Source organism: Pinus tabuliformis, chromosome 5_2, assembly GCF_031772625.1.
Source record: "Pinus tabuliformis cultivar Carrire ecotype Pingquan chromosome 5_2, CPIR1, whole genome shotgun sequence".
NCBI classification, from domain to species: domain Eukaryota; kingdom Viridiplantae; phylum Streptophyta; class Pinopsida; order Pinales; family Pinaceae; genus Pinus; species Pinus tabuliformis.
This window is the reverse complement of record NC_142306.1, coordinates 884,446,172-884,518,260: the sequence shown is the minus strand read 5'-3', so window position 1 is coordinate 884,518,260 and position 72,089 is coordinate 884,446,172. Positions and strand designations below refer to the sequence as shown.

The 72,089-nt window shown below is 38.4% G+C and overlaps 1 protein-coding gene across 4 annotated transcripts; it reads right to left on the bottom strand.

Annotated features, from left to right (window-relative positions):
* Positions 1–16,985: 16,985 nt before the first annotated feature.
* On the bottom strand, positions 16,986–24,013 carry LOC149162139 (cytokinin hydroxylase-like). 4 transcript variants are annotated; one of them, XM_089437157.1, is made up of 5 exons: positions 23,179–23,986; positions 22,839–23,068; positions 22,490–22,737; positions 20,913–21,273; positions 16,986–17,384 (listed from the first exon to the last, which is right to left on the bottom strand). In XM_089437157.1, exons 1-5 carry the CDS (start codon positions 23,561–23,563, stop codon positions 17,382–17,384), a joined length of 1,227 nt encoding a protein of 408 aa, XP_089293283.1. In that variant the 5' UTR covers positions 23,564–23,986; the 3' UTR covers positions 16,986–17,381. The 4 variants fall into 4 exon arrangements, with proteins under 4 accessions (XP_089293283.1, XP_089293281.1, XP_089293282.1 ...); XM_089437155.1 differs by lacking the exon at positions 16,986–17,384 and adding an exon at positions 19,463–20,381 and having other exon boundaries at positions 23,179–23,941; XM_089437156.1 differs by lacking the exon at positions 16,986–17,384 and adding an exon at positions 19,477–20,381 and having other exon boundaries at positions 20,913–21,270; positions 23,179–23,936.
* Between the last annotated feature and the right edge of the window lie 48,076 nt (positions 24,014–72,089).

Here is a 72,089-nt window from a genome sequence, read left to right as displayed (position 1 = left end):
CTATTTTCTTGGGGATTTCCCAACATTCCTCTACTTCTCCCCAGTCTAGCGGACTATCTGCATTTCTATAGTCTAAGTGATGTGCTAGCAATTCGTTTTTGTTTTTGGGCTGCTAAGGCCAATCCCCCATCTATTGAGAATACCAATTCTTCCCAACTACTCTACTATTGAACGAGACTATAACTGACTATTAGCCAAATTAAGTCGTGATGACTTACTACCGTTTCTACATGACGATATTTTCTCATACTTCAAGCAACATCTTGCAATAAAGAATTTAAGTATGCGGGCAAATTCACAACACATTTTTGTTTTAATACAGCTAACAGTTTGAGATGGCGTGGTCTTACCACGTCTTTTCTGCCATTGCAGGTGATGTAGCTTTGCACAATCCTCGCTAATTTTGCCCATGGTTCTCTCAGGGTTGCAGGAAGGACTCCTTTTCCTTTGATAGTAAGGCTCTGTCCTTCATCCCAGAAGATGTTTATAGCGTCTTGAAGTCTCACTTTTTTCTGGGTCCATACTGGTCCAATAATTGGCAGTCCCAATATTTCAACAATTATCGCATCTGTTACTATTATTTGCCTCGCCCTCACCACGGAACGATCCTCCTGCAAATTCTGCAGAAATTTAATGGCCACCGTCTCATTAGACTGTTGTAGTCGGTTAAGGTAGGCAATCCATCCTGCTCTTATTAAAATTTCACGTGCAGCGTCAGAGATCATTAACACCTGCAGTTCACTGCGTATTGATCTGCCTCCCATTTTGTTCAAGCTTAGCACACTGTTACTTTTTTACAGAGCAAAAACACAGAGATGATGATGGAACAACAAGTTTTTCAAGCTTTAGCAAATTGTTAATTAGATCAAAAACACTAAAATGACGATGGAACAACAAGCTGTTCATATTGGGAAATATCAATACCATTAAACTTGCTATTCCCGAATTTTGATGGAGTCATAGTACCTCCAAATAAGGAATTGACATGTATGCCAGTGGATTATGGAGGTCACCCACGCCCCCCTAAAATGTGATAGGCCATCCTGGGCCAGAAAATAAAGGAGCAGCATGCTGGACTATAGTCGTATAGTAAAATAAAGGAATGTCGTATATATCCATGACATGACTACAAAAATCAGCGGATTACTGAAATCGAGGCTTATGATGGAAATCGAAAATAGATATGGAAATACCGTGAAATGATTTGAAAAATAGAGGATAGGATAGTTGACGTACGTAAAATTTCTTATGCGGTCATTATCCACTTTAACCATTATGATTGATTTATAAATAATTTTTCATGTATAAAAGGTTCGAAAGGGTTATATAACATAATCTCATTTGAAATCAATATAAAGATATAAGAAAAATGGTTTATAATGACTATTGGTGTATGAAAAGTATGACTTCAATACCATCATCAGAGCTCTGTTGCCCACAGTTGTCCAAAACGTTGACAGAGTTGCTTGTTTCACCCTTGGAACCATAATCCTTTGTGTATGCCTAGGAAAGTGTTGTGCGATGTTAGAATGGAGGCCATTGTGCTAACTTGGTAACTAGATGAATCACAATGCCATTCACCAGGAAGGAGTGAAAGGTGGGCAGTTTGGCTCGTGAGGAGACCTCCTGTTCCAAGGACTTTTTTATTTCTCTGATATGGCTCTTGGATCATCTCCCTGGTGTGGTGGCCATAGTGGGGATGCCACTTCACTTGCTTCCTTATGATCATGGTAGGCTGGCTCTAGATGAGACCCCCTATCCTTCATCTAAAAAATCATGTTAGTAATCATATAGATATATATTTTTCTCTTTTTTTCTTTTCTTTTATATAGCACTTTCCTATTTATATATAAAGGGTGGCTCAACACTCCTTAAGAGTAGGGATGGTGGAAGAAGTCTGAACATCTCAATAGAAGAAAATATGACCTTATTCTTATTAAATAATAATGATCAAAGAGAATTATAAAGTTTTAAGAAAGAACCAACATGATAAAAATAATCAATCAAATTGGTTTTAGTGAAAATAAAGACAGCAAAGTGATATAAATAGTTGTGTCATTTCATCTTTTCTCTTATCGATTCAAAGCAATTTCTCTAAAAATAACAATTTTGCTTTGGTTTGTTGATTTCAGTATCATATAGTTTTTTTGTTTTTGCATAAATGTATAGTTGTGCCTTAAATGAACCATCATTCACAAAAATCCTCTAAATGATGAAACACACACACACACACACACAACAAAAAAATCCACTCAAAAAGTGTTGTTCCTTAAAAGGAACAACTGTTGTTCCTTAAGAGGGACAGCAAAAGGACATTTGCACACAAAAACCGTGGTTCCTTTAAGAGGAATGGCAAGCAAAAGAAAAAAAATGATGTTCCTTAAGAGGAACAACAATTGTTCCTTAAATGGAACATCAAATAAAGCAAGCACGAAATAAAATACCGCTAAGTAAGAAAGCACAAAAATGAAGAAAGCATTATTCCTTCATAGGAACAACAAAATGCAAAGGCGTTGTTCCTTCGAAGAGGAACAACAAAAAACGAAAGTGTTGTTCCTTCGGAAAGGAATAGAAAAAGTGCGGAAATGTTGTTCCTTTGGAAAGGAATAGAAAAATGTGAAAGTGTTGTTCCTTCAGAAAGGAACAGTAAAAAAATGAAAGTGTTGTTCCTTCGGAAAGGAACAACAAAAACGTGGAAGTGTTGTTCCTTCGGAAATGAACTGCAAAATGCGAAAGTGTTGTTCCTTCAGAAAGGAACAGTAAAAAAACAAAAGTGTTGTTCCTTCGGAAAGGAACAAGAAAAATGCGGAGATATTGTGTTGGGTCCCTATAATACTAGTGATTACCCCATTACTATTGTAGTTATACCCCTCATTTATATTGTTGTGCCCCTATTACCCCCATATTGTTATTTCTGTGCCCCATAGAATCCCTCTATTGTTATTTTTGTGGCTTTATATTATTATTGTTAGGTCGGCTGGATTATATTGTGACTCCTTAGACTCTTATATATAGAAAGGAGGTTTTGTCATTTGAATCATCCAAGAATTGTTCATTTATGTAATGTAAAGGAGGTTTCCCCCTCGAAGAGGCTAAATTCTAAGGCGTTGATCTATCTTTTTTATCTTTTCTTGAGCTGGTTTCATAACATTTGGTATCAGAGCTTTGGATTCTAGGGTTTCACTGCTTCAAACAGGTCATCGTGGCATTTTCGCTATAACGGTTTTTCTGTGATGTTTCAGAAGTCGCAAAAAAAACCCATTTGAGAAGAAATCACGCTGAACCTTTGGTCAGAATTTCAGAGCTTTGCGCACGATATTTGCGGAGATATGATCTGAGGAAGTTGGTATTTTTGCAGACTCCTGAATTACATTAAAAACAGGTGACCTGGGGAAAATCGTCATAACTTTCTCTCTGGGGATCGGATTGAAGTTTCGTAAGAAGGTACATAAAGAGGACGGACTGTAGTTTCTTGTGGGTTTTTTTCAGATCCAAAGGTCGAAACAGTGACTCGTGTCACGTCGTACAAGTTCGCTCTACTGAACTAGTCTATAATCAAGTCACTGTGGGAGATTTCGCATAACTCTTCCTTGGAGATTCCAATTTGGGTCAGACTTGTGGCATTGGAAAGAGGACACAGAGGGCTACTACAGGTCACAAATTCAGAACTAGATAATTAGAAAGTACAGAAATACATCAGAGGCAATATCGAGCTCCCACAAAGTGAAAAAAGGTGTGTAGATTTTCTTAAATTTTTGCTTAAGCTTGGTTTCAAAATTTATTTTGAAGGAATTCAAAGGGCATAGTAGAGCATTATTATCGGTAACTGATGCCCCGAGGAAAGAAAATGAAAACACCTAGTAAGGAACCTGAAAGCTCTGGCATGACTCATGAAGAAGAGGAAGAAATGCAACATGATATATCAAAATTACAAGACCAAGTGCAACAACTGTCCCTTACACAAAAAGGAACAGAATCTAAGATGGATGGTTTAAAGAAAGGTGTAGAAGCTAAGATGGACTGTTTAAAGAAAGGCGTAGAAGCTAAGATGATTGACGTGGAAGCTAAGATGGATGATTTGCAGATATATTTGAAGACAGACATGGACGAATTGAAGGTAAATGTGAATAAGTTGCTACAAGAAATGGGCACTAAAGGTGAAAGGGTACTAAAGGAAACTCATGATGAGAATAAAAAGAATGTCAATCATGATTCCGTAGATGCTAATGTTGGATCGAAGACTCACCATATTCCAAAAATCGATATGAGGAAGTTTGATGGCAAGGATCCTACCACATGGATATTACAGATGGAGCAATTATTCGATCTCAATAATGTGCAAAACACACAAAAGGTACGTATGGAAACTTTATATTTGGAACCAAATCAGTTTGTATGGTATCAATGGCTTTGCTCTCGTAAACAATTTATCACTTGGGCAATTTTTACGGAAGAATTGATAGCACATTATGAGGATACAAAAAGCAACACTTTTTTTAGCCAATTGATAAGTCTCAAACAAAAGGGTTCAATAATGGAGCACATTGAGGAGTTCCAAAAATTGAACATAAGGGTAAAAGATATTCCAGAGGAGCATAGGATTGATGTGTTCATAGGGTCTTTAAAGGATAATATCCAACATGATGTTCGCCTTTGGGAACCTGATTCATTAGAGAAGGCATTCAGGTTAGCAAGAAAAATGGAAAGCAAAATTATGGCAACCAGGAAGCATACCACTCACAACTATAAAGACGGAAGTTTTGTTGCCCCTAGTCTTCCACAACCTATAAGGTTGACACCACAACAATTGGAAGAAAAAAGAGCAAAAGGGCTTTGTTACAGTTGTGATAGAAAATACACTAAAGGTCATAAGTGTGCTGAGAAGAAATTATTCTACATAGATTGTGAAGAGGAAGAAGAAAAGGAGCAAGAAAGGTCAAAAGAAGAGGATATACTCCAGGAACAAAGCCTAGATGAAGAACAAATAAATCCGACCATATCTTGTAATGCATTGGCGGGAATTACCACTCCTCAAACCATCAAGATAGAAGGACAAATCAAGAAGAAAAAGGTAATAGTTTTGATTGATTCAGGAAGCACCCACAATTTTATTCATTGTAAGGTAGCAAAAGAATTGAATTGCTTCCTATATCCAGCACCAGAGTGTCAAGTGATGATTGCAAATGGAGGAACAATAAATTGCTCTGGAAAGTGCCATAATATCAAGCTATCCATGGGAGAATATGTATTGACTAGCCCAATGCTTTCCATTCCAATGGGAGGTGCTGATGTTGTACTAGGAGTCCAATGGCTACAATCCTTGGGTACAATATCCTTTAATTTTCAAGAACTTTTCATGAAATTTTCTACGGAAGGAAAGGAAGTTGAATTAAGGGGTATTGCAGGGAAACCAGGAAAGATAATCAGCTCTAATGGTATGACAAAGCTTCTAAAAAAGGAGCAAAGAGGTGTAATTGCACAATTATGTTCGCTAGATGTTTCCACATCGGAATCATCTATTTCTCCAAATCTCCAAAAAGTCCTGGACAATCATTCCAAGGTATTTGAGACTCCCAAAGGTCTCCCACCTATGCGTGATCATGATCATGCTATTCATCTGATTCCAGGAAGTGTTCCTCCAAACATCAGGCCGTACAGATATCCCTATGTCCAAAAGAGTGAAATTGAACGTATGGTTGCAGAAATGTAGAGGCTGGTATAATTCAACCAAGTCAAAGTTCTTTCTCTGCTCCAGTAGTATTGGTGCACAAGAAGGATGGATCATGGCGCATGTGTCCGGATTATAGGGAGCTCAACAAGCTCACTATTAAAGATAAGTTCCCCATTCCTGTCATTGATGAATTACTGGATGAATTGCATGGATCAATTTACTTCACCAAGTTGGATCTTCGTTCAGGATATCATCAAATCAGAATGAAGATTGAAGACATTCCGAAAACAACATTTAGAACTCATGAGGGTCATTATGAATTTTTGGTCATGCCTTTTGGCCTTACCAATGCACCTTCAACATTTCAAGGTTTGATGAATTCAATTTTCAAACCATTCCTTAGAAAATTTGTGTTAGTATTTTTTGATGATATACTAATCTACAGCAAGTCTTGGAAGGATCATGTTGAACATGTTGACAGGGTGCTACAACTATTGAAGGAGAAACAATTATATGCAAAAAGATCCAAATGTTTCTTTGGAGTCCAGGAGGTGGAATATTTGGGTCATATTGTATCTCATGAAGGAGTTAAGGTAGACCCTAGCAAAATTAAAGCCATTAAGGAATGGAAAATCCCCACATCCATAAAGCATCTGCGAGGATTTCTCGGGTTGACAGGGTATTATCGCAAGTTTGTTAAGAATTATGGGAGAATAGCAGCACCTCTAACAACATTATTGAAGAAAGATGCATTTTCATGGACTCCGGAAGCAACAAAGGCCTTTAAACATCTTAAAGAGGCAATGTGCCAAGCACCGGTCTTAGCTACACCGGACTTCACAAAAACCTTTATTGTGGAATGTGATGCTTCAGGAAATGGAATTGGTGCTGTTCTAATGCAAGATGAAAGACCCATTGCTTTTGAAAGTCGTCCAATCAAGGGAAAGTTTTTAAGCAAAGCTATTTATGAGAAGGAAATGTTGGCAATACTCCATGCACTTAAGAAATGGCGACCCTACCTAATGGGAAGACACTTCAAGGTAAAAACAGATCATGATAGCCTTAAATACTTTTTAGAACAAAGATTATCCTCTGAAGAGCAACAAAAGTGGGTCACAAAGATGTTGGGTTATGACTTTGAAATCATCTACAAAAAAGGGAAGCAAAATGTGGTGGCAGATGCACTCTCAAGAAAGGATGAGGATGTGGAAGCATTGTTGTGCGCCATTTCTATTATCCAACCAGATTGGATAAACGAAGCAAGGGAGGAATGGAAGAATGACGAAGAAGTGTGGGCACTTATTCGAAAGTTACAACAAGATTCCAGTATGTCTGATACATTTAGCTGGCAAAATGATTCGTTATGGTACAAAGATCGCTTATACCTCTGTAAGAATTCCCAGCTAAAACAAAAGATTCTTATGGAATTGCACACTTCTCCCTTAGGAGGGCACTCAGGATTTTTAAAAACTTACCACAGGGTTAAGAAGGAATTTTTTTGGGATGGCCTTAAATCAGATATTCAAAAGTTTGTGGCGGAATGTTTGGTTTGCCAACAAAATAAAGTTGAAACAATTAAGACACCAGGTCTATTACAACCTTTATCCATTCCAAGCCAACGTTGGGAGGAGGTTTCAATGGATTTTATCACAGGTTTACCAAAGTCTGAGGGAAAGAGTGTCATCATGGTGGTAGTTGACAGACTTACCAAGTATGCACACTTTTGTGCATTATCACATCCATTTAAAGCCAGTACAGTTTCTACTGCATTTATGGAAACAATTCAAAAGCTACATGGAAACCCAAAGATTATTGTAAGTGACAGAGATCCCATTTTCACTGGAAATTTTTGGACAGAATTATTTTCTTGTCTTGGTACTCAGTTAGCTCATAGCTCATCTTATCATCCTCAATCTGATGGGCAAACTGAGATAGTAAACAAATGTTTGGAAGGATATCTTCGTTGCTTTGTATCTGATAAACAGACACAATGGGTCAAATGGTTGCCTCTGGCTGAATGGTGGTATAACACTTCCTTCCATACAGCAACAAAAATGACCCCATTTATGGCACTTTATGGGTATCAACCACCATCCATCACATCATATTTAAGAGAAAATTCTAAGGTTTAGGCAGTGGAACATCACATCGAACATCAACAACAAGTCCTCCAACTCTTAAAGGATAACCTCGTGTTGGCACAGAATAGAATGAAACAACAGGCAGATCAACATCGCAGTGAAAGAAGTTTTGATGTAGGTGATTGGGTATTCCTACGGCTACAACCATATAAGCAAATGTCCCTCAAGCAAGCTAAGAAGGATAATAAATTATCACCAAAGTATTATGGTCCGTACAAGGTGTTGCAAAAGATTGGTACTATGGCATACAAATTGGAGCTTCCTGCAGCTTCTCGATTGCACCCAGTTTTCCATGTTTCATGTTTAAAGAAGGTTATAGGCAACAAGCTCCCAGTTCAAACAATATTGCCAGAACTTGACGAGGAAGGAAAAATTATATTGGAACCGAAAGCAGTCACAGAAACAAGAACTCGACAACTACGAAATCGTTCAATTTCAGAGTATCTTATCAAGTGGAAGAACTTATCCGCTGAAGATTCCACATGGGAGGATGAGAATTTTATGCAGAAGTATCCAGAACTACTCAAGTGTTGAGGACAACACTTTTTTGAAGGAGAGGGGCATGTTGGGTCCCTATAATACTAGTGATTACCCCATTACTATTGTAGTTATACCCCTTATTTATATTGTTGTGCCCCTATTACCCCCATATTGTTATTTCTGTGCCCCATAGAATCCCTCTATTGTTATTTTTGTGGCTTTATATTATTATTGTTAGGTCGGCTGGATTATATTGTGACTCCTTAGACTCCTATATATAGAAAGGAGGTTTTGTCATTTGAATCATCCAAGAATTGTTCATTTATGTAATGTAAAGGAGGTTGCCCCTCGAAGAGGCTGAATTCTAAGGCGTTGATCTATCTTTTCTATCTTTTCTTGAGCTGGTTTCATAACATATTGTTCCTTCGGAAAGGAACAACAAAATGTGAAGGTGTTGTTCCTTTCAAAGGAACAAAAGAAAAAAGAAAGTGTTGTTCCTTCAGAAAGGAATAGCAAAAAACTGAAAAAGTGTTGTTCCTTCAAAAAGAAACAACAAAAATATGGAAATGTTATTCCTTCGGAAAGGAACAACAAAATGCAAAAGTGTTGTTCCTTCAGAAAGGAACAACAAAAAGGCAGAAATGTTGTTCCTTCAGAAAGGAAGAGAAAAATGCAAAGTGTTTTTCCTTCAGAAAGGAACAATAAAAAGGTGGAAATGTTGTTCCTTCGCAAAGGAACAGAAAAATGCAAAAGTGTTGTTCCTTCGGAAAGGAGTAGCAAAAACAAAAGTGTTGTTCCTTCGGAAAGGAACAACAAAAATGTTGTTCCTTAAGAAATGAACAACAAAAAAATGAAAAAGTGTTGTTCCTTTGGAAAGGAACAACAAAAATGCGGAAATGTTGTTCCTTCGGAATGGAACAACAAAAAAACGAAAAAGTGTTGTTCCTTCGGAAAGGAACAGCAAAAATACGGAAATGTTGTTCCTTCGGAAAGGAACAACAAAATGTGAAAGTGTTGTTCCTTCAGAAAGGAACAACAAAAAGGCGGAAATTTTGTTCCTTCAGAAAGGAACATCAAAATGCAAAAATTTTGTTCCTTCGGAAAGGAACAACAAAAAGGCGGAAATGTTGTTCCTTCGGAAATGAACAACAAAATGCAAAAGTGTTGTTCCTTCGGAAAGGAACAAAAAAAATGTGGAAATGATATTCCTTCGGAAAGGAATATCAAAATGAAAAAGTGTTGTTCCTTTGGAAAGGAACAGAAAAAAAATGAAAATGTTGTTCCTTCGAAAAGGAAGAGCAAAATGCAAAAAAAATGCAAAAATGCAAAAATCCGTATAGAAAGTAGTTTATACAAGCAAAAAAAAGAAAAAATTATGTACAAAATTTAAGAACAATGAAATTACTTAGTGAAGCAATGTTGAGGAAGGATTATTTTCATCAACAAGAATCTGCATATCAGAATCTTCTCGGAGCTGCTGGTAAAAGGATTCCCGAGTAAGCGGCTTATGGTACAGTCGCACTCGGTGGCCATTTGCTTTAAAGGTATGTCCAGATCCGTTAATAGTAGTCAAAGTAATAGTGCCATTGTCATGCACTTTCTGGATTTCATACGGTCCAAGCCATCGAGTCTAAAGTTTTCCTGGAAAACCCTAAAACCTGGAATCATATATGAGTGCCCAATCTCCTTCGTGGAATATTTTCTTTTTTATCAGGGCATCGTGCCATTTTTCTCTTTGCTATTGGATTAATGCAGTGTGTTGAAGATATTAGAGCCTAATTTCATAGAGCTCGTTAATTTGTTGTATTCTGTTAGTCTGGGCCTCATTTAGATCCAGACCGATCTCCTGTGTTGTTCTTAATGTTTGTATTTCAAACTCTATTGGAAAGATGGGTTCCTTTCCAAATATTAACTGATATGGTGAATAACAGGTGGTGTTTCTCCACGTTGTTCGGTATGCCCACAAGGCCTCTGGCAATCTTGAAGCCCAATCACACCTATGTGATGAAATGGTTTTTGTCAATATTGCCTCTATCACTTTATTCATGTTCTCTACTTGGCCATTTGCCTATGGGTGATACAGAGTGGTAATTTTGTGTTGGATGTGATAGTTTCTTAGTGTTGCAATGATTTTATTACCTACAAACTGTGGTCCTCCGTCCATGATTATGTCCCTTGGGAGACCATATCACACAAATATTTGGAACAGGAAATGAATGACAAAGTTCTCTGTAGCTCTTGGAAGTGCCTCTGCATCAACCGATTTAGTAACATACTCTGTTGCTACTAGAATATATGTTTTTTGATTTGATGATGGGTTGATCGGACCAGCAAAATCGAGCACCCAACACTCAAATGGTTCGATTACTCGCTGTGGGTTTAAAGGCATTTCGTCGAACTGTCTAGGGCGTCCTGCTCTTTGGCAACTGTCACAGGCTTGAACAAATTTCTTAGCGTCTTTAAAGATTGTGGGCCAGTAATAACCTGTTTGCAAAACCTTGTGATCAGTCCTTTGATCTGCTAAATGTCTGCCACATAGTCCGTCATGACAGGCTTTCATAATGTCAAATATTTCGTCTTCACGGACACATCTTCTGATGTGCATATTTGCCCCTGTATGAAATAGGTAGCCCCCAATCCAAGAAAATTAGGTACTACATTGCACAATCTATTTTCGTTCATTGGGGGTTAGATGCTTTGGTAATTTGCCTACTACTAAATAATTTGCAACATCAGCATACCAGGGTGTCTTGACAGTGACAACAAACAAATGTTCATTTAGGAATTGATGTTCGACTGCTGCTGCATCCGCTGGCTTCGGCATTCGTGATAGAAAATAAGCTACAGGATTCTCTTCCCCCAGTCGATCTTTTATTTTGATGTCAAATTGTTGCAATAAAATCAACCATCTTATTACTTTACCATTTGTAATAGGTTTATTTGCTAAATATTTTATGGCAGAGTGACTGTAGATAAAACAACAAGATACCCAATGATATAATTCCTAAATTTATTTATAGCATGTATACAGCTAAAACCTCTTTTTCAGTAACGGTATAGTTTAGCTCAGCAAGAGACAAATTCTTGCTAATATAATAGATTTCATATGGTTTTTTGTCTTATTCCTGCCCAAGGACTACTCCAATAGCTGTGTCTAAAGCATCCGATGAAATTTGAAATGGCAGGTCCCAATTTGGGCCTTGAAGCATTGGGGTTGCTGACACAAGCTTTTTCAGATCCTCAAAAGAACGGTTGCATTTATCTATCCAAACAAAATCAACATTCACTGTCAGTGCGTATAGAGGTGTAGCTATTTGAAAAAAATGCTCTATGAATCTCCTATAATAACTAGAGAATCCAAGAAAACTGTGTACCTCTGTCTGTGTAGTAGGAGTAGGTGTTAACAAAATTATTTGAATTTTGGCCGGATCTACCGGTATTCCAGCTACTAAGATATAATGACCTAGGATGAGCCCTTCAGTCATCATCATATAACACTTTTCATGGCTCAAGCAGACCCTGGTGGCAATACATCATTATAGCACATTTTCCAATGTGTCTAGTACTAGGCTCAAAATCATCTCCATATGGTGTGAAATCATCCATATATACTTCGATCCCTTCATTTATTAAATTTGAAAAGATGCTGAGGTTGGCCCTCTGAAATGTGGCAGAGGCATTGCATAGGCCAAAGGGTAGGACTCTGTAAGAAAATGTTCCCCAAGGACAGGTAAAAGTAGTTTTATCCTAGTCTTCAGGGGCCGTCTGAATCTAATTGTATCTACTGAAGCCATCCAAGAAAGAAAATAATTTCTTTCATGCTAATGTGTCTAATACCTGATCAGTGAATGGAAGGGGAAAGTGGTCTTTCTGGGTTGCTTTGTTTAATTCTCTGTAATCTACACAAATCCTCCACTTCCCATTCTTCTTTGGCACCACTACTAGTGGAGAGACCCACTTGCTATCCGAGATTGGATAAATAAAGTTTACATCCAAAAGTTTTTGTAATTCAGCTTTCACAATATGTTTCAGGTGAGGGTTAAGTCTCCGTTGGGATTATCGAATGGGTCTAACATCCTTTTCTGTATCAATATGATGCGTACACAGCTGGGGATCAATTCCCTTCATGTCTGGATAATCCCATGCAAAAGCTTCCTTATATTTTCTTAGTAGTTGGACCAGCTTTTCTTCTTGTTCAGGAGTCAGGTTATTGTTAATGTTCAAGGTTTTTCCTAGCTCAATCTCTATAGTTTTTGTGTTTGAAACAGAGGTAGTGGGTATTGATTGATCATTAATGTATTTGAGGGGATCTTCTTCTAGTTCATTGTCAAATGCTACCTCTATCATGTGACATTGTACATGGGATCTGGATTCGGATTGGTTAATGAAGTTGTTAATAACCTCATCCTCTGTTTGATCTTTAAAATCGAGGGCATCTTCTATGGTTAATGGGGACCTAATGTTTTCTATGAGGTATGATAGAGGTTGTTTGTTAGTTTTTATTATTGTTACACTTGGTTGGGCTAGAGGGTAGAGAGCTAGATTCTTGATATTACTCCCTCTAGTTATAGTCATACTGCCTTGTCAGCAGCCAATGTAAGCATCAGCAATCACAAGCCAAGGTCTACCTAATATTAAAGGGTGTCCATTGAGTCGGTTTTTGGGGTTGATGATCAGAAAGTCAGCAGGGTATTCCCCAGAATCTACGAATACAATTACATCGTGTAGTGTACCTTCTGGCCTAACTACTGATCAGTCAGCCAGTTCTAATAAGGTGGAGGTTGGTTCCACTGATGTAATGCCTAGTTTCAGGCAAGTGGTGGTTGTTAAAATATTAATTGCAGCCCCTATATCAACTAGGGCATTTGAAAAGGTTTGTCCATTGATTTGCACCGTCACTATAGATTCCCTGGGTCTTCATATTTGGCAGGTGCTTCTCTTCCTGATAACAAATCAGATAGGGTTCCAACTACTTGCACTGTTGGGTTAGTTGTTATTCTCCTCTTTGGCTTCCTTATACATAACTCTTTGATGGTTTTTTCATATATTGGGATATCTTGGATAGCTTGGAGGAGTGGGATTTTTATACACAAGTTTCTTAGTTCTCCCAGAATATCAAAGTCAGGATGTTTTATAGGGCATGGTATGATTAATCGTTCTAGGAATGGGGGAGAAGATGTGGTTCCTTGGTCATGAGTTTGTTATCCGACCACATCTTCTTCTTATAATGGTTGTTCTATGGGTAACTGATTTTCAACTTGAGCATGTTTATCTCCCTCAGTTTCTATTATGCGCCCAGACCTTAATTGAAGGTAGTTGCACTCCCTTAGATCGGTTTCTAGTTCTAGTGTTTCGATTATTTGAACAGATTGAACCGGTCTATTATTTGGGTTCAAGTTGGGTTGGGCTGGGAGTTGCGGTCTTAAGTTGGACTGGGGATTTTTTTGTAGTGTATATGGTGGTGGTAGTGTGGGTTGAGGGAGTGGAATGGTTCCTACTGGCTGATTCATTGGTCTTTTCTAGTTTATCTGCCAGGTTTGACTCTGCGAAGTGGGAGGGGACCATTGTGTTGGATATGCATTGTTTTGCCAATATGGTGGAGAGTAGGGAAAATTTGGCCAATTAGATTGGCTTGTTTGATTTGGCCATGGTGATGAAGGAAATGGTTGTTGTGACTAGTTTGAAAAGGGTGGCTGATTTTGCCACATTGTATTATATTGTTGAGCATGATATTGCAGAGTTTGGAAAGAAGAAGATGGCTCAGAGGGCATACCTGGTTGTCATAACTGCCATTGACAGCGCTGATTGAGTAAGTACACTAGTTCTGATTCTTCTTCCACTTCTTTGTACACTGCTTTCAAACCCGGAAGTGGGGCAGTTATCTGTGGAGTGATCTTTTGTACAAATAGCACAGACTTGAACTTCATCTAGTGGGCACTCTTTATGGCTGTGTTTCTTTCTACATCTCGGGTAGAATATTGCTAGATTTTGCTTTGCTTCTGCTTGTTTCTGTTTCACTTGCATAATATCGAGTTGCGTTGACAGAGTCCCCAATATATCAGTTTTGAAATTCTCCAGTAAATTCCCGATTTTTGTGTGGGTTACTCCTCCACCGGAGATCTTGCGGCCCCTTGTGAACATGTCACGTTCTGCTGGTTTTAGCCTTGTACTGCCTCGTGAACTCATGATGCATAAATCAATAATGTCAGCAAAATTCTCTTGATAGATGTCACTTTTTCCCATAATATTTAGTGTTTTAACCCATTGTTCCTTCATTCCTTTAATTAATGTCGTTTTTAATACATTGTCAGGTAAGGGTAATGATGCATAAGGAGATCTCTGAAGATTATATTGAAAACGTTCAACATATTCTTCTATTGTCTCATTAGGTCTGGCTACCATCTGAAATATTTCATCCTTTAATTCTCTAGACCTACAATAATCCCAATATTTCTTCAAAAAAGCGCCTTTCATCTGATCCCAGTCATTTATAACACCTCCACCTAACCCCATAAACCATCGTAAAGTAACCCCTTTTAAGGTAGAGGGAAATAATTTTAGCTTTTGGGGATCGATGGTATAGTCATACCCCTTGCACAGCACATCGAATTCAAACAAAAATGTGCCTGGATCTTTCGATGTTAGGCCATGGAATGTAGGAATATGTTGGAGAGGAATGGCCTTCATAGGTGCATTAACTGCAGTATCTACAATGGGATATTGTAGTGTGGAGGTTTGGGGGGTTTGCTGGTTCTGGGCCATTTGGTCAAATATGTGCCAATATTCTTCTGGAATTTCTAGGAGGGTATTCCTAGGCTGGCTAGAAAGAGCAGGAATGACCTTAACGACACGTCCTTTGTCTGGGATGATGAGAGTTCCTTGCTGAACTAATATCTGGGGGGATCTTAGCTCTTTAGGTTCTTCAACATTGTTCTAGATGATTTTGATGGCACTTCCCTTATCTGGGATGCTTAATGGTTGAACTATTCCAAGAGGAGATCTTGGTTCTTCAGTTTCCCCTATTTCTCCTCTTCCTTCGCAGAGATTACTAAGGTTCTCTTCTTGTAACGATTTTGGGCTAAAATTCTAAATTTCTTGAAAATCTTGCTCCTTTGTTTGGCTGTGCACCTCAGAAAAGGCTACAGATGGTGATTTTGTGGCCCAAAGGGAACTAGTAGGTTGTCTAGAAGAAACTTTTCTAGGTCCTACTAACGGCTGAGATTCTTCTTTTTTAAGGATTTCATCTATAAAGGTCGATCGGCCAAGGGTCACCGATCCCTTAGCTTTATCAGGTTTTGGTAGAGGTTTAGGATTCTTTTTAGGATTTTTCTACTTAGTCATGCACACAAATCAAATACTGATTTCTACCCAAAATAATCAACAAATCTGCAGGAAAGTGGGTGAGGTAGCAGGGCTGTTACATGCTCCATACGCAGGTTCTTACCTTCCATTTTTAAAACCCAACTCTCTCCTAGTAGGTACTTACACTACTCTCTTTTCAAAACAAACAAATGGCTACACTCTCCCAGGCAACGATGCCAAAATGTTGAGCGATAAAAATGTGTCTTTTAACCCCTATTTACCCTACATTAATTATCAATCCAGGTACAATTTTTCATCTCAAGAGTGTACTCAGTCTGAGGCGGCCACTTGTCCAAGAGTAATTCTTGCATTATAGTGCTTATAAAATTAAATGAATGCTGGAAACGAAATCTAATTGTAATGGCAAGAAACTTAAATGCTTTGTAGCTAAATCATTCACTCAATAAACTAAAACAATCATCAGTCAAGGATGCAGTAATGATAACTCTTCCCCTTGTAAACTGATGTAAATGAAAATCAATCACAAGCAAGATCTTCAATCTGAGAACTTAGACAGCAGTGGTCAATGTTCGTTATAGTTGTAGATCTTTCTATCCACACCAAAGAAAATGTTGGAAATAACAATTCAATTAGCAAAGAAGGAACAACAACTAATCTACTGAAAAGATCGAACAACAAAGCTTCATCTACAAGAATGAATGGAGCAGTAATCTTAACTGAAATGTATTGAACAACAATCTTTAGCTAAGAAAGGAATTGAGTAGAAATCTAAGAAAGGAATAGCAAACTTAATTAGATCTACAGAGATTGAACAACAAACTTAATTAAGTGTAAACACACAACGAATCTAGAGTAACTGAATCAGTAATCTTATTCTAGCATAATGGACATTAACCACAGTTATAAAGGAACAAAAATTATATTTATAATGGAACGACAGTTAACTAAATAGCAATGAAAATTGTAAGTGGACTGTAGTTAAACGAATAGCAATATCAATCTGTAAATGAACAACAATATCAATATGTAAATGAACAGCAATAGAAAGTACAAATAAACAACAAAATCCGAATTAGACAATGCAATATTGTTTCAGAAGGAACAGTATAACATTTTCGGTTGTAAATAACAATCTTGCTATCCAATTACAATTTCAATATAACAGAGCAATTCAATGAAATGTTCAGAAACAAAAGATTACTGAATAAAGCAAGTTAAGGAAATGCAAAGAAAATCAAACCACACACGACTGTAATCGTAAAATAATGATACAAGAATTAAGTGATCCACTAGGGTCGGGCCCTTAGCCAACAGGGAAGCACTGCTACGGTTACTCGAAGATCAGATAATGGAACAGAAACTGAGTTATATATTAATCATAAATGGCAGAGTTACAGCTATCGCTCTTTAAAGAGAGTCGATGATCAAAGTTAAGTTTACAACAATAAGTTCTACAAATGGACAATAATTATCCGCCTTGGGCTACTAGCATTGTCCCTTTTTATAATGGCCAGGTAGAAGTATCAAGAGTATCGATAAGCCTTGAAACAGTTATCCCTCAGGATCAAAGGATCCTGAGGGATTCACTACATCTTTGATCTTCAGTTATTGTTTTGTCTTCTTGTGCTGATATCTTGTTTCCTCTTCCTTTTCCTGGGTCATGCGCTCCAATCTTGATCTCCTCTTTTGGATACGGCTTCCTGTGAAAGGGATAGTAGTTGGTTCTGCTTTGTCTTTTCCTCCTGAATAGTGATTTTTCATTTTCTTCACTTTTTGCATAGAAAAAGGCAATAATTAGTCATTTTACATCAATCAAAAATCTCCTTAGTTCTATCATAATTCTTTAACATATTACCATCTTAGAATATAAAGAAGTTATGATTTAAAGGAAAATATAAATAAATATATGGTAAATACATACCTTTTCCAATGCTCAACAGATGTATAACATCGTTTTTCTTATCCCTCCAATATCTTTACAAAGGTTTCTACTATGCACCCTATACCTTCCACGATTTTCTTGTCCTACAACTCTCGAGGAAGCAAGAAAAGGTGCACCCATTCCAAGGTTGCCCACAAATCCTCATTTTTTGGATTGTATTTCTCTTTTTAGGAGCACATATACATTTTTGTAGTATTGGAAAAATAGTGCCCATTCTCCAAAACCCTTATCTTCTCTTCTAGGTTCTCGAAGATTATGGTGAAGAAGCCTTTAGCTCCCAGTTTTGGGATTACTTTCCATTTTGGTTGCCATTTATTTTGGATCCATTCGATTAGGGCTCTTTTTATGAGCCACATGCCAATGAACTTTTAGATCATGACAAATATTTCATATACTACACATAGTTCTCTAACATTCGATATCTCACTTCAAATTTTGGGTCCTTGACCACCTTGGACAAACATCTTTCCTAATCTCGATTTTGCTAGAATTCTCCCAGTGGTGGCCTATCCCCCAAGTCTGCAATGTTTTCGATGGATTGTCCATTCTAGGTTGTGATCAATGAGGTGTTGCATTCCTAGCCATGACAAATCCTGAGGGACTATTGTCTCTTGAAGTGACATTTCTATAGGAGAGGATTGCACCCCCTACCGTGTCTTCCATAGTTGGTCTCAAGGATCAAAAGGATTGCAAAAAAAACCCTAAACAAAACCATAGAGATGCAAAAACTTATAAGAGCCAACCAATATTTTCTTTTCCAAATATCAAGGCCAATTTGAGTCAAATCATACATAAGATATATGAAGGATCAATGGCCCCACTTGCATGGGAACGTAGGGAAAGGATAACTTGATCACGCTTATAAATATGTTATAGTCTTCTAGTACTCTTGAGTTAAACTCTACTTAGCATTGCTATAAAGATTTGTTAAATTGATCTTGACTCTTAAAATTGAATCTTTGTTGGTGGGTCAAACTTAATAATAACTAATTAGATTTGTGAGTACTCCTAGTCAAACATAAATTCCAGAAGGAAAATAAGAAACCCCTTAACGATTTAAACTACCAAACTTTTATAAAATTGGAATTGAACTCCTACATTTCAGCCCCTTGTGTTTGTTTCCAAACCATGTTTCTAGAATTGGTCTTGATGTAAAGTTAACTTATCTAATTAAAGGATGATAATATCATCCCTTACAATAATATTAAAAGATTCTTAAAAACAAAATATGTACTAACAACTCTTGGTTCCTAATCTACTCAAATGAATGACATAAAGCCCTTGATCTATCCATTAATTATGAATTAGTTCATTTTCATAGTTATAATCATTTTAAAATAGTTCATTTTCATTACCATAATCTGATATACTTTCATCTTTAAATAAATTGTGTAGGTTCATTTTTATGGTTACAATATTTTCAAATACTTCATTTGCATCATTATAATATGGTATATTTTCTTTCTTTAAATAATTTATATACCTAAATTATATATTTATACCACATTTATATAACATACAGAAAAACATTATATATTTTTTCAACTATCATATTTTATATAAATCTACTCCTAAAATATAAACTATATACAATTTATGCCATATAAACCTTGTATAAATTCATAAACCATATACAATTCATACAATATTTATGAGTTTCCATATTACCCAAATTAATAATAATAATAAAAAACCATCCATTTACCACTACATACTTTACCGGTGTAGTTAGATTTTTAACTTTATACAATATTTTGGTTTATGTTGCTCAATATTAACATTTGGTACATTATCAAATTTCTTTCAATTTTTTTATTAATTTTTAGTTGATTTGAAAATATAATATTTTCAATTATTATATCCACACCAATTATATAAATGAAAAATTAAACTTCACTTCTTCACCAAGAAAGACCAAACACTATATAAGAGAACATTCTTCCCGGAAAAGTCTTAGAATAAAAGTATTCCTCTTATTAGCAAACATGAAGAATGGGGTTGAAAACATGTTACAACTCAGCCTGAGAATGTGTTGCAGTCCATCCAGTAAAAGTGTTCTGCGATTACCAGCGTCAACCATGATGGAAACCAAATTAGTCATGGCCTTAACCGTTTCACCTTCAGCCTCTCGCCTAACTACAGGCATGCATCTGGTTTTGTGCTCACCCTCAAACCCAAGTATGGCATCCACCTTATCCTTGAAAAGTTAAGACACTTGTAAGTGGATTATTAATGCCATTCTCAGTTTCAAAACCAATAATGGGAACCACCTTATTTTTGGAAACTTATGATAATAATAAGTGGATATCATACCCAGGTTCAAGGAAAATTTACGATAATAATGAGTGGATGCCACACACCAGGGTTTGAACCCCGTTATGGAATCCACTTATTATTATCACAAATTTTCAAGGATAAGGTGGATGCCATACTTGGGTTTGAGGGTGAGCACAAAAACAGGGGCATGTCTGTAGTTAGGCGAGAGGCGAAAGGTAAAACGGGTAAGTATCAAGGCTAGGACTAATTTGGTTTCCATGATGGCTAACGCCTGTCCAACGCAACTCCTGGGGCCGGATGAGAAGGGAACAAATCCCATGGGATGTTTGCATGCCTTACTCACTCCCTCTGCAAAACGTTCTGGTTTGAACTCGTCCGCGTCCGCTCCCCAAATTTCCTTATTGTGATGGATTGCTAGGGTTGGGATCCATATAGAGAGCCCTTTAGGAATCCTAAGCTCTCCCAGCTTATTGTCCCTGAAGGCCTGTCTGGCTAGAAGAGATGCAGGAGTGTACAGTCGCAGTGATTCGTTCAATATCATTCCTAACTGCAAACACAGTACAATACAGACAAACCTAAATAAACATTCATGGCGAACCCCCTTAATAAAAAAGAGAGCAGAAAAATAAACTGAGAACAAATTAATTTACTAGTAACAAAATTTACTTTGAAAATAACAATAAATCCATTTGATTTGGTTTTAGGCTAAAAAATCTCCTACTTTAAACACCACCATTTCTCTCCATGTTTAGTAATCCTAACAAACTCCATTCAAAACATAAACTCAATGTTTCGTAATCCTCACAAACTCCTTTCCGAACATAAACTATACACTTGTATAGATGATGGTGAACTTATCTGGATTACAGATTCTAGGAGTATCTCTAAAGAGTATCTCTAAATCTAATCAATAGTATTTAGGTCAAACAATTGATCTCGTTGCTATTTATGTTTGACCTACCTAAATAGATTCAAGAACATTCTCTAAATCTACCATCAAAATAAAAATGCCTTATAAATACTCTATATAGATAATTGTGACGGTAGAGATAATTGTGAGTGAATGTAAATTACATACGATTTTGAGCTTGCCTAGAGATTCAGCACTGGGAATTTCTGCCCCGCAGGTATTAAGGATTTCATGCCGAGCTCTTTCTTGCCACGATGGATAGGCTGCCAGCAGCATCATTGTCCATGCCAAGAGCAACGCTGTCGTGTCATGGCCTGCAAAGAAAAAAGTCTTGCACTCGTCCATTAATTGTTGTGTTGTTAATTTGGACGAACTCTCTTCGTTGTCATGGTATGCTTCTCTCACCATGAGCTCCAGCAGACTGTCACCATGGTTCTGACGCTCACGATGCGCTTGTATGATATCTTTTAGACAGTTTTCAACCTCCAATTTAAGCCTTTGCATCCTCATCGAAATGGGCAACAGCCTGCTAACATTCCATAAGTTGTTCATAATCAATTAACAATAAATGATTGAATTTAGAACATATGGCTTTAACAAAGTAACAAATCTACAGCAGCAGATAGGACTTCCAGATCTAGTTCCAGAAATTATAACAGTTCAAACAATGTAAATGAATAAGTCACTAGAAATATAATATTGTTCTCCAGCAAACTACATAAGGCGGATAATCTAACAGAAAAGGCATTCATATTTGTCAAATACAGAATTTCTCAGCAAAAATTGTATGCAGAAACCCACTTGATTAACGATGGAAAAAGGCTGTTTTCTTGTTCAATCCAATGTATATAATAAATGCGAAATGCTCAATGTTGATGGAAAAAGGCTCCTTTCTTTTTCAAACCAATATATATAATAAATGCGAAATGCTCAAATGTTGAAAATGTTTTTCCATCTACTTCTGTAGATTTTTTAAACTTAACTTGATTGCAGAATTTCTAAGAGTATAGCATAATTTGATTGCAGTTTCCAGAATAGGCGTGTAACAATGAACTTTGATCTTGTTGCTATCTTTGCATTTACATGAAAAGAAGTCACTTTTGTAGATTTCATAAATCTAAGTCTATTACAAAATTTCTAAACTTAACTGGATTGCAAATTCCCAAATGTATCAATTTGATTACAAATTCCAGAAGATACTTGTCTAAATAAAATTTGGTTTTGTTCCTACCTTGCATTTACATCGAACGAGGCCTCTTCTGCAATTACATCGATCTGACCCTGCCTATTGGCTTTACATTTGTGCGTTCTAGCATCTAGTAGTATGGAAGATAAGAAAATTTAAAGCTTCGGTGATGGGAATGGAGTATAAACTAATGGATAGGATCAGCAGGCACATCCAAAACTATGAGATTTATCAAAATAAAATGGTGTTATTTTAAATTTTGTGGTGCACAAGTACCTATCCTCGCAGAAGTAATGACAACCCTTCATTTGCCAATGGGTGGCCTAGTAGGCAACCGTATTTATGGGTTATTTTATATTAACTTGGGATTTTATTTGGTTGAGAAGGGAGCCTCCGGTTGCCCACTAACTTAGAAAGTGTCTCAGAAACGACGCCGATAGGATATTTCATTTATTCAATGGATAATGGAAGGAACCCTAATTCTTATAGATATATATAATAAATGCGAAATGCGTGTTTAAAATGTGGACATGGAGTCTCTGTACAGAAGGATTATTACCTTCTCATTGGTAACCATTGATATTTTCCAGCCTGCGATGAGAGCTTTTGCAGAGATATAAGTTGCTCGAAGATGCATTTTCCTTTCTGAAAACTATCACCAAATATCGTACGAGCGATGATATCGCCAGCCAGATGACTCAGATTGTTCGTTACTTCTATTTCTCGGGATCCTCCGCCTTGATTCACCATTACCTTCCAACTGTCAGTCATTTGCAACGTGGAATTCACCATATGGGACACTTGTTTCTGTGCAGGGAATGGCATAAAATGAGATTCTGTGCCATGTAAACAATGAATTGATCATGTCAGAGATTGAGTCAAAGAATATAGATAGATATGGTCTCAACCTTGAGCCTTTCCACACTGAAAGCAGGTGCTGCTATTCGCCTCTGGTGCGCCCAAGCATCTCCATTGGCCATGAGTAGTCCTTTACCAATGAAGTCAGAGACCCCGTTTTGTTGCAAATAGGACTTACCATAGCAAAAACTGTACTTAGAAGACAGAACTTCCTTGATAAGATCTGGCTCTGTTACAATCATTCGGGGTTCTATACCCCACCATAAGATGAAACGTTTTCCTGCAAACAAAATTGTGGGCGGTTATCAGATTTGGGTTAACCCAAGATGAATAATTTATTCAAGCACCTCTGTTTGTTTTAATCAATCAAATTCAAGATGTGCCCATTACCATAAAGCTTCGACCAGTGAACAAAGTGAGGGAGAAGTCTCTTCACAATGTCATGGTTTACGCAGGACATGTCAACAGATGTTTCTTCTTCTCTCATCTTTGCTATCTCTCGCAAGTTTCCCATGAGAAAACTAGCTGCAGGGCCGAACACGCCTTGCTCAGCCATTCTGTGTTTGATGATAAGTGGGCGCAACCAGTATGTGGTCAGAAATTTCATAACCAGGAAGAGTACAGCCATGACATATATGAGAAAAATACCAACAATCCAAAACGTGGACACACGAATCCATTGACCACGTTGAGGTGACTGTATATAACCCTTCTGTGATAAATTCCCCAAGAAAAATAAACAAGGGTGTGCTGATACTCCTACCATAGATTCCATGGGCTTCAATCAAATAACAATACAAGTCCCCTACTCTCCACTTCAGTCCACAGGATCTTTATCTTCTAGGTCATGTTCATGTCCATGAAAACCAATGAATTCAATAAACTATCTAATGCATTCTGTCTTTGGAGAATGTATGAGCTGTGGATCTGAGAATGTCATCAACTCACTCATTGAATTGTGTGGGTTTGCAACGGTACATAGACGGGAAAGAAAACGAGACGATTTCTTTTCCTATTTCAAGAAACTTGAATAAAATATCTTGTAGGGTCCCTCCCTTTGGAGAACGCATGAGCTGTGGATCTGAGAATGTCATCAACTCACCCTTTGAGTTGTGTGAATTTGCGGTAAATGAAAAATATCAGTGAATAGAGAGGAAGGACAACGAGACGATTTTATCTGTTTAAAGAAGGATGATTCAACCGATTGTGTGATGTAAATGGCAGGACCAAAACTGGCCGTGCCCACTTCCCTAGCCAAGCAATTAGGGCAACGTGCAAATTGTATTACTTAACCTGGACATATAACAAGCCCATGACAGCTTCGTAAGCTTATTTTTTCAGGATAATTGCTTCACTATTCCAATTTTATGATTAATTGATAGGACCAGTATTGAGCGTGTCATCTTCTCTGGCCAAGCAACAACGGTGACGTGCCCATTCTGCTGCCTAGCCGCGACATGTAATAATCCCATGACAGCTTGATTGCTTATTTCCCAGCATAATTGCTCTCTTAATCCCCTTCATTTTGCAAGTTAAGTTTTCAAAAATAAAAATAAAAAAATTTGTTTCGAATAGTTTGGTTAACAATTTGTTTTCAGTTGTTTGAGTTTAAATAATGTAAACAAAATGTAAGCTGCGACATTTATAAAATAGTTATAACTTATAAGATAACGATTGTCGATCTTTAAAAGACTACCCTTCTTTCCACTAGCCTGATTTCAAATGTCAAAAAATGTATTATAACCTCTCAGTTCATAGCATTTATATACCAGTTATATCGGTTATAATATTGGATCTGGTGTAATAGTGACTACCAATCCTTAGAACACTAGTGTACAGAAATACACATTCCTATTAAAGAAAAAAAAAAACTTTCAAAATTCTTGCTATTTCCAATAGATGAAGAAATGAAATTGAGTTACTACCCATCATCCATTTCTCTAAATACTCATTTGGAATCAATTGCTTCTGCCTGGTTAGCCTCCCCATCAGCATCATGTGGCTGCCATACCAACAATGAAAAATGATAGAATACAGCCTGTCATGTCTCGACCACAGGTTCAGATGGCTCACCGAAGTATGAAATGACTCTTTAATTTTTTTTTAAGAAAACACACAACATTACAAGTCATACTACTGATTGATTATCAGGGGTCCCGCCTCTAACAGTATCCCTGTTTATAGAAATTCAACTGGACGTCCATAACATTTAAATTATATAATGCTTACAGATGGCGCTTCGTCTCTGTTGAATACAATGGGCACCCCAGGAAGGAAGGAATGCTTGTCTGGGAAATGAACAGATATGTTGGCATTTTTCTATTTACAGAAACCCTACGGACACCAGAGGCTTTCTGTTTGCTGTCAAAATATTCACCACATTATTTTGTTTCCCCAGATAAAATGTTTTAGGACACGAATAATAAATATTTGAGGTGTTTTAAATATTTTTGATAAAACTGAATCCATTGTCTCTATGAAAATTTTTGAATTATTTTTTTATCAAATTTTAACTTTGACAGTCCGAGCAATTCCTCAACGGCGTTAAACGACTCCCACCGAAAATATCATTTTCCTGCATTTCAAATCAAAAACATTTTAATGCTATAGATTCATGAACATCTGTCATTTCAAGTCAAACAATTATTTTAATTCGAACAGGTTTATGAACATCTCGGGAATTGAAAAGCTGAAAATTACTCAACACCAATATTCAAACTTCGATGTGAATCTGCATGACTAAGCTAACATCTCGGGAATTGAAAAACTGAAAATTACTCAATACCAAGCTTCAAACTTCGATGTGAATCCGCATGACTAAACTAACATTATATTATTCTTTCAGTTATATGTTTGTTACATTATTGATTATGATGATAACGAACTTAGTACTATTTTATTAGTTAATTACTGCTCTTATGAAATTTTCTTCATTAAGATCAACATTGTCTCGTAGAACATCAACGAAGAAAGGTTAATTAATCCATTTTAGTAAGTTGCTTTTCATAATTATATTCATTTCCACTTCAATGAATGAATATATTATATAAACATAGATGTTTATTATTTTTTAAATACAAATTTATTTTTGGTTAAAATATGTGTATTTAAAGAAAATTGTTATATAAAAAAAAGAAAGAAATCATTTTAATGTTAAAGATAGGTTATGCCACAGATTGTGGCTAAAGATAGGCTATGGGACAAATTGCTTACTCATCTTCTTGATGTATTGACCTTTTTTTGTAAAGCTTCAAAATAAATGATCCGAGCTTCTCAACAAACCCCTCGCTAAATAGATTATCCCAAGAGCTAGCTGCGAGCATATCTGCATAATTTTCCATGTTGTCTTTGAATGCCTCACATTCTAAAATGAAATGTTTTTATGTTTCCACTTTTCCGGAAGAACAAAAAATGCATACTCTTTCCTCTCAAACTTCTTTTGGCATTTTTCAGCGCCTTGTTTCACAACGAAGTTAATGAGAATTAGTCCTTAACTGAGCAATACAAATTTTGGCTCTCAAAGAAATATTGGCCTTTATGTATGCTTTTGGTTCATGACTATTACTGGAATTAAACACTTCAATATACTACTTTTTCTTTTTTCGTACCTCCTTATCCCAAGTATGGTTGTGGAAATTTTCCATAAAATTTTTTTTATCTCTTTGTTGTTTATGGGACACACTTTCAAGAAAATACCCCATTTACTAAACCATTTGATATTTTGCTGCATCCAAGTATTTTTTCTTTTGCACAATATGTCATTAAAGACAACCATAGGCCATCCACCCTCTTCCATTTGCTCAATTTTTTTTTAAATACCTTATGACTCGCACCATAGCAATTGCTTCAATAGGAGCAGTCCCTGTTTCACTTAATAAGGTAGCATAAGGAACTGCACTTTTAATCTTGAATTGTTTGTAATCAAACACTTCTACATTTTCTCAATTTGTCTCCACTGCAAGTCAGATGTACTGCTGGCCCATAGTTCACAACCATAAAGAATCACTAGAAGCCCAAAAAAGTTTGAGTGGTTTTCCAATCGCATAACTCTGCCTCTTTACACCTATTTTGAAAAGCGTAAAATGCTTTCCAACCCCCCAATGTTTTTTTCTTTCTACAAACATTCCAACTTAGATTTTTGTTGAAGTCAATTTCGAGATATTTGTAATCTGCAACTTCTTCCAAAATGTTGCCTTCAAAGTGGAAATTATGTCGGTTTTCTTTTCTTAGAGAAAACCACTACTTTCGTTTTGTTGTTATTGACTTGCATCCCCACACTTTTACAAAAATTCTCAAGGGATAGGTTGTGTTCTTGCAAACCAAGAGTCGATTTAGCAATCAGAATAAGGTCCTATGTATATGAAAGAAGCCTTATAGCAAACTTGCCCAAATAGATACAATCACCCCCTTGCAAATTTAACAACTCCTCAAACTTGTCAATATATAAACCAAAAAAGGTAGGAGACAGTGGGCAACCTTGCTTCACCCTTATATCGCTTCTGAAACTTTCAGAAAAGTCTACTCAAGTTCTAATTTTGACTTTTACCGCTTCATACAACCTATGCATAGCTGCTCTCAAATGTTTAGGAACCCCAAGTTCCTCCATTATGTGCCAAAGCTTATCCCTAAGAACCGAGTCAAACGTTTTTTTGAAATCAACAAAGCAACAAAATACTTCTTCCTTTTTCTCCCAAACTTTTTCAATGATGTGCCTTAAAGTTATACAATGATCAACTGTGGAATGTTTAGGTCTAAAACCCACTTTCTCTTTAGCACGCTTATCTATTTCTTTTTCCCACTTTCTAATTTTGTTTTCTATCATGCTTCCAAATAGCTTTGCAAACAAAGGGTTTATCATGATGACGTCAACACTCTTAAAAAGAGGTATTGCCAGACTAGTTGTCCAATCTATGGGGAGCCCCTATTGTATGATGTTGTTGAAGTTTTTTGTAATGTGAGGTGCAAGAATCTTTGAGCCCCACTTTAGATATTCTGCTTGGAGTTCAACCAAGTCTTTTTATTTTGAACACCCAACTTCTTGATAAACATCTCTACATCTTGCAACATGAAGAGTTTAGTACCAGTGTTGACCAAGGGAGGAGGGTCACCATTGGGATCCTTCTCATAGAGTTGTCTTGCATAGTCAAACCATTTAGAAGATGTAATATTATTTCTAGTTTGTATCTTTTTCAGTTGGAACTCCTTCCAAGAAAATTTTGGATTATTTTTCCCAAGGAAGATTAGTTCTTCCCTCCTTGAAACCATGAAATCAACATTTTTATTTCTTAATATCTACTTGTAATTTTGAGCTTTATGTTATCGTTGTTTGACTCTTTCCACATTCTCCTTGCCTTTTTGCATTCCTCGTCAAACCAAGCATTAACCGGAAAGAAATTTCTTTTAGACTTCTTAATTTTTGCTCTTTTGCACTTTGCAAATGCACATTGAGTTAAATGTGTTAATTCATGACTATGAAAGTTGTGAATTGTGATTTTCTCCTTCTTGAAGAGCCTCTCTAGCGTCATTTTGAAGGTATTACAATTTTCTTGGGTCAAAAGAATTCTACCCTGTGGGAAGTTTTGTTGGACATGCTGAATTTTTGACTCTAATTGTTTCTTTCTAGTGCAAAAGAAAAATAAATAAATTGGTTTGTGATATGATTTTAAGTCCCATAGATGATCTCCAATCAAAACATCCTCCATTTCTCACACAAACCATGTGAGCAAATTACGTAATCTACTACACTTGCTCCATTGTAAGTATTGCAAGTGAAATTACCAGACTTTACCCATCTAGTCAAACCATTACAAATGACTAAATCAAAGGCCCCACATAGAGTAAGAAATTGTTCACCAAAGAGATTGCAGCCCTTTTCTTCTGAAATTCTTTCCCAGTGATGATTACTCTCTTCTATAAGCCAAATAGGGTTGCAATCATCCTTACAACAAAGAATGCTAGCTTGTTCACTTGTAGTCCTAGCATTAAAATCACTCACTATAAGGACTTCACCTAGGTGTGAATAAGTTGCAATATCCACTTTCAAGGTTGCAAATGGATCTTTGTGATCAAGCCCTCTACCTTTGTAGATTTTTGAAACTTGCCACGCAAAGTAGCATGCTGCAATTCTGATATGGTTTCCAGTTTCTGATATTTTAAACCAAATGAATTGCTTATTTGAGTCTTCCTTTTCTAACTCAATGAGACGACCTTCTTTCTCCCTTACTAAAACAATGATACCCTCGTGCCCTTTGCCATTCCCTGTTGCCTTGTTCCACACTGCCATCTTCCAGTATCCTTCAAATGAAGGTGTCTTGCACCCTTCATCCTCATGTGTTTCTATGAGGCAAATTATGTCTTTGTGTTCCGTAACAGGCCCTAACCTAGGTCCTCATCTCCATGGGTAACCTCTACAGTTCCAACAAACTAATCTTAAGGAAACCTAGGTATGACTTGATTGCTATTTATCTTTACATGCAAGACTCACATTTGGGTCTTTATCCCTGTTTTCCCATACTGACCTTGCATCCTAAGTTCCTGTTGAAGAGTTTGATACCTCTTCTTTATTACCGTCTTGTTGCTCTATTTTGGAAGGAGGTCCAAATCGCGCTATCACAACTTTTTCTTTATAAATCCATGTTCTCTTCCCTTCATCTCTTACTTCCCTAACCTTTAACATTTCCCCATTTCCTTTTGTTGTTTTACAGTGAAATTTTCTTCTAGGAAAAAACGAGAACCCCTCAAGAGATGTTTCTTGCTTAGAATGATATATTTATCACACAAGGTAGGCATGATGCCTTTTATGGGCCTGGATCTCTCCCTGTTAAAACTTACCCACCCTCCATGCTTGGCATATTTGTCCTTGCCATAGAAACTTGTCTTTCAAGAAGTCTCTTGCAAGGTCAAGAATACATTCGTTTTTCCCATAGTCTTTTACCCCTTTAATAATTATGTTTTCTGCTCTATTTTGTCTTTCCTTGACTTCTCTATCTTGCATGTTGTCAACATGAATGTCTTGTTTCTCCTTCCTTATTAGCAGAATCGCTAATAACTTGAGCCTAAGTTTTGGAAACTTTGGTGGAATTTCCTTTCCTTTCTTCTCTTTGCTTTCTCTTCATGGGTTTCTATTTGGGCAATCATTTTCCCTTTATCCTGGGATGATTTCACATTCACCACCTCTGTACTCTCCACTACAAATTTCTTTATGTTTTGCACATCCACCTTCATGCGTTGCCATTATGTCTTCCCTATCAGGAGAGCTTCTTGTAGAAATGCCACTTATTCTTTTAAAACTTTATTACTTTATGCTAAATCCTTGTTCTCAGTTGTTATTATATGGACTTTATGATCTCTTTCCCAATCTTTAGCTTCTAAAACCTCCAACTTTTGTTTCTCATTTAACAATTCTTTAACATAAAGATCAGATGAATAGGTGAGAGGTGTGGATGTGGGACTATATAAGGCAGAATCATTAATGACTTTTCCTTTGGACTTCTTGTTGCCACATGCTTGTAGAGGGGACTTGTTTGAGTGCTTCTTGCGAAGGGCTCGAGTACTTTCCTTCTTAGACCACCTTTTGCTTGTCTTCTCCCATTTTAAACGGGCTAGTCTTCATTTTAAAATGCTTCGATATTCTTTGGCATTGACCCAAACCCACTTCCCAACTTTGGCATATGAGGCAATTTTCACTTGTCCTAAATTGTTTGTCTCCACATGCTCTGAAATTTCTTGTCCCTTTGTCATATTTGAATGCATTTGTTGTCTAACCTGTTTCGAGAAATATGTTGGTCTATAAAATGCCAAGATTACTTCACACTGCCCCCTATTGTTCAAATTATCGCTGCTCTTTGCTCGTTGCTCAATACTTGTGCTGCATAAAAGCTCTTTGCTCTCACATTGCTCGATACTTCTGTTATATAAAAGCTTTCTGCTCTCACATTCCTCATTGTTCACTGCTAGATGTTCTCAGTGCTGACCACACTGCTGTCCACGTTGCCGGCTGCTTATCAACAAAAAAAAAACTTTTTCCTAATCTCTCCTTCCCCATCTCTATGGTACTAATCAATTTTAAAAAATCACAAAGACGCCATTCCATCCATGAATTTATAAAATGACTGAGATTGCTTACAACACCTTGGTTCAACCAAAAAACAACAATATGTCTAGCCACACGCAAAAGTTCAAGACCACCATACAAGTGAATGAGCAGTTGCGGTGAGGGCAGCTGCTCATTTATTTTGAGAGAAAATCACCCCACACTCACAACAGCTTAGCCACACGAAAGTGGAGGGTTGTTTCGCCCATGCAGAGAGACAATATGTTAAAACTTGAAATCTGCAAAGCACAATGCACCCCTGAAAAAGATGGATGGCTATGGCTCTGAAATCATAGAGTGAAGCGTACTTCTTTGGTTGTTGGATCAAAAAATATCTTAAAGATTGGTCTTCCGGTGGTCCTTGGGGAAGTTTTCAGTGTCTTTCTAGTGCATCAGAAGCCGGGTTTTCAATGTCGCTATCATATTCATCATCCACGGCTCACATTCACGACCTTTTAACATCATCTCCAAATGGTAAATGGTTGATAAATGTGTTGGAATTTAATTCCAACTGCAATAATGAACAGTTGGATTTGCAGTAAATACTCCAGCCTGTTCGATGCCTTAAAGTCAAGCCTGATATTTTTGCACATTAATATGCATTAAAGTTTCAATTGAATTCCCCTGCAGACAGCCGACTTGTTTTTTGATAGAAGCATCATCGCCTTGCTGCATTAAATTCGGTGATAGGCATTAGAAGATATTCTGTAATATTTTACTGTTTAAATCAGATATGTTTTTACATATAAATGCACCACACAGCAGTTCTGTTTTGAGGTAAGCAACAGATTGATAGAGAGAAGAGGAGAGAACGCAACAGCATGAAGATAATACTTGCCAGATAGTGAAACGCACAGCAGTGCAGATATTTGAATGGAATTTGTTTAACAGATGATTATTTGTGTGGAACAGAAGCGTTCCTTGGTGAATCTGTTTTGTAATAGAAGTTGTGAAATTCCCTCAGTATGAGGAAGACAAATCTGTAACAATTAGTTTATTTTTAATAAATGCAAGTCAATTTTTCCTGTTGCTGTTACACCATAACTCAAAAAATACTTGACGTAAAAAATTTACGTTGCTACAACACCAAGAACAACGTTGTTGCAACACAAGTTACAGCAACTGAAAAAAATCTGTGTTGCTGAAACACCGTTTCCAGCAAGCGATTTTCTGTTTTTCTGTGCAAAAACAGAGTGCAAAAATAGAGCAATTTTTGTCTGTCTGTTATGGAATTTATCAGAAAATTCCAACATGGTATCAGAGCTGGTCTAGGCACTCAGTGAGTCAAAAACAGAGATTGTTTTTCACTATAGGAGCTGTAAGAAGTTTGTTGAGCAGAATTTTTTCTAGCAAAGAAAGTTTTTGCTTGTTTTCATTTTACAGTCAGTATCTCTTCTTTACCAATACAGGTTAAGATGGCAGATGCTGGAACAGGTTTGACAAATTCCCAACTGCCACAATTTAATGGGAAAAATCACAGTTATAGGTCCATAACAATGAAAGCATTGTTTGCTTCTCAAGGACTATGGGAGCTGGTTGAAACTGGCTATGCTGAACTTGCAGATGCAACAGCACTGGCTGCTTTGACACTAGCAGAAAGAGACCAGTTGAAGGGAGACAAAAAGAAGGATGCCAAAGCCCTCTTTTTCCTCTTCCAATCAATACATGAAAGTGTTTTTCTGCGGATTGCTGCAACAACAAAATCCAAGGAGGCATGGGATATTCTCAAAACTGCCTATCAAGGCATGGAGAAGGTGAAGACTGCAAAGTTGCAGATGTTGAGGAGAGACTTTAAAAATCTCAGCATGAAGGAATCTGATACAATAGATTCATTCTTCACTCAGGTTATTGGCTTGGTAACCCAGATAAGGTCTCATGGTGAGATTCTTGAAGATAGAAGGATTGTAGAGAAAATCTTGAGATGTTTACCCTCAAGGTTTGAATCTATTGTGGTAGCAATAGAAGAAACAAAAGATCTCTCACAGTTCACGGTAGGTGAGCTGAGTGCTTCTCTGTTGTCTCATGAACACAGACTGAGTAGAGGAACAGATTCCTCATTTGAGCAAGCATTCAAGACTCAGATGTCTTTTGGCCAAAGAAGAGGTCGAGGCAGAGCAAATAACAAAGGTCGTGGAAGAAGCCAAAACAGAGGCTGAAATTACCCTGCTAGCACAAGCGGAAGGAGATGCAATCAGAACCAAGCTGAAGGTTCAAGCAAACATCAAGCTCATGGACAAAGGTATGACAAACCCCAAGTCCAATGTCATTATTGTAAAAAATTTGGGCACTACGCCAATGAATGCAAAAAAAAACAAAATGACATGAATAATAGGCAGAATGCTAATTTTGCAAATGAAGAAGATAAGAACCCAAAGAACGTGTTGTTAACATGTAACATAGCACAAGACAAACAAGAAGATTTTTGGTTCTTAGACTCAGGTTGTAGTAATCACATGACTGGAAATATTGCAATGTTTGCCAATCTGGATGAAAATGTGAAATCTGAGATAACAATAGGGACTGATGATAAGATAATTGTCAAGGGTAATGGCAGAGTCAGTATTCGAGCAAAAAATGGAGAACAGATGATTGTGCCGGAGGTATACTATGTACCTAGTCTGAAATGTAATCTTTTGAGCATTGGACAACTCATAAACAAAGGTTACAACGTGTTCTTCAAAGATGATTTGTGTACTATCAGAGACATACCTCCAAGTAAGAAGATCATTGCACAGGTGCAGATGACCAGCAATAGAATGTTTCCTCTCAAACTCAGGGCAGATTTGAAGGAAGGCAGAACTATTGCGGCTGTAACACAAGAAGTCTTTCAGGAACAAGTGAAAGATGTGAATTGGTTGTGGCATTTGAGATTTGGACATCTCAATTTCGGAGGCCTGAATCTGTTGCACATAAAGGGAATGGTAAAGGGATTGCCGTTGATTGAGAAACCAAATAGCCTTTGTGAAGGCTACATCTTGGGTAAGCAACACAAAGAAAGCTTTCCAGCAGGAAAGAGTATAAGGGCAAAAGCACCCTTGGAAATTGTTCACTCTGATGTGTGCGGACCGATGCAAATACCATCATTTGCTGGAAATAAATATGTTTTAACTTTATTGATGATTACACCAGAAAGACATGGGTGTATATGATGAAACATAAGATTGAAGTGTTTGAGAAATTCCGCCACTTCAAAACTCTTATTGAAAAGCACTATGGGCATTATATCAAAGTGCTCAGAACAGATAGAGGAGGAGAGTACATCTCCCAAGACTTTCTGCGTTTTTGTAGAGAGAATGGCATACAAAAGCAGTTCACCACAAGATACACACCTCAGCAAAACGGTTTTGCTGAAAGAAAGAATAGGACCATTCTTGACATGGTCAGAAGTATGCTGAAGGCAAAACATTTGCCGCATGAGTATTGGGCAAAAGCTGTTACTTGCGTAGTTTACATCTTGAATAGATGCCCAACTAAAGCTATCATGAACAGAATACCAGAAGAGGCATGGAGTGGTCAAAAACAAACTGTCACTCACATGAGAGTATTTGGTTATGTAGCATATGCACATGTAATGGATCAGCTAAGGAAAAAGCTTGATAGTAAGGGGAAGAAGTGTGTCTTTATTGGCTATTGTGATGAGTCAAAAGCATACAAACTCTATAATCCATCCACCAAGAAATTGATAGTAAGTAGAGATGTGCAGTTCATTGAAGATGAAGCTTGGGATGGAAGCTTAAAAAAACAGTGAATGTGAAGACAATTGTGTCTCATGAAGAACAAGAGGAAGGGACAGCAGCAAATAATCCTTCCTTGGTGGCTCCTCCTCCACCACAACAAGTACAAAAAACCACACCACAAGATGGAATTCGAACAGCCTTGAGAAGTCAGGGAAGAACAATTGCTGTTACACCACAAACAGATATTGCTGAAACACCACACGGATCAGATATACCCTCAAGTTCGAATGGAACTCCAAGAACACCAAGAAGACCAAGATTCAGAAATCTGAATGAGATTTATGAACAAGGAGAGGTAAGTAACAATACTGGTCTGAATTCATTATTTGCTTTGTATTGTCATATTGATGACCCAATCCATTTTGAAGATGTTGTAAATGAAGATAAATGGATTGAAGCAATGAATGAAGAAATTGGTGCAATTGAGAAGAGTAAAACATGGGAGTTAGTGGATCTCCATGAAGGCAAGGATGCCATTGGAATTAAGTGGGTCTATAAGACCAAAAGCAATGTTGAAGGTAAGATTGACAGGCACAAAGAAAGACTTGTTGTGAAAGGCTACAAGCAGCAACAAGGCAAAGACTATGATGAAACCTTTGCACCAGTAGCAAGGATGGAAACAGTCATAACAATGTTTTCTATTGCAGCACGACACAAATGGAAGATTTATCAGATGGATGTTAAATCTGCATTCCTAAATGGAGTGTTAAAAGAAGAGGTTTATGTTGATCAACCTCCGAGCTATGAAGTTGAAGGCCAAGAGCATAAATTTTGCAAACTGAAGAAGGCTCTTTATGGGCTGAAGCAAGCTCCAAGAGCATGGTACAGCAAAATATATGCTTATCTGATTGAGAATGGGTTTGATAAGTGTGATGGTGAACCCACACTCTACATAAAGCAGAATGACGGTAAGATTATTATTGTCGTTTTATATGTAGATGATTTGATTTTTACTAGCAATGATGCTTCTCTCATTGCTAATTTTAAAGCAGTCATGAAAAGTGAATTTGAAATGACTGACTTAGGCTTCTTAAGATATTTTCTTGGAATTGAAGTAGACCAAAGTGAAAATGGTGTTTTCATTTCTCAAGATAAATATGTAGAAGTAGTGTTGAGGATATTTAACATGCAGAACAGCAAAGCAGCTGTGACTCCAACTGTAGTGGGGTTGAAATTTTCTTTTTTTGTAGCTCCTTATCCCAAGTATGCTTGTGGAAATTTTCCATAAAATTTTTTTTATCTCTTTGTTGTTTATGGGACACACTTTCAAGAAAATACCCCATTTACTAAACCATTTGATATTTTGCTGCATCCAAGTATTTTTTCTTTTGCACAATATGTCATTAAATACAACCATAGGCCATCCACCCTCTTCCATTTGCTCAATTTTTTTTTAAATACCTTATGACTCGCACCATAGCAACTGCTTCAATAGGAGCAATCCCTGTTTCACTTAATAAGGTAGCCTAAGGGACTGCACTTTTAATCTTGAATTTGTTTGTAATCAAACACTTCTACATTTTCTCAATTTGTCTCCACTGCAAGTCAGATGTACTGCTGGCCCATAGTTCACAACCATAGAGAATCACTAGAAGCCCAAAAGAGTTTGAGTGGTTTTCCAATCCCATAACTTTGCCTCTTTACACCTATTTTGAAAAGCATTAAATGCTTTCCAACCCCCCAATGTTTTTTTCTTTCTACAACCATTCCAACTTAGATTTTTGTTGAAGTCAATTTCGAGATATTTGTAATCTGCAACTTCTTCCAAAGTGTTGCCTTCAAAGTAGAAATTATGTCGGTTATGTTTTCTTTTCTTAGAGAAAACGACTACTTTCGTTTTGTTGTTATTGACTAGCATCCCCACACTTTTACAAAAATGCTCAAGGGATAGTAAGTGTTCTTGCAAACCAAGAGTCGATTTAGTAATCAGAATAAGGTCCTCTGCATATGAAAGAAGCCTTATAGCAAACTTGCCCAAATAGATACAATCACCCCCTTGCAAATTTAACAACTCCTCAAGCTTGTCAATATATAAACCAAAAAGGTAGGAGACAGTGGGCAACCTTGCTTCACCCTTATATGGCTTTGAAAATTTTAGAAAAGTCTACTCAAGTTCTAATTTTGACTTTTACCTCTTCATACAGCCTATGCATAGCTGCTCTCAAATGTTTAGGAACCCCAAGTTCCTCCATTATGTGCCAAAGCTTATCCCTAAGAACCGAGTCAAACGTTTTTTTGAAATCAACAAAGCAACAAAATACTTCTTCCTTTTTCTCCCAAACTTTTTCAATGATGTGCCTTAAAGTTATACAATGATCAATTGTGGAATGTTTAGGTCTAAAACCCACTTTCTCTTTAGCATGCTTATCTATTTCTTTTTCCCACTTTCTAATTTTGTTTTCTAGCATGCTTCCAAATAGCTTTGCAAACAAAGGGTTTATCATGATGATGTCAACGCTCTTGAAAAGAGGTATTTCTAGACTAGTTTTCCAATCTATGGGGAGCCCCTGTTGTATGATGTTGTTGAAATTTTTTGTAATGTGAGGTGCAAGAATTTTTGAGCCCCACTTTAGATATTCTGCTTGGAGTTCAACTAAGTCTTTTTATTTTGAACACCCTACTTCTTGATAAACATCTCTACATCTTGCAACGTGAAGAGTTTAGCATCAATGTTGACCAAGGGAGGAGGGTCACCATTGGGATCCTACTCATAGAGTTGTCTTGCATAGTCAAACCATTTAGAAGATGTAATATTATTTCTAGTTTGTAGCTTTTTCAGTTGGAACTCCTTCCAAAATAATTTTGGATTATTTTTCCCAAGGAAGATTAGTTCTTCCCTCCTTGAAACCATGAAATCAACATTTTTCTTTCTTAATATCTACTTGTAATCTTTAAGCTTTATGTTATCCTTGTTTGACTCTTTCCACATTCTCCTTGCCTTTTATCATTCCTCGTCAAACCAAGCATTAACAGGAAAGCAATTTCTTTCAGACTTCTTAATTTTTGCTCTTTTGCACTTTGGAAATGCACATTGAATTAAATGTGTTAATTCATGACTATGAAAGTTGTGAAATGTGATTTTCTCCTTCTTGAAGAGCCTCTCTAGCGTCATTTTGAAGGTATTACAATTTTCTTGGGTCAAAAGAATTCTGCCCTGTGGGAAGTTTTGTTGGACATGCTGAATTTTTGACTCTAATTGTTTCTTTCTAGTGCAAAAGAAAAATAAATAAATTGGTTTGTGATATGATTTTAAGTCCCATAGATGATCTCCAATCAAATCTTCCTCCATTTCTCACACAAACCATGTGAGCAAATTACGTAATCTACTACACTTGCTCCATTGTAAGTATTGCAAGTGAAATTACCAGACTTTACCCATCTAGTCCAACCATTACAAATGACTAAATCAAAGGCCCCACATAGAGTAAGAAATTGTTCACCAAAGAGATTGCAGCCCTTGTCGTCTGAAATTCTTTCCCAGTGATGATTACTCTCTTTTATAAGCCAAATAGGGTTGCAATCATCCTTACAACAAAGAATGCTAGCTTGCTCACTTGTAGTCCTAGCATTAAAATCACTCACTATAAGGACTTCACGTAGGTGTGAATAAGTTGCAATATCCACTTTCAAGGTTGCAAATGGATCTTTGTGGTCAATCCCTCTACCTTTGTAGATTTTTGAAACTTGCCACGCAAAATAGCATGCCGCAATTCTGATATGGTTTCCAGTTTCTGATATTTTAAACCAAATGAATTGCTTATTTGAGTCTTCCTTTTCTAACTCAATGAGACGACCTTCTTTCTCCCTTACTAAAACAATGATACCCTCGTGCCCTTTTCCATTCCCTGTTGCCTTGTTCCACACTGCCATCTTCCAGTATCCTTCAAATGAAGGTGTCTTGCACCCTTCATCCTCATGTGTTTCTATGAGGAAAATTATGTCTTTGTGTTCCGTAACAGGCCCTAACCTAGGTCCTCGTCTCCATGGGTAACCTCTACAGTTACAACAAACTAATCTTAAGGAAATCTAGGTATGAATTGATTGCTATTTATTTTTACATGCAAGACTCACATTGATCCGGATTTAAACAGGAACACAACAAATTACAGAGATAACCATATACACAAAGATGCAACGGAAATAATACTTCATTTCATTAATGGAAAATACTGAAATATGCTTACAAACAGAAATGGCAATAAGCTAGCTAGGGCGATGGTAGCTTATCTCTGAGAAGAGATGTGATGGCTACATGCCTCTGAACTGTGTTACAATGAGGCTCGAAGGCCTATTTATTGTTGAGAAACAATGGAAAAACCCTTAACATTCCAAAACCTAACCCTAGGAGATGAAACGCCAAACTGTGGGCCCCATTTGGGGGTAAGTTGGTACATCAACTTCCCGGGGTCGTAACTTTGGCATATGATCTCCGTTTGACGCGTACAATAGCTCATTAGAAAGATCTATCCGAGCACTATCATTGTTGGAACGAGAAACACCAGTCCATTCCATAGACTAGTGTTGCCCCCGGATTCCCCAAAAAACGTCGTTTAGGGCCTCAAAACGGCTCCGGAAGTTCAGGACCCGAAAAACTGCTAAAAATAGTATGTTGTGCTACAATTAAGGAAACTGAAAATGCTGAGAAAGACAATGGTGGGGGTCCAGGTGGACTTGGCAGGTGGCCACCAATATCCACCTGGATCATTCCTCCCCCCTTAGGAAGCAATGGTCCCCATTGCGTTGAGCTCCTCCATGAGATGAGGAAACTTCTGCTGAACTTGTTCCCTGGTGAGCCACTTGCCCTGCTGAAGGAGTTGGCCCGCTTTGACAACTCGATACAGTTGGATATTCTGTTGGCGAGTGTTCTTGATCTGTGTGTCCATGATCCGATCAGTTGCAGCTTGTTCCATGCAATCTGGATTTAATTCTGTGGGTTTGAGCTGTTCTGCAATGTCGGATGTGTCTAGCAATGGTGGAAAGTATGGCCGAAGGCGGTCCACATTAAATACTGGGTGCAGGCCAAGGAATGGGGGAATGCTGAGCTCAAATGCATTATCTCCCATAGCCTTAGTAATGGTGTAAGGACCATATCGGAGTGGTCTCAATTTCCGATAGGCTCCAGTAAGGCGTTCCTTTTGCAAATGCAACCAGACTTTGTCGCCCACTTGAAACTTGTGTGGCACCCGATGTTGATCATGTCGCTGCTTGTACTTGGCATTTGATTTCTCAAGAATGTCATGGACCTGCTGGCGAATATGTTGGATGCGCTCAATGAAGCTGGTGGCCTTATCTGTTTCGGACTGGACATGAGCTGAATTCATGTGAGTAGCTGCAAGTGGCATGGCCACATCAATGGGGCATAGTGGCTGGAATCCCAAACCCACCTGAAAAGGGCTATGGCCAGTGGAGCTGTGAAGAGCTCGGTTGTAGCTGTGCTGAACGTAGGGGAGGCTCTCGTCCCATGTGCGTGGATGCTTTGAGTTATACATGCGCAGAATGTGCACAATCATCCTATTGACAACCTCTGTCTGGCCATCAGTTTGAGGATGGAAGGCTGTGGACTTCGTGAGTTTGGTGTCCAGCATTGACCAGAGACTGGACCAAAACGTGCTGAGAAACCGACTGTCCCGATCTGAGATGATAGACTGTGGGATCCCAAAGTGCACCCACACTCGTTCAAAGAAGAGTTTAGCAGTGGCTTCTGCTGTGATATTCTTCTTGCAGGCCATCATAATGGCCATCTTTGAGAACCTATCGACGACCACAAAAACACAGTCATTTCCATGCTTAGTGGAAGGAAGGCCTGACATGTAATCCATGGAGATGGATTCCCAAGTTCGACTAGGGGTAGGCAACAGGGTATAGAGGCCTTGCTTCTTAATGGTCGGTTTGGCAATGGCACAGGCAGTACATGATCGGATGTACTTCCCAACATCCTGTCGAAGATTCGGCCAATAGAAATAGTTTTGCAGTACTGCCACTGTTTTCTCGACCCCGAAATGCCCAGCAGCCCGACTGTAGTGTGCTTCCCAAATCATCTTGGCACGCTCGCTTGAAGGAACACAAAGGTGACCGAGGTGGCATAATAGGGCATCCTGGAGGTGAAAATCTGCAACCTGCCGACCCTCCAAGAGTGTCTGGTATGTGTGGCCGAATTCTGGGTCGCTTTTGTAGAGAAGTGGCCAATCAGAAGTCTCGTGCCCGCAAGAGTTGAGCACGGTGGTTAGCGCCATGATCGGTGGTCGACTGAGGCAATCTGCAACATTATTGGTGCTGCCCTTTTTATACTTGATATTTAAGTGAAACTGTTGCAGGTATGTAGACCACTTCTGATGGCGATCATTCTGCAATTTCCCTTGGGTCTGTATGAATTGCAGAGGTCGGTGGTCTGTGTGGATGACCGTTTCCTTCCCCAAAATGTAATGCTTCCATTGTCGGCAGGCCTGTACAATGGAATACATCTCTTTATCATAAGTGGGGTACTTCCGGACTGTGTCTGAAAGTGTTTCACTGTGATATGCCACTGGATGTCCATGTTGAGTAAGGACTGCCCCAATAGCATAGTCAGAGGCATCTGTCTCGACCTCAAATGGTTGTTGTAAATCTGGTAACGCGAGCACTGGTGCCGTGCAGAGGCGATCCTTCAACTCCCTGAATGCCTTCTGTTGAGATTCAGACCAAAAGAATTTTGCTTAGGGAAGTAAGAGATGAAGGGAAGAGAACATGGCTTTATAAAGACAAAGTTGTGATAGCGCGATTTGGACCTCCTTCCAAAACAGAGCAACAAGATGGTAATAAAGAAGAGGTAACAAACTCTTCAACAGGAACTTAGGATGCAAGGTCAGTATGGGAAAACAGGGACAAAGACCCAAATGTGTGATCCAGGTGGATATTGGTGGCCACCTGCCAAGTCCACCTGGACCCCCACCATTGTCTTTCTCAGCATTTTTAGTTTCCTTAATTGTAGCACAAATTACTATTTTTAGCAGTTTTTCGGGTCCTGAACTTCCGGAGCCATTTTGAGGCCCTAAACGACGTTTTTTGGGGAATCTGGGGGCAACATGGGTCCATGGAATGGACCGATGTTGCCCATTCCAACAATGATAGTTCTTGGATAGATCCTTCTAATGAGCTATTGTACGCGTCAAACGGAGATCATGTGCCAAAGTTACGACCCCAGGAAGTTGATGTACCAACTTAACCCCAAACGGGGCCCATAGTTTGGCGTTTCATCTCCTAGGGTTAGGTTTTGGAATGTTAAGGGTTTTCCATTGTTTCTCAACAATAAATAGGCCTTCGAGCCTCATTGTGAGACAATTCAGAGGCATGTAGCCATCACATCTCTTCTCAGAGATAAGCTACCATCGCCCTAGCTGGTTTATTTCCATTTCTGATTGTAAGCATATTTCAGTATTTTCCATTAATGAAATGAAGTGTTATTTCCGCTGCACCTTTGTGTATACGGTTATCTCTGTAATTTGTTGCGTTCCTGTTTAAATCCAGATCAGTGGTATCAGAGCGGTCTGCTTTTTCTTTTTTTTTCTTTGCATGTCCCCAACAAGGTCGGGATATAAGGAGTTAGGGCTTGAACTGGTTGAACCTTTGCAAGACCAGCCTCGCAAATCCCGACGGCCTCCCATGGCGGACGAGAAGAAAGACGAGCGGGCAGGAGATCCCATCAAAATCTTGCTCGAAGAAGCCCTCGAGCGACAACGGAACGCGATGATGGACAGCTTTGCTCAGATCCTTCAGCGGCTACCCAGAAGCAACGCATCGGCTTCCAGCAGCTACTCTGGAAATGCCACACCCTTTAAGGTACAAGTTAATTTTGAAATCCCCATATTCGAGGGTCAGATAGATGCAGATGCCGTAGATAAATGGTTAAATCTGCTAGAGGGTTATTTTTCTGTTCATGAATTTTCGAGTCGGGAAAAGATTGTTTTTGCTCTCCTCAAAGCAGCCCCCCACGTCAAGGACTGGTGGGAAACCTACTGCGAGCAGAAGGATGAAAGTACTGGCTCACTATTTTCAGCCGCACCCACCTGGGATTCGTTCCGGGATGCCATCAAGGAGCAGTACTACCCTGTCGGGGGCTATGAGGATGAATACATAAAGTGGACCACGCTGCGGCAGGGAAGGGACCAAGACATGCCGGAGTTCACCAATCTTTTCCATACCCTTCGCACAAAGTTGGGTATGAAGGATTCATAGCAACATTTGATACTCAAATGCCGTGGCTGCCTGCGCAAGTACATCCAGGAAGAAATACAATTCCTAAACATCCTCTTGCTTGGCGCAGCATACCGGTATGTCGTCAAGGTCGAGCAGAAGTTTAAACAAAAGAAGCGAGACTTTGGATCTGCGAACCCAAAGCAGGGGAAAGGTGCCCCGAAACCACAGAACGAAGGACAAAGCCAAGGCGGGACAGCCCAAGACAACCAACCGAAGCTGCAAGCAAAGAACAGCGTCGCGAAGCCGAGAAAGGACACTGGAAAATGGTGCGAGTTCCATAAGAGCTCCACTCACAACACAAGTGAGTGTCGGGCCAAGCAGTCACTGGTGGCTGAGCTAAAGGTTTCAGAATCAGATGCATGTTCCGACTCTGAGTCAGAACCCGATAAGGGGTATGAAAAAGGGAAGCAGATCATTGATGCGAACCCCAACGCCACTGTTGCTACCGCAAAGATCCAGAAAAATGAACCCGAAGATCCAGAGGAGGAGGAGCGTCTCTGCCACTCCCAGATGTGGGTAAAGGGCTCCCCAATACAGTTCATTGTTGATAGCGGGAGTCAAAAGAACCTCATTTCGGTAGAGGTCGTGAAGCGGTTGGGCTTACCGACCACAGCACATCCACAACCATACACCATTGGGTGGCTTCACCAAGGACGATATCTTCGCGTGAGCCAGCAGTGTCGCCTTCCATACAACATCAAGCCCTTCACGGATGAGGTATTGTGTGACATTGCTCCCCTTGAAGTTTGTGATGTATTATTAGGACAACCATACTTGTGGAAGCGACATGCTGTGTATGAATCAAGGCCCCGTGCTGTTATTATTACATTGGGAAATACGTTTTTCAGGATACCAGAGGTAGCACCACCTGCCGCCCTCTCTTTGATTACTGCAAAACAATGCAGTAAGATCATTTCCAAAACCAGGAAATTTGTTTTCCTGATGATACGCCCTCAAGGAAAGAAGAAGATAGTGGCCGTGGCCTCCAAATGGGGCCCCTCTACACGACAACTACCGATGGACAAGATTGTGGAGGAATACGAGGACATCTTCACCTCCCCGGCAGGGGTTCCTCTGCACTGTCAAGTCAAGCACTCCATCGATCTGACCCCAGGTGCGCCGCTACCCAATGGACCAATTTATCGGCGCTCCGTTCTGGAGAACGATGAAATCAAGAGGCAGATTCAGGAGCTCCTGCAGAAAGGTCACATCCATCCGAGTTGATCGCCCTGTGGGAGCCCGATCGTGTTGGTACAGAAGAAGGATGGGACGTGGCGACTCTGTATTGACTATCAGGCGCTGAACAAGATCACTGTCCGTAATAGGTACCCGATCCCGCGGATTGATGACCTCCTAGACCAACTAAAGGGGGCGAAATATTTCAGCAAGATCGACCTGAAGTCGATATATCACCAGGTACCAATCGAACCCTCCGATGTGTGGAAGACTGCCTTCAAATCCAAGGAGGGCCTCTTCGAATGGTTGGTCATGCCTTTCGGATTGACGAATGCTCCTGCAACCTTTATGAGGCTAATGGATGACATCTTGCAGCCATTCACGAACTCCTTTGTAGTAGTATACTTGGATGATATTCTGATCTTCAGCCAGAGTTGGGAAGAGCACCTCCACCACATCCGACAGGTTCTCCAAACACTGCGGCAACACAAGCTATGTGCCAATTTGGAGAAATGCACTTTTGGCATGACCCAGGTTCAGTATCTGGGATACATCATTGATGAACAGGGGGTGCATGTCAATCCAGCCAAGATCCAAGTCATTCGGGATTGGCCCTCTCCAACCACTCTAACAGAGCACCGCATCTTTCTAGGTCTTGCCAACTTCTACCACAGGTTTGTGTTGGGGTTTTCTCATATTTCTTGGCCCTTGAGTCAAGTCACCAAGGGCAGGGCGAAAGCAAAATTCTTTTGGTCTGAATCTCAACAGAAGGCATTCAGGAAGTTGAAGGATCGCCTCTGCACGGCACCAGTGCTCGCGTTACCAGATTTACAACAACCATTTGAGGTTGAGATAGATGCCTCTGACTATGCTATTGGGGCAGTCCTTACTCAACATGGACATCCAGTGGCATATTCGCTGAGCGCATCCAACATATTCGCCAGCAGGTCCATGACATTCTTTAGAAATCAAATGCCAAGTACAAGTAGCGACATGATCAAGATCGGGTGCCACACAAGTTTCAGGTGGGCGACAAACTCTGGTTGCATTTGCAAAAGGAACGCCTTACTGGAGCCTATCGGAAATTCAGACCACTCCGATATGGTCCTTACACCATTACTAAGGCTATGGGAGACAATGCATTTGAGCTCAGCATTCCCCCATTCCTTGGCCTGCACCCTGTGTTCAATGTGGACCGCCTTCGGCCATACTTTCCACCATTGCTAGACACATCCGACATTGCAGAAAAACTCAAACCCACAGAATTAAATCCAGATTGCATGGAAAAGCTGCAACTGAGCGGATCATGGACACACAGATCAAGAACACTCGCCAACAGAATATCCAACTGTATCGAATTGTCAAAGCAGGCCAACTCCTTCAGCAGGGCAAGTGGCTCACGAGGGAACAAGTTCAACAAAAGTTTCCTCATCTCATGGAGGAACTCAACGCAATGGGGACCATTGCTTCCTAAGGGGGGAGGAATGATCCAGGTGGATATTGGTGGCCACCTGCCAAGTCCACCTGGACCCCCACCATTGTCTTTCTCAGCATTTTCAGTTTCCTTAATTGTAGCACAACTTACTATTTTTAGCAGTTTTTCGGGTCCTAAACTTCCGGAGCCGTTTTGAGGCCCTAAACGACGTTTTTTGGGGAATCTGGGGGCAACATGGGTCCATGGAATGGACGGATGTTGCCCGTTCCAACAATGATAGTGCTTGGATAGATCTTTCTAATGAGCTATTGTACGCGTCAAACGGAGATCATGTGCGAAAGTTACAACCCCGGGAAGTTGATGTACCAACTTACCCCCAAACGGGGCCCATAGTTTGGCATTTCATCTCCTAGGGTTAGGTTTTGGAATGTTAAGGGTTTTCCATTGTTTCTCAACAATAAATAGGCCTTCGAGCCTCATTGTAAGACAGTTCAGAGGCATGTAGCCATCACATCTCTTCTCAGAGATAAGCTACCATCGCCCTAGCTGGTTTATTTCCATTTCTGATTGTAAGCATATTTCAGTATTTTCCATTAATGAAATGAAGTATTATTTCCGCTGCATCTTTTTGTATACGGTTATCTCTATAATTTGTTGCGTTCCTGTTTAAATCCAGATCAGAAAGGTTGGATAAGGAGGACAAGTGAATGTTCTCAAAGGAAGTGGAAGCTGTAGAGCCTAAAAGAGCAAAAGAGTTCACTAAAAGAATTGTTCCAGAGGCAGAGAACCATAGATCAAGCTCAAGGAGATAGCTTGGTAAGGTAAGGTATCAATAGGCTAAGCTTAAAGAGAAAATCTTGCTGAGATATCAAAGGAAGGTATGGATACATGTTGAAAAGAGAGGCTTAGGTGCAATCCACAAGTGAACGAGATGGAGTTCACAAAGGAGGGGAAGCAGATGATCACTGAAGGTCATTGCAGAGGTTCAGAGGAAAGCCACAATAAAAGGAAATATGCTAAGGAAAATGGCACGACAAGGAATCAAGAAGAGATTGATAGATAGAAACTTACTAAGATAAAATTCTGTCTTGAGTTATTGATGGAGATGTTACAGAGGAATAAAGAAGACCAAAGGTATGGTTGGATTATGAAAAGAAAATTCAAATGGCATAGATTGCAAGTGAAGTGGGAGCATATATTGAATGCACAACTTAAGGAAAAATTACTCAGAGTAAATGAGTATGAGGAGGAAGTTTTGGTATGTGAACTAGAACATGGCCATTTCTTTTTGAAAGTAATGAAGATACAAAGGAGAAATATAGAGAGGATATTGTGAATCATATGAAGGATTCAGAGTAGCAAGAAGACCTAATTGCTGAAGCATTGAGTGAGACCACAAGGTCTTATGTTTTTAAAACTAACAATTTGTGTATGATTGGAAGTATTGAAGGAGATAGGAAACCTTTTGAAGATGTCTTTAGGACAAGTGAAAATCTTGAAGTAAAATATGATGAAGGAAACCTCGTAGATGAGGAAGGCTTTGAATTGTTGTAGCAGAAGGAGTTCATTGATGAGTTACTTAATGGGAGAAGATAATCAGATGAAATTGTCATGGAGATAGAAGATCATAATATTATTCTGATGAAGAATGAAAGAACATTGTCTCAGAGAGGTAAGCCAATGAATTTGGCTAATTATATTGATGAAGAACAATCGTAGGAGAAGGTTAAGGCAGAATACAAGGTAAGGATAGCTCTTGAAGAGGGCTTACAAAAAGATAGTAATGCAAAATGTGGTGAGGCAGATTTGTCTCAAGATAGAAAGAAAAAAGTCATAGATTTGAATTAAGAGGAAGGACAACTACTAAAATATGTTAAGAAAGAAGAAGAACCTATTGAAGACTATAAACAACATCATGATGAATTACTTGTGAGGTTTCAAAGATAAATTGAGTTGCTGGAGTATTTGCTAAAAGAACAGGAGTATGAGAGTGTAACAACAGTAAAAAATGAGGTAGTATCTCAAGCTTTGATTCAAACAAAGATATGCGTTAGTTGCCAAGTTTAGGATGTATTGGATAACAAAGAAGAAGAGGTGGATGAGTATGCCATCATAAAGATGATAGACAATTTACTTCTTGAAAGTAAATTTGAAGATAAGAAGCAAAAAGGAAATTGTTGAGGAAGATGTTTTCAAAAACATTAAGGATGTATGGATAGCAGAAAAATATGAAAAGAGCAACCAACAGATTAAAAATGAATGTGCAAAATTTCAGTAGAGAAAGGATTTCAGGGAAGTTGTTGAGACAAAAGGATTCCATGAGAAAGCATAAATTGACTATGTGATTGAAGAACTGTGGAAATTGATTATGAGACAGTCGAGATGGAAACAACTAATAGTAGAAGGGATGATCAATCAAAATTTGAAATTGATTGAAGAAATGAAAATGAACCAGAAGACAATAGACATGCAACAGTAGCAGAGGTGCAAAGAATTTGGACAATTACAAATTAAGGTTTGGGGTCCTAGTGGTAGCAAGTCATTAAGACTTGTAATTGTCACATTACTATAGAAAAGTGATAGATCTCATAGACAGGAGTCTATGAATAATTTTTTCTACTGTGGGAGCCTATGCAGCAGCATCATACTCAAGAAAATCATTGTATATTTGGTTGACTTGGGGGATCTGATGCTTTTTATTTCTTAATAGGAAATATTGTATATTTTTAATAATTTGAGTGAGAAATATGTGTGTGAGGTTTTAAATGTGAATATTCTGAATTATGTGAAAATATGAGAGATGTTAGACTTGTGAAGATCTCATAAAAAACTTGGAGATTAGGACATCCTAGAATAGGAAATCAGTTGAGTTAAAAGTAGACAGAGAGATTTGGTATAATGTTCTCATAAATAGAGAATTTGGATATAGAACTGTTTTTGAGATCCTCAAGGGATGATTAAGAGATTTTAGGAACTAGTTGAGAGATCTATGGAGAAGATCATGGACCTAGAATGATCCATAATTATGTAATTTTTCCTATAATTGTAAACCTATGGGCATGAAGAGTGAGGGGAGAAGAATGGCCAAATGAATGAAGATCAGGCCATAGAGAATAAAGAAAATAAGATTATGGGTAATTCATATGTACATAAATGATTGAATGAAATAGTTTATTTGTCGATTCTTGATAAATCAATTCTAGTTTGTATGTGTGTGAATGTTTAGATAATTTATGTACATCATGAAGGATTATCTCTATAAATACAGTTGAATCTGAGTAAATAGTTCACGAAATTAGATTTGGGTTTCTATGTGAGAAAACTCTGTAGAGTGTAAAGGAGACTCATTGAGGGAATGATAAGCCTTAGTTTTTTTTTTTTTAATTTCTGAAGCATTGTGTTATCCTCCAAACAAATCGAAGGTCGATAGTGGATGAATTGGCATGAAACATTTCCAATAGTCAAATATTTGGATCTGAATGAGCAAGGGAAATTCATAAGGAAAATAATGAGGAATAAAATCACTCCACTGTGAGCAAAGTCCTAGTAAGTTAAAGGAATATTGGGCTAATTATTAATGTGCATAATATTGCAACCTCGGAAAATGATTATGTTGCAGATTGTGAATGCATTGAGAGTAAGGTTAATGAAGTAAATTGGTTTCTTTGAACATTCATTCCAGCAAGGAAATCCACCATCGATGACAGATGGATTGAAAGTGATCCAAGTGAAATTATATTGAGGAGTTTGTTAATAGACGATGCTTGAGAATGAATTAAAATAAAAGGGTCATGCAAGGTCACCTAGGAATAGAAAGGTCACACAAGAGTAGATGGGTCATGCTTGAGATAGATGGGTCACACCATGTGACATAAGGGTCGCACCAGCTTGAAGAAGCATTGCACCGGTTTAGGGTTGTTTTTTCTTACCAACTTTTAGGAGTCTATCTTGAATTCTAGAAACTAGGTCAAGTATCCCCATGTGTCTACTTCCGAGTGAGCCATCAAACTCAACAAAATGCCCAGGAGAAGGCCTCCAAATTTTCAATTTTCCATCCTCACTCAGAACTGTCGTGCTTGGTCAAAAATATTTTGAGATAGAAGTTCGAGCAATAGAGGGTCAACATACTTGTGTTATCTTAATCACACTCGGGTATTTCATATAGTGAAATTTTAATCAGAGAGTGAGGGATAGGAAGGGTTAAAGTCTCTTTGTTAAGAACTGTAGTGTAGTCTTAGTGTTTTAAGGCTACCGATTGTGTAGTATAGACCTAGTAGGTCATCACATCCCTCCATTCCAAATTATGTTGAGGGGATGGTTTTGTATTTTATTGAAATCAAGAGATGAGGCAGATTTGATTAGGAAAAGGGATTGGCTTTGGGGAAAGTCTATTTTTCAGATTCAAAGATGGTTTTTGAATTTTGACCCTGCTCAAATCCCATTGAAAACACAGAAAATGTTAGCATTACTCCCTAGTCTTCCCCTAGTATTTTGGTCAAATGGAATATTTGAAGTAACTACAAATAGGCTTGGTCATTTTTTCACGATAGAAAAAGGTTTTTTTTTCTAAGACGAATAAACATTGCACATGGATAAACATTGAGCTTCACCTATAGGAAGGATTAAATGAGGAAATTGAACTTGTTTATCTGGGTCGTAAACAGTCTCAAAAGGTATATTATTGGAAGACCCCCTTTCAATTTTTTCTCTCTCAAGATTTTGGATATCTAACACTTAACTAGCCTAGAAATTCCAATGGTTTTATACCTTCTCATAAGATTTGAACAAAAAAGGTGGAAGTGCATCAAAATGTGTACTCTGAGACAGTGTTAGATTATTTCATCTCCTCATCATGTCAAGAATAAGTCCTTTGTAGATGATGTTAAAAGAAATATTATACACTTATCTCCTCTTCCCCTTTAAGCTCAAATACTAGGTCCTTCTCACTTTCTTATCTATCAAAATCTAAGGATGATCGATCTCCTCGCCTTATGCCAATGTTTCTCTACTCTTCTTCCTCGCCTAAGACTAATACTTCCACTTGGCCAGTTAATAAGGAGGAATCCCTTAGAACAAGCTATTAATCTTCATCACCTGTAAAAATAGCTACAAGAGATATGATTTGTGGTCTTTCTTGAAGAATAACGCACCCTCTTAGGGTGGTCTTGCTCTAGATAGTCCGAAGTTAGAACATGTGAGAAGAAATTCTTACCTTTTGAAAGATCCATATTACACCATGGAAGACATTAGGATTAGCAAGAAAAACACTACAATAAGGGTGCTTAGAGCTAAGAAATACCTTGATATGGCAAGGATATGATTTGTATGTCTCTAAATTTTAGGGGGTTCTATGGAACTCCCAAAACAAATGACCTCAAAAGGTGCCTCGCAACTCAAAATCCTGATATTTTTCTACTGCAAGAAACTACGTCAAAAGGGAAAAAATCTCAAGCCATTTTGATCCATGGATTAGGGGGAAATATTTCTATTATGTAGAAGGTTTAGTATTATCTGGTGGATTGTTAATCACATGGAATCCTCACATGTAGGTAGTTTCATCTTTCTTTAGTGATAATATCATTTGTGTAGACATGGTGATCAATGAATTAAAACTAACATGTTCGATTGTTAATACCTATGGCCCTTATATTGACGATTTTGGGAAAACTTACCTTTGTTGAATATTCTTCAAAATGCACAATTCATTGTGGGTGGTCATTTTAATTTCACCACCTCCTTGAGTGAAATTTGGAGCCCAAATCCGCACCTAGACACACTGGGTCCTTTCTTCTTACACCTTTTTGAATAACTAGGCTTAGTAAAATTTAATACTACTAAATAGGTTCTAACTTGGAGGATTTGAGATCTTCTAGAGACGTTGTTTCAAAAATTCTCCATCGGTTTTATTTCTGATTCAATTCTCAGTTCATATTTCATAATGAAGTCATGGGTTTAAGGTGGAAGGCCATCAAACCATTCTCTGACCTTACTGTACATTGAAACTCAATAACGGAATCCTATAACTCCTTTTAATTTTAGTCATTCATGGTTAAAGGAAGAGGAGTTTGTAATTTTCGTTCAATCAACTTGTTTTGTAACATACCTCACCCTTTGATTTTTTTTTTCATTCTTCTTTTTGATTCATGTAATAACATCCCCAACTCCCTTAAGATTTTGACACACCTTACTACATGTATCTATGCCCATCACTACATCGAAATTCTAACTTCTCCATACCTCCATCCCTTGTTAATGGTTTATATGTATATGACACCCCCGTCCATCTTCTTATCCACTACACCTGATAGAGATTGTAATATATATGCTTGAAGGTATGTTTGATAGGTGCTCATGGGTTATAACTTATGCTCTAATATATGGCATTGTAACATATAACCTAATATCTAATATATTAAGTTGTAATATATAAAACATAAGCTCTTCCCCTTAATTATATCAAGTCGAAAAATATTATTCTCCTACTATTGATTTGATCCTTGACTGCGACCAATACCCATTCCCTACACCCTATATTCGAATGCTCACTCACCATACACTCCCCTCCACGTGGAAACAATCACATGGGCCTCACATGGTCACTGACAGTGTCAGGATTTGTGGATGGATAAGATGTAATGATGGTTATGAATGGTTAGTATTTAAGCCTTCAACCTAAGTCTCAATCTAACCCTAGTTGCTGCTCATTTCGCCCCCTTTTGTCTGGTGGCTTTTCCTTCCAATGACAACAAGGTTTCCCCTCTGGCCTCACCTTGGTACTTGGTTCCCTACATGTTCCATTGCAAATTCAACCACAATTCTGCTCCAGGTATCATAACGTTTATCCATGGTTGTTTTCTAGCTATGGCGTTTACTTATGTTATACCTTGCCCTTTTTTTTAGCGTTGTGCATGAATATTATGCATTTCAGCTACTTTCCAAGGTGCTCGCAAGGTGCATCATCCATTACCGGGGTTAGATTGCACTCTTGAGGACCATTTCTATCACGACAATGCCTAGGTCAAGAGACCCTCTTCTAACTTGTGATAATGTATTGGGCCTCTTGTTGATAATGCAATTTGGGTTTTTAATTTACTCTGTGGTTTCCATTTTAATTCCTTAATTGTTCTCTATTACAAGAACATAGGACTGGCTCAACTATTGTCGTAGAGCCTTGGCTGGGGTTTTCGCCTATGCCTCTCTGTACGCCAGGTATGACATTCCGAGGCTTATTGCTCGCTTGAGAGGGTTTCCTGTTGATTTTCTTGAATTCTCTGTTTAGCTTGTAACAACTCAATGAAGTCAGTCATGACGAGTTCGAGTACCCCTTAATTTGTTTTTTAAAATGATTTACTTCATAGTGAAAAATATGAGGACAAAAGAAAGGATATTGGTTTGCATGATTAGCCAAGCCTCTGCATCTGAACTCGTTTCCTTCACTCATTGATATATGATCAAAATTCTCCTCAGGGTGTGAGGGTTTGTTTTTTTCATGCACTTTCTTTTGGTTGCTATTTTTTTTCCTCACACGTCTCCTACGTTGCTCTCCTAAAGGAATTCACCTTACATGAGATTTGTTTCCTTACATAGTCCCTTTGCAGTCTGTGTTACTAGGTAAGGTGTGTATGAAGTTGATGGTTTACCCCTCGAAGTGTGATGCAAGATTGCAGCTACAAGGACAATGTTGTATGGCATATGCATGTACTTGCTCACTTAGTTTCTTTTCTCACCATGATACCCATACGGTCTTCTTACTTTGTATTTTTTGATAGTAAGCTTAAGGAGGTCTACATGTACTTTGTTCTTTAGCAGTCCTCTGCAATTATGGTAATCCATGGGAAATATTTCTCCCTTACCATGTCCCTCATTTATTCATTGTACTAGTTATAGTGTTGAGGCTTTTGCCTAATCATGACCATCTTCCTTATTATTGCTTGTCATGGCTGCACAATTTATTTCACTGGGTCGAGCTTCTTTTGTTTATGTCTTCTCTCCTATGATATCTCTCCTATAATTATTAACTGATCTGGTTTCTCAGTGTTGGGGTCATATTATCTACTTGACATGGAGTGTCATTTTGTCTACATCTTAGAGCTCTGTTCGAGCTACGTCGGGCATGATTTTAGAGTTTTCTTTTCCTTTAATAACCTAGGATATTTTTCTGGTGCGGTGGGGCTGAAAAAATTGAATGATGACTAGGTACAACTGTGTCCATACCAATGTACCACTTTTACTCTAACTCGATTGTGTATATATTTTTGTTTTTGTTTGTCGTATGGCTATGGAATAAAGACATTTGAGCATGATATATACCCTCTGTCAAGTTGAGGGAATTTATATGTCGGGATGGAGGATTTAATTATACTTGTGGCATTGTCTCCTTTAAAAAAATAGTAATAACATGCAAAAATATCCATTTCCATTCTTGAATATTACTTCAAATTTTATTACTTGTTTTATGTATCAGTCCTCATTACATATGCAAGCTTGAATTTGTATATTGTATCTAGTTAGAAATTTTTGGTACTTCCATGATGTTCAAACTCGTAGTTTACTTCATATACGATTCCCCAATTTATATCAATTCACATAAATGTAAATTGAAGCTTATTTTATACACAGTTTACATAATTCAGCTAGTGAAGGCATGCATAGATTAGTAATTTGTTTTATATACATTTCTAGATTTATGAAAATTTACACTCATAGGGTATGCAAGCATTTTGGGTACGTAGTGGTGAGCACCAATGTTGCAGCAATGATGCTCCAACTCCTGGTCTTCCTACTTTACTTTTATGAACCCGGTAGTTCATAACAAACTTGGAAGTGATGATGTTGTATGCACAAGTACTAGTTCTTTCTGCAGGTTGTCACTTGGTCGGTTGGCGCAAGATCACTAGGAGCTCAAGCCAACTTCTATGAATTCTAGAAGAATCTTTATATGTGATGAAAGAAAGGAAAGCTTAACCTACATAGGCTACTCTACTTGCAGAAAGTGAAAGAAGACTGAAATGTGAAGTAACCCTAGCAAACCCTAATTAACTAGCTAACCCTACTTTTGCAAAAAGAGGTGAAAAACCATAAAATGAATTCCATTACCTACTTAGGAAGTAAACAACATATATTAAAGATTTTTCTAGAGTGAAATGAGAAAAAAACATCTTTTTGGTTTTTTATGTATTTTTAGGTGAAATTGTCATGCATGTAATTTATTTGTTTGTGAATGTGGTAGTGATTAGGTGGTGATAGAGGGCGAATTTGGAGTTTGTAGAGGTGTAGAAAGGTGTGGAGGGGTCCTAGGAGGTCCCAGGTGGCCTCCTAGAGGCTCTCCCTGCAACCATACTTCAAAAAGGCACCTACAGGAAAATCTACAAGAGGCTGCAAGGGATCTACAGGAGGTCTATAGGAGGATGCCGACGGCTGTTTTAGAGGTTTTGAAGGTGGGAAAATGGGTGGAAAGAGTAGCTGATGGCTAGGACGATGCGTTAAGGTGTCTAAGGTTCATAAAGGAATATTAGAGAAGAGAAATATGGTTGGAATTGTTCAAGGAAAGAGAGGAAAGTTCATGAGAAAAGTGCAGAAAATTAGGGCAGATTTGTGAGGGTTTTTGGATGACCTGTGGAACATGGATCAAAAAAATATGGTGATGGATGATTGGTTGAATTATTTTGAGTAGATATGTACTAAAAGAGAACTAAAAATCAAGCTCTGAAACTAAGCAAGCAAAGAAACTAGCTACACTAAAAAAAACAGAACTGTTCATCAAACTAGTCTAAATTCTGATCTAGGAAAGTAAATGCCGAACAATGCTATATGGAAAGAAAGCATGGAAAGAAATTTATATTTAAGACATAAATGAGCATGATGAAATAGATCTATAGCAAAGCATTAATCTTCTAACAAGCTACAACACTAGAGATCCTATGGCAAAGGCAAACCTATGTTTTTTATGGCAGGAATAAGGTCTTGGCCTCAGTTCATGGTTCAAAAGGGGAGAAAGGATGTCAAGGCTCTCTTGATGGCATTTTTGTATCTTCCTATATCACTATTCAACCTGCTACAACAACTGAAATAGAAAAATCTTTTTAAATTACCAAAAGCAACCTACTCTTAACTAAGAAAGAAATCTATTTATCAGCGACTCATTCATAAACTGAAATAAAGCATATAAATACAAGACAAGAGGTGCTTGGCTACCTGGATTTGGCCCTAACCCAAGAGCTTCAGCCCTCTGAGGTAACTCAGTGCTAGCTCAGAAACAATCTCATATTCATTATCAAAATAACAATAAGATTACATGAAACTGTCTACAAAAGTAAGCTCGAAGTTGAGCCAAGCAAAGCTGCAACAAAAGTTCGAAAATTTGACTAACATCCAACAACCTAATGAGGCCCTCGGCCTCTCTACTTATACAACTATAGCTTCCAACATCTCCATTAAAATTAGGGAGGCTTGGCTCTCAAAACTTGAGATAGACATCATATATACTCCACTTGCTCAACTGCCTCTTTGGTGCATTGATGTGGCTGCTTGTGCTCCGAGCTTTCTGAAGGAGAATTCGAAGTAGGGAGTCATAAATGAGGGGAGCACCCTCCTATAAATCCTCTCCCTTGTTTTCTTCGAATATTTTCAACCAAATGTTCATTAAATATTTGACTTTGCCTCCAAAATTGACCAAAATATGCATTAAGCACACATTAGACTTCAAGGTATAATGACCAACCCAACTCACTATATTAGCATAAATATAATAAAAAGCATGCAATAAACTAATGAGAATGGTGGATTAAGCTAATTTAGTAGGAAAAATGAGCCCATATAATTACCCATTTATGGGGCTCATCATCACCCCCCTGCTGAATGTGTTGCTCATCCTCTGAGCAACTAGTCCATCTCCTCATTTTTAATGGCCCTGATGCCCTCCCTGACATCCCATGCTTCTGATGTGAGGTCCTCTTCTTTGTCATGGAATCCTGCCTTTCTATCCACCTCTTCCCACTGCTATTGTTCTTCTTCCTCTTTTCCACCTTCCAGTAGGCTTAGGAATAGTGGGGGACTCAATTTGAGGCCAATCCAATTGGCGTTCAAACTTTGCATAGAGCGCTTGTATAGTGGCACTCTCCTTAATGCTTCTTTCATCCTTATTGGGGAGTGATACTCCCTGATTTGCAGACTGTGTGGGAGAGTGTTCCACCTCCTCATACAAGCATGAATACAGTCTTCCCCAAGTAATCATTCCATGTCTTCAAAATGTGCAATGGACTGAGCCTACTCATTGATATACTTAGGGGCACTTTGAGGATTACTTTCAAGTAGCTGGTGGACACTGATGAGAGCCATGGGATCTGATGGGTCCGCTCTGATCATTAAGGGTTCAATTTGTTCTTTTGCCATCTACTTTTTTATTTTTGTTGCCCTTTTCTCCTCATGATTCATCCATGATGCCATGGCCATCAGCTGCAAGTCCCCTAGCCTAGCATTAGGGTCCCATAGGTTCATATTAGTGATGGCTAAGTTATGCAAATAAAACATTGCTATCTTTGCCTTGTCCTCTGCTGAAATTTGGTCACATAGGTCTGTAAACTATTTATAATCTTGGAAAGGCATGGTGCCTCTCTGTGCCAAAGTCTTGATCTGAAACTGCAGCCATTGGTCTTTGAGGTATACACCATATGATTTTGCTGGTATCTTGCACTGTAGCACCTCCATAGACCAGTTGGCCATGCATGCCAATTGTGTCTCTTTTTCTTGCAGCTGTTTTCTTAGCAACTCATTATCTGTTTCCAAGTGAGATCTTCTGATTGTCTCTCTATGTATTACATAATTTAATTCCCTACCCATCTCTTTAATCTTGTTCTCCATGTGGCCAATATCCTCTATCCCCTTATATTTGGCAATTTGCATCCATCTATGGCTCCTTATTCTTTCTTTCTCCAGCTCAAAGAAAAGTGGGACTGTAAATTTCGGTGGAATGATTTTCCCCCCTCAAAGAGATTGTAATAAGAGCCCAAACTAGGTTGGGGGTCGGGTTCTTGGGTCTCTGTTGTTTCTTCCTTCTCCTTTGGCTATTCTTCTACCCTTTTCTTGAGTTTATCGGTCTCCTATGGCTTAGTTAGGGTTTCCTATAGAATATTTTGTGCTTCCTGTAGCATTGTTTTTGAGTCCTGTAGTTGCACTCTTTCCTTCCAAGTGGAAGATCTAGGACTTCCTATTTCATATGTGGTGGGGGTTTTAGAGGTAGATTCTTCCCCTTTGACAGTGGGTGAATCTTCAATTACAATAGGCACTGTTGAAGATGGCTGTGGTTTTTCCATTTTTATCCTTGTGCTTTTCCGAGCCCTAAAGTACATTGATGTTTTCCTCTTCCTCTTTTATTGAGTTTAACAAGGGTGCCGAGGGCAGTAAGAGCATCTATTGCCTCTCTTTCTAGGGTCTCAGGAGACACTTCTGTCTTTCTTGCCCCTTGTTCCTCTCCTTTTGTCTTCTATGTCTCTGCTAATTTTGTTTCCTCTTGCTTTGTTTTGTGTTCTTCCTCCTCTAGTTTAGTTTCCTCCTTGTTTGTTTTGGTGTCTTCCTCCTCTGTTTGCTCCTCAGTTTCCTCCCCTTATTCTTCTCCTTGCTGTTCTTCCCCCTCAATTTCAGAAGGACTGAGGTCATATGTGAGGGCCTTTACATTATCTTCTCTTGTCATATTTCTGAATATCTCCCATGCTATTGGGATTGTGAAGGTGTGGAGGGCTTCTTCCACTAATAGTTTAATTAACCCATGGTGAGCCAACTGATCTAGACCTCTTGCCTTTAACTTAATGCTGGAGTCTATAAGGGACTACAAGAGAAAATATGGGATGCTGAGTTTTTGGGGTGTGGGAATGTTCATGCCATATCTCAGTTCATGGACAAGTATAAAATGGTAGCCATAAAGTATGTTATACCTCCCTTCACAGGAAATATACTTAATGATTTGATAACTAACCTCATCCCAAGGGTAAGGTATGCTTGTTCTTATAATTCCACTTTTGTCTTCTACAGGATGTTCATCTGGTTGGAAGAAGGTTTTCTTGGCAACTTGTCCCATTGGCTTTTCATCTTTTCTCCAAGGTAATCTAAGGGGAAGGCTGGCAACTCTACTGATATATTCTGGGGTGATTTCCATGGTGAGGCCTCTGAAACTAATAGTGACATGGGTCTTTGAGTGAGGTATTAAAGCAAGGGAAAACTCCTAAGCCACTTCTTCATCAAACCCTCGAAGTTTTTCAAAAAATGGCATCCAATTTTCTCTAGTGAAAATGGCTACCACCTCGGGATGTTCATCGAGTGTGACTGAATTTGTGGGTTCCTTCCTCATGAATCCCCCTGTCATTTTGCTTATACCCTTTTGGAACACCCCAAGTAGAGTTGGAGACAAAAAATTTTGAAGACACAAGAAACAGAGAAAAACTGTGTTTTTTCATAAAATAGGCAGAAATGTTTTTATGGAATTCCTCTCTTCTATAGGCTTAATTCCTCCTTAAAATTGTATCATTTTTTTTCACATATTAATATTCAAGGTGGGTCTGTATAGAGCCTACCTCTTCAAGCTAGAATTTGAGAAAAAACCTTGTGTTTCTTCCTTAAAAAATGCTTACTGTCCCTCCTGTAGCACTGGCTGTAGGTGCTCCTATAGAACCCATTCCAGTAGAACCTATTACTGCTCCTGTAGGACTCCGATAGCAGAAGGTCGGCTGAAATCGATAGAGAACGATGTTTTCAAGGCTATGGAGGTGGTATGGAACTTGTTGTAGCTAAGTGGATGAGGAAAAATGGAAGAAAAGGTGGTGAATGAGTTTTAAGGAGGAATACTTATGTCTCCTTTGAGATATTTCAGGTGATGGGGTGAGCTAGCAAAAAGGTACGTTGCCAGATTCAGACCATTGGTCCCCACTACTCTGTCATCATGGCTCTTCATGACTCTTTCCCATAATCACTTCCCATCATTGCATCAGAGTTCATCAAAGTTTGTATAACCTCCACTACCTATCCTTTCGATTTTTTGTGAGTTGATTAGGCACACATGTGGTGGCATCTCCAGATGAGTGCAGTCAACTGGATGAGGGTAGCCAGTTAATTGGCCACCTTTGTCATTCAACCCTAACCATCTCATTCACTTATACATATTTTCAATTACACAGATGCAACAGAGGAGAGGGTTAGACACTTACCTGCAAGTCGAATGTTCGTGTTGTGGTGCATTTTGGTTTCTTTGCTGCTGCATGCTCGAATTTTAGTTGTTGCATGCCTGTATCTCCTCTGCTGTATTCTTTCTACTCTCTGACGTGTCTCTTGTTTGCTTTGTGCAGGTACCTTCTAGTTGGATCTGCTTCAGACATCCTCTTCAATCGTATGGTTGCACCTATTTTGCTATTGTGGCTTGATTTTAAGTGGATTAGCTGCTACAGGAAATCCTAAAGGAGCTCCTGTAGTTGCTTCTCCCTTTAAAATTTTTATCTAATCCTTGTGCTGGGAGCTGTGAGAATGCTACCAAATATTTTGATGGTGATGGAGAGGTATTTGGTAAGCTACAGGTGAGCTTTGGAGGTGTTTCTCCTTTTATATCTTTGTTTTTTTCTAAAAACTGGTTTCTGTGTTTTTTCTGGAGGAAGGGAAGAAATCCATGATAATGAGGTGGTGCAGGTGTGGGATGGATGGCCAGGAGGGTGGATAGATATAGGAGGGCCTACACGCTCTTCATGAAACTTCCTAGCTCCTCAAACTATTTTTAAAATCCATTTCGAGCTCTGTGATTTCTACAGGAGCCTCCCGTAGAACACACATGGCCTCCTGTAGGATACACAATGCTCGGAAAAAACACACAGTGAGGTGGAAGAAAGGTCAGAAATGATTGAGAAGAGTATGGAGGAGGTGAAATAAGCTCTGTGGAATCCTCTCTTGCTTCCTGTGGTCCACTTGTAACCTGCAATGCATGTTAAAAGTAAATTTCCTCTTCTTTTTTTCTCTGTTTTTTTTTTTGAAAGACAACTAGGGTGCCTCTAGGAGGTTTTCACCCTATTTTCCTGCCTTGGGCGCCTCCAAGTGAGGTTTTCACCCAGGGATCTTATTCTCCCCTTTTTTTTTCTTTTGTCATCACTGGGCCACCTCAAAAGAGGTTTTCAACCCAATGATGGGACTCAAGCGCCTCATGGAGGTTTTCACTTGAGCCCTTATTATTTTTTCTTTTTCTTTCTGCTTCTTTAGTAAGTGGGTGGAGTGGAGGCTGAGACCTACTCCACTACCAACACTATATTATCCATATCTTCAATGAACTCTTGCTTGGAGAGGGTCTTCTTATAAATTTTCACTCTATGTCCATTGACAAGCATGGGGATGGCTTCCTCATCAATGGTTCTGATTAGAAATGAACCATTACCATTGCATTTTTCCATAGTGTAGGTTCCCAGCCACCTTGTCCTCAACTTTCCTTTGATGTCTTTATACCTTGAGTCATAGAGCAATGCCCAATCTCCCTCTTTGAATTGCTTCTCCCTAATATTTTGATCATGCCATATTTTCCTTTGAAGCTGGACTACCTCTGTGTGGAAAAGGGTCTGCAAGATTTATTCATCCAATCCATTGAGCTGGAGTAGCCTTTCCCTCTGTGCATGGCTGAGGTCAAGGTCTAGCTGAGCTACCATCCTTAGTGTATTGTATTCAAATTCTACTGACAGCAAAGCCTTTTTCCCATAGACTAGTTCATAGGGTGTGAACCCTGTGGTGGTCTTCCATGTTGTATTGTAGGCCTAGGTGGCCTCAAATAGTCTATCTGCCCAATATTTTCTGCTGCTACTCACTACCTTGGTCAGAATTCCTTCCAAAGCTTTGTTAGTGACTTCCACCTGCCCATTGGCTTGTGGATGGTAACGAGTGGAAGTCTTGTGCTTGATTTTATGATGTGTGAGCAGGTCTTCAATCAAATTGGAAGTGAACTGATTGCCTTGATCTGTAACCAGTTCTCTTGGATACCCGAACTTATAGAAAATGTTCTCTCTTAAAAACTCAACTACTTTTTCCTATGTTTTTGCTTTGATTGCTTTTGTCTCTGCCCATTTTGTCAGATAATCAGTGCACACAATGATGTATTGCCTTGTTTTGAAGGAGGGTTGATAGGACCCACAAAGTCCATGCATCACTTCTCAAATGGCTCAAAAGTCACTTGAGGTTACATGGGCATCTCATCCTTTGGAGTAGGTTTCCCCATCCTTTGGTACCAATCGCATTGGCTAGTATATCTCTTCACATCTTGATGAAGAGTGGGCAAATAGTAACCTGCTTGCAAGATTTTCAAGGCAGTCTTTTTTGTTGCAAAATGGCCTCCACAAGGCCCATCATGATAGGTTAGGAGAATGTCAAAAAATTCCTCCTCCCTGACACATCTTCTCAAGATCTGATCTAGGCCAAGTTTGAAGAGATTACCGACAATCCAAGTGAAAGGGGTGCTTTTCCTCACGATCTTGCTCTTCTCTTTTGAGGATAGGTGTGGTAGGAATTGTGCTAAAACCAATTAATTTGCTATATCAAGAAACCATGAAGAGAGTACTAAGATAGAAAATAGGTGCTCATCTGGCATTTGATTATCCACCATTCCTTCCTCACCTGTAGGCAAATTTTCTTTATATAAAAAGTCAACAACAACATTTTCTTTACCAAGCTTATCAACAATAGTTAAATCAAACTACTCCAGTAAACATGACCATCTACTAATGTGAGCATTTACATCTGGTTTATTCATTAAATACCTAATTGCAACATGATCAGTGTGTACAAAGGTTTGATAGCTTGTGATGTAATGTTTGAACTTATTTAAGGAATGCACTACAGCTAGGAGTTCCTTCTCGGTGACCGTGTAGTTTAACTCTTCCTTTCACAAATTTTTACTTATAAAGTATATGGCATAAGGTAACTTTTCATCAATCTACCCCAAGGCTGCTCCTATTGCTTTGTTCGAGGCATCTGTGTGAATGTGGAAAGGTAGGGCCCAGTTTGGGCCTCTCAAAATTGGGGTAGTCACAAGTTTTCTAATCAAGGTATCTACGGCTTCTTGAGAGTTTTCAGCCCATATGAACTCGACATCTTTTCCCAAAATACAAAACAACGGAGAGGCTAACTTACTGAAATATTTAATGAATATTCTGTAATATCCTGCTAAGCCTAGGAAACTTCGGACATCTCTCACATTTTCAGGAGATGGAACCCTTTGGATGATGGCAATTTTGTTGGGGTCCACCTGCAATCCTTGTTGAGATATTGCATGAACTAGCATAGTTCCTTCAGTCATCAAAAATTCACATTCTTCCAGACTAAGGGACAGGTTCATTTAAATACACTTTTCCAAAACTTTCCCTAGGTTAAATAAATCTTCTTGAAAGTTAGAACCGTAAGGAGTAATGTCATTTATATATATTTCCACCGCATCATGAAGCAGTTCAGAAAATACACTCAATACTTCTCTCTGGAATGTGGCTGGAGCATTGCACAAACCAAAAGGAAGGACCCGGTATGCAAAGGTACCACAAGGACAAGTGAAAGTGGTCTTATCTTGGTCTTCCGGGCTGATATGAATCTGATTGTACCCGCTAAACCCATCTAGGAAGGAGAAAAAAAATTTCCCCACCAGACGATCTAACACTTGATTTATGAAAGGAAAAGGAAAATGGTCCTTTCTAGTTGCCTTATTTAGTTCTCGATAATCGACACAGATTCTCCACTTACCATTTTTCTTTGGCACTAGCACCAAAGGAGAGACCCATTCATTGTCAAAGATGGGGTAGATGAATCCTGCATTAAGTAGTTTTTGCAATTCTTCCTTAACAATGTATTTAAGGGTTGGATTTATCCTCCTTTAAGGTTGATTGGTTTGCAATCCTCCTTAATGTATATATGATGAGTACATACTGAAGGGTGAACTCCCCTCATCTCTTTATAACTCCAGGCGAGGGCATCTAAATGTTTACTTAATAAGCTGCACAGTTCCTTCTCTTAGGAGGTGGATAGGGATGGGTTGATTTTCAAGGTTCTTTCTGGGCCGAACTCTATATTCTTAACAGAGAGAGAGGTTGGGTCGACCACACAGAGATCAGTTAGGGGATTGTATTGGGTCTCTTTCACTAGATCTTCTAATGGAAAAATACTGAGGAGTGGATTTTGAATTAACTTTCCAATGATATCATCCTGATTTTGTGGTTTCCCCCCCATGATAGTTTCTACTACACAAAGTGGTGCAAAATAGGCTTCATCCTCATCCTCCTCCTCCAACCAGAGAGGTAGATCATTTTATAGAAGGGGTTGGGCAGGAGGGTATAGGATTAGTTGCTTGGACATATGCCCATTCTTGATGGTCATGTTCCCAACCCGACAACTGATGTAGGCATCGGTAGTGGCCAACCAGGGTCTTCCCAGGATGAGAGGATTCCCCATGAGCTTTGCCTTCAACTGGAGAACCAAGAAATCAGTAGAGTACTCCCAGGAATCAATGGAGACCATCACATCCTCCACAATCCCTTCAGGGGTCACGGTGGAGCGGTCTGTTAGCTGCAGTACTATCTTGGTCTTTCTCAAGGAGCCCTGGAGTATGAGATTGAGCATGGTGTCCTTTGTCATCACATTAATGGCAGCACCCAGATCAATCAAGGTATGTTGGATCATGGTGCCATTAATGTGGACATCAACTACTGGGCTTCCAGGGTCTAAATATTTTGGACAGATTACCGGCCTCATCATTAGGTCGGACAATTTTCCTATGACATTGATGGTTGGGGCATCTCTTTTGCGCCTGCTTGGATGCCTGAAGCACTTCTCTTTGATCATCTTATTGTATATAGGCACATCCTTTATGACTTGGAGAAGTGGTATCTTTACACATAAATATTTCAATTCTCCCAGAAGTTCAGTTTCTTCTAGGGTGGGATGTGTTGTCCTGGATAGTCTCTCAGGAAAGGGTGGAATTTCTTTTTGTTCACTTTCCTCTTTATCTTCCTCAACCTCCTGACGGAGAGGCTAGCTATCTGGGAGAACCTTCATAGATCGTAGGTTAATCTCCTGAATCTCCACAACATAGGTTGGGCATGATGGTTCCCCACTATATATTTGCTGATCATGTTTGTTGTTTGGGTTTGGGTTCGGTTGAGCAGGATTTTGGGGTTGCCTTGGTGGAACAGGAGGCAATGGTTGAGGTTGAGCAAGTGGTGGAGGCAAAAGAGTGAGAGGATAGTTGTACTGGGGCATCCACCTCTAATGAGATGCATTCCATTGAGGTTGTGGCTGAGCATAAGAGTGGAATGAATGAGAGACTGGTTGGGCATGATATTGAGATGGATAGGACAAGGGAGGAGGTGTGGACCAGGAAGGATGAGCAGGAGGGCCCTAAGAAGGTATGGAAGTGGCTTGGTTGGGGTTGTAGTATGCCTGAGATGTCCCTTGCATTCCCTGCTGGTATGGTCTAGGTCCATGCAGTCTCCTTTGGTTTATGAAATAGAGTGGTTCAGTGGGTCCTTCAGCCCCTTGGTATATAGCTTTAAGTGCAAGCAAGGAAGGGCACTTATATGTAGAATGATCTTCTTCACAGACTGAACAAACCTCTATGGACTTCAATGGACATTCGTTCCTAGGATGCCTTCTGGTGCACTTAGGACAAAAAATGGTCAAAGCCCTCTCTGGTTCCTCTTGTTTCCTTTTGATATGCAAGATATCCATTTGCATGGCAAGAGTCTGCATCATCTCACTCTTGAAGTCTTCCAGCATGTGTCCAAGTTCACCTTTTATGGATGAACTAGATGAAGAGGTACTGGCTATGGGTTGACTCCCCCTACCTCTCCTTCTGGCTGCCCTAGAATGGATTCTAAAAACAGTCTTTATGTCTTCATAAGGTAGCTGGTAGATGTCTCCCCCAGCTAGCAGATGGAGGGTGTCTAGAAGGTCTTCCGGAATTCCCTTGAGCAGGACCAACTTTAGCGATTCGAGGTCAAGTGTGCAATTGGCCATTTTATAACTGAGCTAGAACCTCTATTCATAATCTTCTAATGATTCACCACTTCCCATGGTCATTTAGAAGATTTATTCCTTGGTGTCTTTTGACCTATAGTAGTCTGGATATTTGTTATTGAAGGCTTGCTGCATCTGAGCCCAAGTTGTGATGCTATTGCAGGTAACCCCATGAACCAGCGCAATGCTACATCCTTGAGGGTAGAAGGGAATAGTTTCAACTTTTTCTCATCTTCCACATAGTCATAGGTTCGACAGATAACAACAAATTCAAACAAGAAGGTGTCAGGATCTTCTGTAGTCAATCCATGGAAGTGAGGTAGGGCTGAAGGGCTTATGTTTTTCATTTTAGTGTCCCCATTGGTTTCTCGGATGGGAAAGGTACCCTCTACTCTTTCTCCATTCCCCCTAACATTTCTGTTCTCAGCCATTGTCTCAGGAGGGATGTTTTCTTCTTCTTCTTTCCCTATAGGTTCTTCAAATATCTCTGGTTGTTCACCTAAAGGTTTTTCTGGATCATTGCCACCGAAGAAGAGAGAAGGGTGGCTATGTGATGTGGTGGGGGTGTTGGGTAAGAATTTTCCTGAATTATCTCTGTTCCTACGAGGCATGAAAGGAAATATTTTTTGGTTGGTTTTTTCTTTTTTTTCTACTTGTACCCGCAAAACTGAAATTGGTTGAACAAACAACTTGCAACTATTGAAATGAACTTGCTAAAATGAAATTGTAGAACTAAAAAAGGAAAGCAAATGAAATGCATAAAGGAAATAACTAATCTACTTTTGTTGGAATGGAAATTGCAGAATTGAAATGAAAGTAAGGAAAGAGCTAATCTACTTTTGTTGGAATGGAAATTGCAGAATTGAAATGAAATAAAGGAAATGGCTAATATACTTTTGTGGAAATGAAAATTGTAGAATTGAAATGAAAGCAAGGAAATGCAGAAATTGAAAGAAACAACTACTCTACTTTCGCTGAAATAAATTACTTAGCAGAATGTTGTAGTAGGAAATAGAAGAAAAGCAGTAATCACACAATACTCTTACGCTTCCCCAACAACGGTGCCAAAAAGTGATGAGCACCAGTATTGCAGCAATGATGCTGCAACTCTTGGGCTTCCTACTTTACTTTCTATTAGCTCGGTAGTTCGTAACAAACTTGGAAGAAACGGTGCTGTATGCACAAGTACTAGTTCTTATTGCAGGCTGTCACTTGGTTGGCTGGCGCAAGATCAGTAGGAGCTCAAGCCAACTTCTATGAATTCTAGAAAAATCTTTATATGTGATGAAAGAAAGGAAAGCTTAACCTACAGAGGCTACTCTACTTGCAGAAAGTGAAAGAAGACTAAAATGTGAAGTAACCCTAACAAACCCTAATTAACTAGCTAACCCTACCTTTGCAAAAAGAGAGGTGAAAAACCATAAAATGAATTCCATTACCTACTTAGGAAGTAAACAACATCCATTCAAGCTATTTTTATAATGAAATGAGAAAAAAACATATTTTAGATTTTTATGTATTTTTCGGTGAAATTGTCATGCATGTAATTTATTTGTTGTGAATGTGACAGTGTATAGGTGGTGATGGAGGGTGACTTTGGAGTTTGCAGAGGTGTAGGAAGGCGTGGAGGGGTCCTAGGAGGTCCCAGGTGGCCTCATGGAGGCTTTCCCTGCAATCGGACTTCAAAAAGATACCTACAAGAAAATCTACAGGAGGCTAGAGGGGATCTACAGGAGGTCTACATGAGGATACCGAGGGTTGTTTTAGAGGTTTTGAAGGTGGGAAAATGGGTGGAAAGAGTAGCTGATGGCTAAGAGGATGTGTTAAGGTGTCTAAGGTTCATCAAGGAAGATTAGGGAAGAGAAAGATGGTTGTACTTGTTCAAGGAAAGAGAGGAAAGTTCATGAGAAAAGTGCAGAAAATTATGGCAGATTTGTGAGGGACTTTGGATGACTTGTGGAACATGGATGAAAAAGATATGGTGATGGCTGATTGGTTGACTTATTGTGAGTAGAGATGTACTACAAGAGAACTGAAAATCAAGCTCTGAAACTAAGAAAGCAAAGAAACTAGCTACACTAAAAAAACAAAATTGTTCATAAAACTAGTCTAAATTATGATATAGGAAAGTAAATGCTGAACAATGCTATATGGAAAGAAAGCATGGAAAGAAATTTATTGTAAAGACATAAATGAGAATGATGAAATAGATCTACAGCAAAACATTAATCTTCTAACTAGCTGCAACACTAGAGATCCTATGGCAAAGGAAAATCTGTGTTTTTTGTGGCAAAAATAAGGTCTTGGCCTTAGTTCATGGTCCCAAAGGGGAGAAAGGAGGTCAAGGCTTTGTTGATGGCCTTTTTGTATCTTCTTCTATCACTATTCAACCTGCTACAACAATTGAAATGGAAACAACTTTTTAAATTACCAAAAGCAACCTATTCTTAACTAAGAAAGAAATCTATTTATCAACAACTCATTCATAAACTGAAACAAAGCATATAAGTACAAAACAAGAGGTGCTTGGCTACTTGGATTGGGACCTAACCCAAGAGCTTCAGCCCTCTGATGTAACTCAGTGCTATCTCAGAAACAATCTCATCTTCATTATCAAAATAACAGTAAGATTGCATGAATCTGTCTACAAAAGTAAGCTCGAAGTTGAGCCAAGCAAAGTTGCAACAAAAGTGTGAAAATTTGACTAACATCCAACAACCTAATGAGGCCCTTGGCCTCTCTACTTATACAACTGGAGCTTCCAATAGCTCCCTTAAAATTAGGGAGGCTTGGATCCCAAAACTTGAGATAGACATCAGTTATACTCCACTTGCTCGACTGCCTCTTTGGTGCATTGATGTGGCTGCCCTTGCTCCAAGCTTTCTGAAAGAGAATTTGAAGTAGGGAGTCATAAATGAGGGGAACACCCTCCTATAAATCCTCTCCCTTGTTTTATTCGAATATTTGCTGCCAAATGTTCATTAAATCTTTGACTTTGCCTCCAAAATTGACCAAAAATCTGCATTAAGCACACATTAGACTTCAAGGCATAATGACCAACCCAACTCACTCTATTAGCATAAATATAATAAAAAACATGCAATAAACTAATGAGAATGGTGGATTAAGCTAAGTTAGGAGGCAAAATGAGCCCATATAATTACCCATTTATGGGGCTCATCACACAGTTTACATAATATTATTGTTTGAAGCATGCACTGTCTAGCAATTTGGTTCATACATAGTTCAGGAATTTATACCAATTCGCACCCATATAGTGTGGAAGTGTTTTGGGTGCACAGTATATATATATATATATATATATATATATATATATATATATATATATATATATATATATATATATATATATATATATATATATTGGTTACGATAATGTTCATGACATACTTGCCTAGCGCCCTCATAGCTATCAAGTCGAATGTAGTCCTTGCATTTATATTTAGCTATAAGAGTCTCTCTTTAATACAATTATATGTGACAAAAGCATAACCCAATTCATGATTTATCACTTCCTTACACGATTTATGCATAGTCATTTATTGACCTCCTTATTATAGTAGCGTACTTATATATTTTTTGTCTATAAATATATACACTATTATTCTAGTTAATATTATTGGTTACGTTACTGCAATTATTTCTAATTAACAAAATCTTGTGTCCTTTAATCGTCAGTACATACCCCAGTGACATATATAAACAACAGATCGATACCAACCTATTAGCAACCATATTATTATTTTTACGTTAGTTCCTAATATAAATAAAAATGAAATTTCTTTCTGATGGCATCTATTGTAACTTGTAATATCAACAAGCAATTTCTAACAGTGAATAAAATCGGGAACAATTTCATGTTCACATTCACAGATCTATCCTTAATTCTGTACTACTTAGATATAAGAAAAAAATGACTAAATCCATTAACATTCATAGATCTAACGAGTAACTTGTAGTCGTGCTCATTGCGAAACCTGCACTAGAACAAGACACTGACCACCCAACCACGAACTTTCTTCTAGTTCCCCCTAAGCCAAGATTTGTTTTGAGAGAATCAAAAACCCCCATTGATTCTCCCTATGGGTAATTATTACCCTTTTTCATGATATTGTTTCCATTTCAATGACGTCCCATGTTTTATGAGCTTTATTGCTTTCTTGCCTTTAAATCCCACCTTTTTCTCTCGTGGTGCTTTAAGTGCAACCAGATTAGCATATTTCTTCATCTAAGCATTGTGAAGGGATTTTTTTCTCTCCCATCCCTTAGTCTTATCTAGAGTCTTCTAGAATCCTAATCATGAAGAGTTTATCCAATCTTACTCTAGAGTGTCTCATTCAATGTTCATAAGTTTCCTTCAATATAATTTTTCTTTTATTAATAAGAAAACACTTATTTACAATAATTTATCCAAAGTATCATTATGGATCCTCCACCATTTTTATAAAAAAAAAAATTGTTAAAGCAACACTACCTAATAGGGGGACATTACATGTTTCCATATAGATCTGAATTCAAAATTATCTTACATGCAATGATTTAATAAAAATTTAAAATTCCTAAAGAATAAGATAAAGGAATGGAACTTGAAGTTTAAAATGAAACAAGGAAGCCACCCTGCTGGATATTGAATCAAAATTTGATCATATTTATTGTTGTAATGATTTAGGGATATTTTCTGTTGAGGATCTAGAGTTGCTTTCTTCTTTAGAAGGTTTGAAGTGACCAGCCTTAGCTCAAAAGGAGGAGCTATGGTGCGAGAAGAGTCGAGCTACATGGATATATAAAGGTAATAAAAACACAAAGTTTTTCCACTCCTTTTCCAACTTTAGAAAGAACATGAACACCATATGGAAGATAAAAAAAATAGGCTAGGGACATAGTCTCTTTGCTTCTGGAAAACATTGAAGTGGGTATAAATCATTTCAAAAACCAATTTACGAAGAGGGAAGGCTATCCTATTATTGAAATGTTGGATTTCCTATATCTTTTCTAACAGTGCATCTTTGAGGAAATGAGTGAAGTGCTAGAAATAGTAGTTTCAGAAGGGGAGCTATTGGCTACCCTCTTCGATATGAAAAAGAATAAGAGCCTAGGGTTGCATGGTTTCATAGTGGAATTTTACATAGTATTCTATGAGCTTTTAAAGGAGGATTTTCTTTAGGTGATAAGAGAGTCTAGTAAAAACACTTCATGCTAGGTGTACTAAATTCAACCCTTTTATGCCTTATTCCAAAAAAACGAGATGTTATTGCCTTTGAAAATTTTCATCTAATATCTTGTTGCAATGTCCTTTATAATATGGTCACCAAAACATTAGCAGGTAGATCGAAACTTATGCTTAGTTTGTTCATATTGGAGGATCAATTTGGCTTTTTGCAAGAGTGCCAAATTCATGATGTTGTTGCACTAGCCTAGGAGAAAATGTGCTCGATCAAAATTAAGAAGATTCTTACCTTCTTAATGAAAATTGTTGTGAATTGGGTCTATAAATTCTGTAGTCCTCATCCGTGGGTGACCTTCTTCATTTTTTCAGGATGTTCAAGGTTTATGACAAAGCTTCCCTTTGTCTCCTTTATTATTCTTGCTACTTACAAAAGTGCTAAGGAAACTGATTAGAGATGCAATCACCAAGGGTGATCTTCGAGGCATTAAGGTATAACTGAAAACTCAATAATCAAACATTTATTTTTTGTCAATGATATCATTATTTTCCTTGATGGAGCTGCACAAAATCCGACTCTTATCAAAGGCATCTTGGACAAATTTTAACTGGTCACATGGATGCAAATAAATTTTGGTAAATCTTTGATTACACAATCTTATTTCTCCAATCCTTTTATTAATATTATTCCTCAATATTTTCTTTCAATATTGCTCCTATGGAAGATGGTTTCAAGTAACTTGTATTTAATTTAAATCCTAATGCATATCAAAAGGAAAATTGGGCTTATATGATAAAAAAAATAGAAGTTGGAATTGACATCTGGGTGAAAATATTATTGTCTAGAGGTGGATGATTGATTCTTATAAATTTTGTAATAGAGTCCATTCCTGTGCACTGCTCGTCCATTATAGTGATTCCCAAAGGTGTTTTGTAAAATATATGCAACCAATGCATTTTTTCCTTTGGTTAGGCACAAGGATTAAGGTTGGAATTCCTCTAGTCAAATGGAATTTTATGGCCAAGGCGAAGTCCTTAGGAGGATGGGATTTTAAGACACTACCATTGTTCTATCAATATTTGGTGGAAAAAAGTTATGGATGTTTTTGAATGATAATAGTTTGTGGGGAAGGTCCAACCATGCAAAATATTTCAGAGGAAAACCCATCACTGAACGGATTTTTGACCCAAAAAAATTAAACCAAATGGATATATTATCAAGAAATCATTGGTGAGGTATTATCCCTTAATCAGAGATTGGGTGGCATGGAAAATTAGAGAAGGAAAGAGTGTGTGCATTAGACGTGATCCTTGGATAGGTGCTAGATAAAATTATATGCTATCTAAAGATATTTTAACACATCTTCATAATAATGGGATTGTTTACTTAGATGTAAAAATTAATCATTTCCAAGAGTATGGATCTAGAGCATGGAT

Bases quoted from the DNA above. Each gene is read 5' to 3' on its own strand.
- LOC149162139 (XM_089437155.1), bottom strand. From the start codon at position 23,563: ATGGAATCTATGGTAGGAGTATCAGCACACCCTTGTTTATTTTTCTTG. The intron at 23,069-23,178 runs GTAATGGGCACA...TTTTGTTTGCAG, and splicing joins TCACTGGTCGAAGCTTTATG to GAAAACGTTTCATCTTATGG. The intron at 20,382-20,912 runs GTATGTAATTTA...CTGTGTTTGCAG, and splicing joins CTCTAGGCAAGCTCAAAATC to TTAGGAATGATATTGAACGA.